Source organism: Pelmatolapia mariae, linkage group LG12 (assembly GCF_036321145.2).
Source record: "Pelmatolapia mariae isolate MD_Pm_ZW linkage group LG12, Pm_UMD_F_2, whole genome shotgun sequence".
NCBI lineage: Eukaryota > Metazoa > Chordata > Actinopteri > Cichliformes > Cichlidae > Pelmatolapia > Pelmatolapia mariae.
This window is the reverse complement of record NC_086237.1, coordinates 19,922,566-19,994,654: the sequence shown is the minus strand read 5'-3', so window position 1 is coordinate 19,994,654 and position 72,089 is coordinate 19,922,566. Positions and strand designations below refer to the sequence as shown.

Here is a 72,089-nt window from a genome sequence, read left to right as displayed (position 1 = left end):
AATAAAAATCCAAATCACAAATACATTCTGATTTCCTTCTGTTTTATTGTGTTGTCAAGTATGATAAAAAAAAAAAAAAGTGTTGCATTTGTGCGCTCTGATCATCAGTACTGGCACTCCGCTACGGTTAGCTAACCGTAATCACTGTAACTCCCCCTCCCTTTAGAAATCTAGCCACAGACATTTTTTACTCACTGCATAACCAAATAGATTGTCTTTACCTTTTCAGTCGCACAGAGGGCTCTAAGTAGACTTGACTGATGCAGGTACCTGTCAGATTTGTTAATCCGGTTGCACTAAGTTGTCATCTGCAACAGATGAAGCCCAGAAGCAAAGGACATTAAATAAACACTTACAGGCAATGCAACGCTTCATCTTTAGTTCTGAATACAACTATTCATTTAGTTCACTGTTGATGAGAAAGCACAAGAGGCAAACACTGAACATTTGATTTCAACCATAGGTTTGCCTATGGTTGAAATCTTTAAAAAAATTAAAACCATTCAAGGAACTGAAATTGAAATGGTCACATCTTACAAGTATCTAGGTATCATTATAGATCAGCATTTGTCATTTAAACCCCACATTCAAAGGCTTGTGTCTAAGCTGAAACTAAAACTAAGTTACCTTTTTAGAAATCAATCCTGTTGATCATTATGTGTAAAAACCAAAACCAATACAGCCTTTGTTCTCACAATATCATACAACTGATTATCCCAAAAATCAGAACACAATTACCAAAAAAGGCTTTTAAATATGCTGCCGCCGTTTCCTGGAATAATCTGCAGAAGGAACTGAAACTGTCAGAAATAGTTACCTTGGGAGAGTTTAAGTCCATCTTTAAGGAACGAGAGAATAACTCTTTTAGTCAGTGTGATTGTTTTTAATGTCGCTCTTAATGATCTGTTATTGCATATTTTTCACCTATTTGTATGGAATATTGTGTTGTTTTTTTATTGTTATGTAGTTATGTGATGCATGTGCTTTTGACTTCAAATGAATTAAAAGTCTGTCTTTGTCTTTGGTTAATTAATAGACTGGTGTGGAAAATTGCTGCCACACCGCCCCCTCGGCCTGCGCTTTGAGGATTCTGATAGTTAGTATGACTCGGGGGTGTTGAGTCATTTAAACTAACAGAATCATCCTGCTGTATCCACGTTTCTGTAAGGCAGAGTAAATCAATTAATTACTAATGTTTAATAATCCACATTTCTCTGTTTTACTCTTTGGTGTAGATGTGGATTGTTCTTTCTTTGAGATTTGTTATGTTTAAGTCGTATTTTTGCTGGTTTTTGTTTGTATCTTTCATTGTGGGGGCTGACACAGTCTTTAAGGGGATGGGGTTTTGGGTGAGGATAATGTTTGTGACTCAAAGGTTCTCCAGAGATTGAGCTGTATCGCTCGTCGTAACAACCTCTACCTGGTGGCCAACATGCCCGACCTGCAACCCTGTCCCCTGAAGTCCAGCCCCTCCTCCACCTGTCCTCCTGATGGGCGCTGGCAGTTCAACACAAATGTGGCTTTCAGGTACATGTTAACTCTTAATATGGATTTCTAGAGAACGGACAAATAAAAGGTTTATTTTTCTATGACTTCTTGTCCACAGATGCAGTGCTTGTGCCTAAATAAAAGAGCAGTTCTCCACATTTCCATCAAAAAATGTTGGCACTACTGCCAAAAATACCACAGAGTCAAAGTTGAAACTTCTCTTGTCAGTAGCTACTAGAGAAGCTACTGCAAGAAATACCAGCTACACTGAATACAACAACTACAGTGGTGGAAATAATTATTTGATCCCCTGCTGAATGTGTAATTTTGGTCACATCCAATCAAATGAATGGAAAGAGACAGACTATCAACCAAAAATCCAGAAAAAATATTTAGTAATAAATTGATTTTGATGGCATTAAGTTAAATAAATATTTTATCCCCAAGCAAAACATGACTTTATGATTGGCAAAGAAACCCTTTTTGGCAAGCAGTGGTACAACATTTGTTGTAGTTGGTTACCAAGTTCGCAGATTTCAGGCGGGGGGTTTGGCCCACTCTTCTATACAGAAACCTTTGAAATCCTTTAGGTTTCTTGGCTCCTGCTTGGCAATCTGCAGTTTCAGCTCCCTCCTCAGATTTTCTATAAGACTGAGGTCTGGAGCCTGGCTAGGCCACTCCCTGACATTAATGTGCTTCTTCTTCAGCCACTCCTTTGTTGCATTGGTTGTGTGTTTTGGGTCATTGTCATGTCAGGACGACCCATCCACGACCCATCTTCAATGTTCTAGCTGAAAGAAGGAGGTTATCGTCCAAGGTTTTACAGTACATGACCCTGTTCATTGCCCCCTCAGTACAGGGAAGTTGTCCTGTACCCAGACAAACAGCCCCAAAGCAAGATGTTTCCTCCTCTGTGCTTGACTGTAGCGACTGTGTTCTTTGGTTTAGAGTTAACATTTCTCTTTCTCCAAGCACAGCGGGTTGATTTTGGTTTTACATGACCATAGCGTTTTCTCCCAAACGTTCTCTGAATCAATTAGATGTTCACTGGCAAACTTAAGACAGACCTGTACATACGCTTTCCTGGGCACTATGCTACTTCCTGCCATAGTGTGTTACCAATGGTGTTCTTGCTGACAGTCGTCCCAGGGGTAGACATCCATATAGGGTGGCTGTGGTTTAGAATGTAGAGCAGATCAACAATCTTTGAATTAATAGATAGAGCTTTGGAGTTGACGTCATGCCGCAATGCATTGTGGGAGCGCGGCGCCATTTTCGGGGTCTACGAATCAAAACAAACACACTGTGTTGGAACGACGACTACAAGAAAAATGCTTGAAAGCAGCTCAAAAGAGAATGGACTGTATAGAGACCGATTGCGTCCAGAGGTGGCCCCTGGCCTCTGGTGGTGGCCAGAGGCCCATAGTTCATAGTTCAACGCCATAGTTTGAATGACAGGGGTGGCCAGTGGTGGCCAGGGCGTTCATCTCCACATGGGTTTCGTGTTTTGGTCCCCCAGTTGACATTACCTTGGACAGAGGCCCTCAGTTCGTGTTGGAACTTTGGTCCACCATTGCTGACGGCCTGGGGGTCATGGTCCACCGCACCACAGCGTACCCACCCGCAGGCTAACAGGATGTGTGAGCGCCTTCTCCATGCTTCCTTAACAAGTGGTAACTGGGTCGACCGTCTGCCTTGGGTTTTGTTGGGGTTACGCGGCGCGGTTAAGGAGGACATCGGGGTCCTCCTTAACCCCGGGCCTGGGGCCCCCGCCGTGGCCGCCCGCCTGCTGCCAGAACGTTGGACTCTGACCCTCCCTCTGAGATCGCTCCGTGCCTGCAGGTGCTCCTCCGGCCAGCGGAAGGTTCGGCCTGTCTTTCCCGGCCTGGTGAGCCCACAGCCAGTTCTCGGACTCCCCGTTTCAGACGTTCTGGACGTTTGATTAAGCCCCGGGTCCTGGACTAGTGGACTGTTTGTTTGGGTGTTCAGGAGGGGGGCGGGGCATGTGTGGTGACCCACTAGAGGGCTCCACTCACACCCAAGCTTGGAGAAAGGGTTCTGTTATGTTTGGGTGCAATATGCTCAGTTCGTGTTTGGAGGTGAATAAAGTTGGAGTGTAAAACTAGAGCTCCTGTGTCGTGTGTCCCATGCCTCCATAAAAAAATGGGCACCTAAACAATAAATGATCCAAGCAAAACGGCAAAAGTCTCTTACCGAACAATATACCAACTGGCACCAGAGTGAGTTAATTGTCTCTGGAACCTCCCAAAGAAGAGCACTGACGTAATTCCACACGCCCACTACCTTTTCAAAGTTCCTCTGCCAGTCACACGGCAGAAGACAGCAAAGTGCCAGGTGACACTTCTTACAACCGGAAAAGCTGTTTTGGCAGGGATTCCCATAAACGGCTCGAGCTGGTTTTCCCACAAGGAAATTAAAACCACTTTGTTGCACTTTGTCATTAATGCAGAAGCAGATACTGAATAAAAGGGGCTGTTGCTATAAAATTGACCCGACTCTGTTCCTTCATTTAAAGAACCATAACACAGAAGTCACACTAGATAGAGATATTATAGAGATATTCATGAAAACTTGATGTTTTTAGGTTGTTTTTTGTTTCTTTTCTCTTGTTATTTGATTTATATTTGTTTAATTTATATTTGCATGTTCGAAAAATGAAATTTCTATCTATCTATCTATCTATCATGGACATTTTGACCTTTCTCGAAGCATGACTGGTATGAGAACCATGAGGAATTGCCACAGGCACATGTTAGACATGTTTCGGCCATCACAGATGTTCAAAGAATTGTTCTTCCTGAGTGGGAGGGGGTCGGTGGAGCACGATTCATGATTAAAAGAGGAGTGAAAGAAGCCATCTGTCCACTGTGAACGACCATCTTTGAACAGAGGCGATGGTTTAGGATACAAAACTGTCTGCCATCTGTAATCCATCTGTAATACCCTCTCTGATTACAGAGAGGGTTTTACGGGTAAAGAGGAATAGAGCAAAGCTGGTAAAGAAGAGCCCTTACATGATGATAGCTCCAATTTACACCACGAGGAACCAGAAGATTTTAGCCAGTAGCAAAGTTTATGGATGTGAGCGGCCCAGTAGTAGGCTAGAAAATTAGGTAATGCAAGTCCTCCACTAAATCTACATCGCTGCAGCAAAGTTTTAGAAACCCTAGGTGGCTTCCCTCCCCAAATGAAAGAACCTTGACCTTTCTAACGCGCCTGATACTCTTATACTCATACAAAAGGGCATATTACAAATATGTAGCACACATGAACAAAAGAAAAGCCAGTAAAGTTCCCTCTCTCTTTCTTTCTCTCTCTCGCTCTCTCTCTGTTTCCCCAGCTGCTCACTGGAACCTTCAGTACTTGACAAAGCAACAACATGTCTTTCCATGCCTTTCACATCTCTGTTTCTGCATGTGTTCACTACAAAACAGTCTCATTTCCGATTATTCCTCATAATCTGATTTGTGAACATCTATGTTTTCATTTGTTTATTTTTGTGGACTGGAGATCTGGTCAGAATTTAATGTTAGCATTAAATTAGCACCTTTAGAAATAAATGTACTTAAAATTGGTGACACACAACTCTGCAGATCGAGAGGGACCCATAGATCCGTGACTATCTATACACTCAAATGATTCGCACAACAATATCAATCAGGAAAGCTGGCACAGATTGTGTTACGGGGAAACTTTCCAGTCTCATGCTAGTAAGTTGTTACAAGTCTTATTTTAAGGGTTAAATTATACAATATCAACCAAAGACAACTCAAACTTTTTATATATTTTTTTAAAAATCTATTTTTACAATTTTTATTAATATTATATACAACGTAGTATACAAATTCATTTTAGATGCAGATCTATACAAAGACGATGAAGAATTCACAGAATTGGACAACGGTATGTAGTATGTTTGGGGTTTTTTAAAACAATTTTCATTTCGACGTCAATGATAAATCAACTTTAAGAAACTTTTATTGGTACTTACAGATGGTATAGACCGCTGCGAGAGGAGGCACGCAAATCCAGCTGAGGGAATCTCGACTACATCAGCCTTAAAGACATGTGCCTGAGCAATGCGATCCATGAAAGATCACAGAAGCAGCCACAACAGCGAGAAGAAGAAGAAGACTGATTGAAATTTCATTTTAAAGCTACTGCCTGCAAATATGTGCAGAGAGAGACAGTGCCGTTCCCAGAAATGTAAGGATTTCATCTCTGCACAGACGCTGAGGAACAGTTCAGCTAATGGCTCTTGCAGAATGATGCTCATAGTAAAATGACACTGAAATGCATTCATGTGTACTGAGATTTTTCTAATATTAAAACACTGTAGATAACAAAAATGCTCTTTCCCCATAAAACTAATAATTGCTGAGCCTGCTGGCTGCTTAAGAATGTTAATTTATAGTTTACAATCCACAAATGTAGCTTACAGAAAAAAGTAAGACGATGCCTCAGTTCCCTTATTAGCCCAGTCCACTGCACAACAGCTTTCTTCTCATTTTTAAATCAGAACTATATGGAAAGTAAACTGTATCTAATTTTAGTCCCTAATGTCGACTGCAGAAGAGAGATTTTCTCATGACTCCAGCTGTCAATAAAGCTGTCGGTCATGATGTTACAATACAATTTACAGCATCAAGTTAATAATATGAAACAAATTCATGAGGAAAGTAAGCCCCTGAACCCAGATCAGTGATAAGAATGAAATAAAATGGCAGAAACCATCTTTCTGAAGTGAATTCTACTGAAGCCTGTTTGCTTCCCTTCTGCTGAGCACTTAGAGCGCTCTCAACATATATTCTACTGTCACTTGCTGCTACAGTGAAGCATAACTTTTACTCTGAAGTGATGTTCTCCATTTCTATTTTGTGTCATACTTTTTCAAGTTTCACTAACAATAAGAGAAGCAGGCCCAGGAGGCATCTGTGTACAAAAGTATCTCTATGGTTACCCCATTTTGATCCCTTTACCTGCTTTAGCTACTATTATGTGGGCAAATGAGTGAAATCTATCCATCTTTTTATTCTTACCTGTATAGCAATGGTTATGCAGGTGATTGTCAGGCTTTAGTTCACCCTTCATTCAATTTCATGAAGTGTGCTAGTGCCATATACTGAAAAACAGCCCAATACCATGATGTTCCCACCAAAACGTCACTGTTGGTGTGGTGTTTTTAGGGTGTAATGCAATGTCTTGTGACCTCAAAACATGGTGTGCATGATGGCATCCAACGAGTTTAATTTTAGTCTCACCTGACCAGACTATATTCTTCCAGTATTTCACAGGCTTGTGTAAATGTTGTTCAGCAAACTTTAAATTCCCTTCAACATGTTTTTTTCTTTAGCATTAGAGTCTGAATACAAGCCACAGTGGCTGCATGCATTACTTATTATTTTCTTTGAAACAATCGTACCTGCTCTTTCCAGGTCTTTCTGTGGTAATCCACAAATGCTCCTTGGCTCTTGTGATAATTCTTTTCATTCTGTCTGAAATCTGTCTGAAGCACCTGGTTGCGGCCAGTTTATCGTCAAATTATTTTCTGTCCATTTGCAGATTATGGCCCCAACAGTGCTCACTGGAACCTTCAGTACTTGACAAAGCAACAACATGACTTTCCATGCCTTTCACACCTCTGTTTCTCCATGTGTTCAATACTTTTTTTTAAAACAGTCTCATTTCCGATTTTTCCACACAATCTAATTTGTGAACATCTATGTTTCATTTGTTTATTTTTGTGGACTGGAGATCTGGGGCCCGTTCTTCGTACCTCGCTTACTACATCCAAGATCAAATGACACATCCAAGATCAAATCATCGCGCTAACCTTGAGCTCGCTAATCGGTTCTCCGAACACACCTGTTGTTGACGATTAGTATAGCTGGATGAAGTAATCTGAGATCACTGGGTGGCTTAAAAGGGGCTACGCATCGATAGTAGAAACATTGATCGGCAACCCTGTGATTGGTCGGCGAAGATGTCGAAGGAGCGCGCTCAGTATTTTACGGCAGCAGACCAAGAACTCTTGATTGAGGGATATCAGGAGTTTCAGAGTCTAATTAAAACGCAAGGGAACACTGCAAAGGCTGCAAAAGCAAGGAGAGAGGAATGGCAGAAAGTTGCTGACAAATTAAACTCGTAAGTAATTTATTATATTACATTATATCATGTGATATTATATTATACCACATTATATTATATTACACCATATCCTCTGTCACATTAGAGCCACAACAGGACCCACTAGAACATGGGAACAAGTAAAAGTGAAATATAAGAATATTCTACAGAATGGTAATATCTATCACTCATATTGCTTTTAGTCTCTTGAAAAGAGACCCTGAAATAACCTGTTTGTTTGTTCATAACAGCAACCAAGAAAAGGGCAGAGCAAATAAAGACAGGTGGTGGTCCTGCACCCCCTCGTCACACCCCAGCTTTTTGTACTGTGACATTTATTGACATTGTGGGGTTTTTTGTGTGTAGTTTTACATAACACTCCATCACTTTTACTTGTTCCCATGCAAGGGGTGACTGAAGCATGCACAGTAAGTTGGGAAATATATATATATCTATGTATCTAGAGAGAGAGAGAGAGAGAGAGAGAGAAAGAAAGAAAGAAAATAATACCCTCACGGGAATATCGATATCTCTCTATGAGCACACTGTCGCTCTGAGCTAAAGGATCCTGTCTATCCCGCAATATACGCTGAATTCTGAAAACCCTTCTTATCAATCTTGCACCTTCCGCAATGGGTTGCTCGCGTACAAACGGACAGGACATGGCTGCGACAGACTTCCCAAATCCACCTTCGCTTTTATAGCCGTGGTCTCTCATCTTGATTACACGAAGTCATTTACTATTACTACTCTAAAATATGAATTACATCTGACATAATCTACTACATGACATAGAATGATTAATAGTACATTTCCCTTTTTTTCGGAAATGACCTGTATGTATCTGTATGAAATCAATAAAAGAATGCTGCATTATATTTAGTTACATTGATAATATTTATTTATGGTAAAACAGTGGCGAAATATCGCTGTTGCTTTCATATAACTGCAGCGGACATACCTGAGTGGCCGCGATCTAATCCTGTTTACATAAAGTAAACCTGCTCCCGAGCAGGTTTACGCTTACGGATCTGTTGCTATGACAGCAAGTCCCAGATGAGCTTCGGAGAACCGAACGATCCAAGATCACGCGAAATCGTCAACATTCAAATCCGGCTAACTTACTTAGCGAGGTACGAAGAACGGGCCCCTGGTCAGAATTTAATGTTAGCATTAAATTAGCACCTTTAGAAATAAATGTACTTAAAATTGGTGACGTGTTTTATACTTATTTTACCCGATGTGAACCTTTAGAACCTTGTAAGCAGAGAGAATAGACCTATTAACTTTGTTTGCTCTGCTCAGACAGTGTTCCTGTGCAGTGTGCTGGATGTGGGGAAGTGGGGAAGACCCCATTGATTTTCCCCGCTGTCCTCAGTACTGTTTGCAGCCCTGCAGGCTTCTGACTACACAGATATATATGCAGTCAGTAAGATGTCTTGGGTGTAAAAAGTCTCCAACCTGAAAATCCTAGCCTGAAAATCTGGGTGTGACCTACCAGCTGCAAGGGGACTCTGCATAACTGTGACTGAACAACCTAAGTAAGGAGGGAGTTATCAACAGGGGTGCACATACGTGGTCTGCAGGCGCGCATGTCAAAATAAAAAATGCACACCAGATAAGACGTTGTCCGCTAGAGTGGGGTTTTCATGGCATATTCTGCACCACATCTCTGTGTGTTCATCATTTGTTTGAAGCCAGCTCACCTCCTGCAACCACTTTTCCGAGAATATGCGCTTCTTTTGCGGTTCGGACTCCTTCTGACATTTCTTTGGAGGTGGAGGAACACCAAAGTAATTTGCTTAAAGGAGCTTGCTTCTTTGACATCTTTAAGAGTTCTAAACAAATGTCTGTCCTCCTCCAGAAAATCTTATGTACGCAAACGCACGTTGCAACTTCTTATCTGGTGCGCGTTTTTTATTTTGACAGCACATGCTCACCTGCAGACCACTTATGTGCACCCCTGGTTATCGACTTGAGTCAAAGACTGAGTGTTAAAAGACTCTTTATCTGAGTCTGTGATGTGCAAAGAGCTTACTCCAGAAGGCTGCAACTGCAGTAGCCTTGTTTTGTTTTTTTAAGCTTTGTGAGATTTTGCAAGAAGTATTTCTGAGGTTTGGGGATGCATTGCTTATTCAGCCTTACCTCACATAATTCTATGAGGTTGTCAGCAAGTATGTCTTTCAGCAAGGGAGTGGCAGCACCAGAAAGTTGTGAAGGAGGTGGAGCTGAGAGGAATCGCTGTGACATCATGGTTTGAGAATGAGCTTTCCTAAGAGCTATTCAGTCTTGTTTTATGTAAAATTGGAGGCCTGCTCACCTTATTAAAGTTGTGTCATTGTGCCATATTGACAAAGGACACCTTTACAATAATGTTCCTCATGACTTCATTAATAATGAGCTACATTGTGCACTGTGCATTATGCATTTCTTTTTGCAAGATTGTTGAGTACATGAAGTGGTGTATAATGCCTCAGTTATTATTCACAAAATTGATCCTCCCAATTTCCTGAATAATTTTTTAGACATCATTAAAGACGTTCCCTTTGTTTTCCTGTTTGCAAATACTTGCAAATACCTGATTTTGAAGCTTGTGGAGAGATTGTGATGCAGTTATGTAATAAGTTCAAAAGAAAAGTTTCTAGAAACAACAACCTAACCTTAAGATCTTATTAATACTTTATTCAAACTTGAATTTTAAATGTGAAATTCTAGAGTAGTGTTAAAAGATGCAAAGCATAACTTGTGTGGAAGGTGTTTGGACAGGTTTGTGTCTGTATGTGGGTGTGTGTATTAGGAAAAAACAAACATATTTGGTTAAAGGAGGAGGGTATCAAAATTTGAGGGTGTTTTTGCACACAGCATTTGCTTACTTTAATGGACCTATTGGCCTGAGCTAGTTGGATGACTCCAGTCACATCTCTCTTATGGTGCAGTAAAGGGAACACCTGTCAGCCAGTCAATGCTTCCTCTTCTGAAAGGTGTACATATACTAGAAATCTGTAGGCAGTATACCTACTGAACTAAACATGGTGAATTAGCACTTTCTTTCCTACATTTCTCCCAGCTGTAACTTTTAAAAGTATTAAAAACTCTTTTAGTTGATTTATTCCCATTTTTAATTTCCTTTCGTTCATCATATACAAAGCTCTCCAAATTACCATTGCATATGAATTGCATTCTATAAACAAGCCTGACTTCCCATTGCTTTCTTAGCAAGTGATTACATGTTAATCTGTTTTGCACAGGCAATGCAGGTTCATCACAAACAGAATTGCAGTTTGAATCCACTTGTAGTCAACACACTGTTTGCTGATGCAGAGCTTAACCAAATCACTGTGGCCTAAAAAAAATATATACAGTTTTAAGAATGGAACTTATCACTGTGCTAGCAAATGTTTCAACTAAACTGTTCAAAGAGTAACAACCTATCACGAGACAAATGTCTGCTCTTTCTGGGAAATTACTGGCATAAACAAGTGTCTCATGACACTATTATGAAACCCACTGACAACAGAAAAGAAGCAAAGGTCAACACGGTTACAATGTAAGAAAGACAATTTAAAAAAAAGAAAAAAAAGAAAAAAAAGGGGGAAGTGAAATTCACAGAAAATAACTCAATAAATCAATACCAGCCATACAACAGCAACCCCCCCCCCCCCCCCCCCCATTTTGTGGAACAGGTAGTAGACAATTAATATCCATAATATCCACACCAATAATTATATGAATATTAAAATTAAATTAAATTAAAAAGAAAAAAAAAAAAAGATTAGCAAGAAGAACCTACCTAAAGTCCATAGTGCTCCTCTTGGGAAAGTAAATGTGTTTAGCACAACAAAGCATTCAGTCCATACTTGTGCAAGACAGGTGTTATAAAAATAAACACAATAAAATAAATAAATAAATAAATAAATAATATAATATGCCTTGAGACAACTGTTGGTATTATTTAATGATATGTAAACATAAGAAAATACACCCAAGTCAAGGGGATGAACCAGTGTTGTGTTTACAAATGACACAGAAAATAAGCAGAATGGCACACCAAAAGCATAAGCCACAACCCACACTGAATTTTTAACAATTAAATATTAAAGATAAAATACAGAATACTCTTAGTATACTACTAAGTATAAAATTGTGAAAAGGCCTCCTCATTTTATCTTAAATGAATGAACATAATACTAACTAACATAAAATTGACTTGACGTTTGTTAGTTATTTTTATAGTGCATTTAAATCAACAGTGGTTGAGCCAAAGTGCTTTCCAGGCAATCGCATGTAAATTGAAATTTCAAAATAATAAGACTCACATGGACAAACATAATAAAAATGAAAACCTAGCAAAAATTACAACAATGATAACCAGTTTAAAACTTATTATGGGATAAAATTATAAAGAAATTCAAAAAATAATGGAAAAAAAAACTTAAGATACATACACAGATAAAATCTAACAAAGGAAACGTCAAGATAAAACGACACTTGGATTTTGGAGTGTATGATTTTGTTAAATTGTTAGAAACTGTGGCCACCAGAAGGAAGCCACTGAACTGCAACAGACCCTTTATTGGCCTCCAGTCTTCGTGTGAAAATAAAAAAAGGAAACAAAGTAATATAAGTAGCATAAAAAATATGTTCTCATATGTATTATAAATACAATGTATGCACATCTGGATATGAACTTATCTCTGTGCTAGTAAATGTTTCAACTAAACCTTTTAAAGAGTAACAACCTGTCAAGAGACACATGACTACACTTTCTTGGAAATGACTGGCATAAACAAGTGTCTGATGACTCTACTATAAAACCCAGTGACCGCAGACAAGAAGCAGGTGGGGGTTTTTGGTTTTTTTTGTTTGTTTTTTTAAATATAGCGGCAAAATCACAACAACAGTTGCCTCAAGGCACTTCCTATTGTAAGATAAAGACCCCACAAAAGAAAATAGAAAACTCCAATTATCATGGTTGTAGCAAAGACAACATGGAGGTAAAATTCACAACAAATCATTGGCTTACTCACTGTTTACCTGCAGGCACATACTCCTGAACAAAAACAAATTATTAAGTGAATGCCAGCCTTAAAGCAGCGCCTTTTCCATTCCACTTGCAAACTAGTTATCATCATCAGCTATGTGCTGTCTTTTCTTTGTTCATTAGTATAGTATCAAAAACTCGATTTTTTGTATGCAACTTTGAGTTCTCTCATGTGACAACAGCTGTAAGACCTCATGTCCTCTGTCCTGCTAATTGACCAACAAGAAGCTCAGCACCCACCAAAGGCACACACATGTGGTAACCAGTTTTCTTGTCTCTTATCTCGGCTTTCAGAATTTTACACTGATGTCTGTTTTCCAAACCCAACTGAAAAATCATTAGCCCATACTCCCAAGAGTTATTTTTGAGGTGTCACTTACTATTAACATTTAGTTCATCCATTTGCTCAGTATCCAGTTGAGCTTCTACGGTTGTTCATTCTGGTGAGGATAAAGAGACGTATACGATGGAGGTGGTTCTTCCTGCTGAGACAGAGGCAGAGCAGTAGATCCTGGATATTGTACTGAGGGTGATGCAAACGCTGGAGCTGAGAACCCATATGGTGGGGCACCTTGTGGCCACTGGTTAAAGGAAGTGAAGTCGCTGTAGCTTGGAGCCCCGGCTGTCCCAGGTGGGCAAGGCCCCAGAGGCTCACCAGGCTGAAAGGCAGCAAAACTGGGAGGAACGATGACCAGTGGAAACACCACCTCTGGGTCAATGGCAAAACTAATGTCCACATACACCTGGGAAACAGGTCCGTAATACATTAGTAAACATCTAAATCAAAGTGCAATGTATGAAACTACTGATTCAGTTATTTGTCATAAATAATTTATTTGTTATTATTCAAATTTTATATAGCATTTTGTAATAGTAGTTTAATTGGGTGTTCTGCAGTTATTTTTAAATACATTTAAGAGTTTAAGACGCGTATTTTCCGTGTCTATTACTTACCTGAAAATGTTTACAAACAAATGCATTTTCATTTCTGAGGTAATACTATATAACATAACTTTGTTTCATACCTTGATGTAATATTCCACTGAGATGATTTCACAGTTATGGAAGATGATGACATCAACGGGAATCTTCACTTGGCAGGAGACACTTTCCTCCGAGTTTGGATTTATATTCTCCCCGACCATTTTAAATAGAGTTTTCTCACTGGATGTAGAAGAGCTACCAGCACGGTACACTATTCTCTGCTGAAGTTTGAATTTGGGCCTCATGTCTTTGGAAGAAGAGTTGCAGATTTTGGCGACAACAGATAAAGTTTCACCTGACAAAAGCAAATATTATCAGTAAACTGCATTTTTCAATGTATTTACATTAGATTTTGCAACTTGCAAAAGCTTTACCTGGAAAACAGACTGTTCTGTTAATAGTAGCAGACATTTGGACCTGTCCCTTGGAGAGACCACTCATCTTTTTACTCACTGTACCAGATTGCGGAGACTATAACAAAACATGTAGACAAACATTTTCCAGCTCAACTTAATGCCTCACTGAATTGCATTACAATATACTTTCTAAGTATAAGATTTCTAGCAAAGCATTGTATTGTTTACCATTACTTGAGAAGTGTGTAGAAATGCCTTAGAAACAAACTTGATCTCTTTTTGTACTACAGAAGGCCATCGCCAGCTCCTGGATATCTTTGCTTCAACCATGTAGACAATTTTTCCATGGCATCCTGTGAAGGATGATGGCATGTTCCTATAAAACAGAACCAGTGTATAATGCATTTATTTGTAAAAGCAAGATACAGCTAAGTATTAATGCTTGCAGCCAGAAATTCCCACTTACCCTTCTGGGATTTTAAGCCTGAACTTAAAAAGGTGGACCCCTTGGGGAAGTGAAATGCCTGCAAGAGAAATGTGATTAAACTTTCCTGTAAAGACTTTTAAAAAATGGCAGCACCTTCACAGAGGAAGACTGATATATTTACAATTTACTGCTGACCATTTAACTTGGTTCATATTCTTAAAATGTACTTGTGTGTCTAAGTCAAGACAAGTTAATAAAATATATATCCTTCCGTACTTGTTTTGTCACAATCCATAATACCACATATAGATGTATTCCACACATCTTTATTCATTTATCATTATGCAAGTTGAGTTTGTGACATTTTAAACTTTTAATATGGCAGACATCCTGAATGGTCATAGGTAGGCAATGATAACTAATAATAGCTGCACTCTACTTTTGCATTCTAAATGTAATCCACGTGGTGTTTAATGTTTCACCTATCAGCAATAGATAATCTGTTTCAAGAAGAGAAGGAGACAAATCCCTGGAAGGGCTGCATCAGGAATGGTATCAGCATAAAAATCTGTCAAATCAAATATGCGTATACCTCTGCCATGGTAACTCCTGTGGTAGGCTTACACTTTTACCAGAACTTACTGAAGTAGTTATATCTTACTTATTCCTACAGTTAAATAATCAATATTCATGTATGTATGTATGTATGTATGTTTATTCGTGTTGTTTTTGCACACACCTTTCTAATTAATCTTAACATCACAGAAAACTCTTCTGTGAAGGTCAGTAATATTTTTTAAGCCCAAGAAAAGACAAAGATTGGCACCTATCAACGTCTGACATCAAAGATGCCTTTAACTTTGATAAGACTCTATGGGAAATCTGCAAAATTATGGTCTATCCTACAGTGCATCTGACTGGGTTGTGTGTAGTGAGTAAGGATAATGCAAAACTCACAAGGAATGATAATTGAGAAGAGACAATCAGAGGCACAGTGGGACCAGAGCCACTGAGTACGTAGCTTTTTGCTTTGAACCATTTAAATTTGAAGAGAAGGACGAATTTTGTTTTTTAGTTTCATATGCTCAAAAACACTATTTTTACATATTTTTGTATACACAGTTGCTCCTGCAAAAAAAAATTATGATTTCTGGTTGAATGCTATTATAACTCTAGGGTATACGGTCTTAAGACTCTACATTTAAGAGCTGTAGCCTTTTAGAAAGTACCTTTGTCAAGCTAAGTGTGTCCAGTGTTGGTTGGTTTATCAGCTGAGCCAATTACATGTAGGTTGACTGGGTTAATAATGTTTTCTTGGGTTGTGGTGCATTAGATTAGCCCTCTTGATCATAGTGTTACTAGAGTACTGGAATTTCATTCAATAAAATACACCAGTATTAACCACTCTGAGTATCGTAAATTTCCCGGACAGGAGTCCACATTTAAAAGCCAAAGATTCTGGGGCAAATCAGGCAATATAAAAACTTACAGGAACAGAGTCCTGAAGCATAAGGCAGAAATCAGAAACCAGACGTCAACAAATGGTGCAGCCTACAGGGGAAAGTACAATTTATACACACACACACACACACACACACACACACACACGCACACACACACGGCGATCAAGGAGTGTCAAAGAAGAGGGAACCTGCAAACAGTCACGACTGAATCAGACAAGAGGAGAGAATTGAAAACTGTCACAAGACACGAAGCACAAATAACAAAACACGAAGGGAGAAAGAGGGAAAGGCAGAAAGGTGAATCGCTTGACAGTGTAATTGTTTGGTTATCCTGCATTGAACCCTTTTGTTCAACAGAGGATAAGCAAACCATTACACTCTAATATAACGAAACATTCGAAGTATGGCGAAATGGTTCAAACATGAGTCTTTCGTGCGTAAATTTTGCACAAAATCAGAAATTCATCCGCTGTGGAGACGCCTTAGGGAATGACAGCAGACGAAAGCACCGTCTTTTATCGAACTAAGAGCTAAAGAGTTTTAAGAAATGAATGAAAATGGAACTGTAGATGGCAGCCAAAGTAGAAGCCCAAGAATAGAATATAATTATAATATAGAAGAATTACTTAGCATAAAACTCCAAAATGAGTGAAAACCCTGAGAAGATAAGAGACCTGTGATCATGACAAACACACTATATAGTCATGGGTCCTGAAATGGCACCAAACAGTCCTGCTAGGAATGGCACAATAACAAACGGTGTCCAAGTTCTTAATGACTAAACCTTACCTTTAGCATTTTCTGCAACTAAGAGTTCTTTCACTTTGAAATATCTCCTGTGATCACTGTACGACCTTTCGTCATCTCCACTTCCTTCTGACCAGTGTACTTTTGCGTCTCCTTTGGCCTTTACAGAAACGCTCTTGACTTTGACGGCTTTTGTCAGGTTGAAACTAACTGTTCCAACTATAGTATCTCCTTCAGAAAAAGTATCGCCTTCGTCGATTGTTCCGTAAGTCACATTAAAGTCCTTTATCGGAGACATTTCTGAGCTGTCGGCAAAATGCTTTTCTCAGCACTGACAAGCAGATCCAATGGGCGTGACAGGAGGCTCCGCCTGTAGAGTGACGTTGTGGGCTATTTTTTTTTTCCGATTTGACACGACACCAAAAAGTGCGAGACATTTATTACAACAGTCATTTAGGCAATAAATGTAGCTTATGTACCATAATGAACATTTAACCACTGAATATTGTTCACTGAGTATTTGCCAAAGTCAACTTTATTCACAGAATGTTATTTACATTTACTAATCTGAGAAACACTGACATGTTATAAATGCTATTTGAGATCCATAACTCATAAACTAAATGCTGTCTGAAAAACGACTTTTCAGCTTTCCAATCCTTTCCAAAGTGTAAATATTATTTTAAAGTGTTATTGATCCTTTACCTTAGTCTTAAAGTGTATATTTATTTCTAACTCTTATATTATTTGGGTTTTTTTGGCAATGAATGGAGCTGGAGCCTCGTCGCCTCGTTGCTCTATAGATTGTACTGCATATAGCAGAGATGACAATAAAGTTTACTTTGACTTTGACTTCAAACTCCTTTTGATCAAAAGAAGTAGCCTGCTATGTTTGGGTGAGCAGCTAAAAACTTTGGATGCAAAACGTTTCCCAACAGTGCTAAGCACTGAACCACCATGCTTCCTCTGCTGCTTTTTCTACTAGCTTATGACTGAAGAGATGGGATAGCTGGTTCAACTGGACTGAGCTCCTCCCTGCCGGTAACTAAAACTGACTTAGTGTCAAAGCACTGTGTGCAAAGAGAAAACTGAAGAATGAAAGGTAATGGTCAAAATATTTCTATAAGCACAACATTAATTGAGCAGTTAATTAAGCCACCCATTCATCCATTTTCTTAGGTGCTTGTCCGTGTCCGATTTGAAGGGGGCCGGAGGATCCAAACGTCTAACCAGTTAATCAATGTGGGTAATTTCTTATTTGGAAAATTACTGAATCATTCCACTTTCGTGAAGTGTATAATCACAATAAATAAGTTGCCCTACTTAGTAAGTTAGCTCTACCTAGTTTTCCTATGTTAGCAAGTATTCTTTTTTTCATAAGTTCTGCACACTAACTAGATTTTACAGTGTACTATCATAAAAGTACACTGCTATAACACTTACTTTGGACTGAAAGAACTGATGTTTTTATTTTTTATTTTTTAAATGCAGTAATTTCTATGCCACAAAGTGTCCCACCAGTTTTTGTAACTCATATCCTGTCTCTTCTAGGCTCAAAGTCCAAGGTTCAAATCTCTTGGTCAGATAAGATCTTTCTGTGTTGGTTTCCAGTTCCCAGGTGCATACTTATTGTCCACATGTGTGCTACACCTTTCACTGCACGGTAGCAGGGAGAGGCTCCAGACCCAGCCATTAAATTGCAAAAGACACTAAGAAATTTCATGGATGCTCTTATAAACTCTTGCACACTGACCCCTCCCCCACAAGGAGTGGTCCCAAGTCTATAAATCACTTAAAAAAATTGATTTTAATTTGAGGAAGTAGATTTTGTACCTTACAATCTCTGTTCATAAATAGGATGAGTTCTTGAAGGACTGACCCATTATAAACACAACGACATGAGCCAGCATTTCTATGTCTTGTCAAATCACAGTGGTTAGTTTTCACAGGAAGACTGGCTGTATTCTATGATCAGAGAACACTGCTCAGAAATGCACCAAACCAAATTAGATGTGTGGCCAAAAGGAAGAGCATTGTAATCTAATCACCAGGCTCCAGCTGAAAGAGATCAGGTTGCAGCTGAATAAAGGCGTGTGGGTATGTTCCATCCTTTAGCATTTTGCATACATTTTATTTTATTACCAATCACTGTCTATGGTAACAAAGCTGGAAGGAATTAAACCAGTGGAAACATCACCTCTGGGAAAAAGGTAAACCTAAGGACCTGGGAAACAGTTGGAATTTGAGAAACATACATAAAATGATTTTCTTTCATAAAGATGTAAAGATATTGAAATAGGATATAAAAGTGTAAACTTCATCCTACTCGTTTTTGAGCATAAACGTTGTATAGACAGAGATATTCATGAAATCTTAATGTTTTTAAGTTTTTCCTTTTCTCTTGTTATTTCAGTTATATTTGCATGTTCGAAAGAAAATGAAAAAAAAAATACCTATCTATCTGCATAAAGACTTGCTGGTTAGCAGTTTTATGTTGATAGTAAACAGACATTTGGACCTGTTCCTTGGACTATATCTTTTTACTCACTGAACAGGACTATGGACACAGTACCAAACAGACCTAGTCCTTTTGCCATGGTCCTGGGTCTGGTGACTAGGGATGGGTATCGAAAACCGGTTCTTGTTGAGAACTGGTTCCCACTGTTTCAATTCCTTGGAATTGTTTGCCATTTTTGCAAACGATTCCCTTATCGATTCCAGTCGCCCCGAATGACGTCACCACGTTGCGGAGCGTCATTTACCTGGCAGGAAACATGGCGGCTCAAACGCTAAAAAGTTTGGTTATACTTTACGAGAACGGATGACAACAGGGCAACTTGCAATACTTGCAAAGTAGATATTTCATTTAAGGGAGGAAACACTACGAATATGCAAAATCATTTGCTCACAGAACACGCGATGACCTTAAATGAATGTTGTGTTTTTAATTCCGCTCCGGACTCGTGAACCTCAACCCAGCAGCAGCGGTAACGTTTGCACGTCCTCTCCCGTTAATGCGGCAGGTAAATAATCAGCTAACAGTGCATATTATGTTAGCGCGATCTGCCTTATTACAAAACCTGCCATTACTTTGCGCTGCATTTAGATGACCATGATGAGAGAGACAGACAGAGTCTGGCTGGCAGTTCTCACTGCAGTCTACCGGTAGCGTCTCCTTTCAGGCCAGGATAGACGAATGTCACCGAGCAGTGACTAAGTTTGTGGTAAAAGGCTTGCACCCATTTGCCACAGCAGATGCCCCCGATTTTCGGTAAGTGAATGTGTTTAATTGTAGGCAGGGACATTACTGGATATTCTTGTGTTATTGCTACAGAATAATTTATGGTATACTTTGTTATTGCTACAGAAGAATATTAATTTTATTGTTTTACATTTACAATTTTTTTTCCTGGAGACCCTGTGACACCCCATTGAAGAGCCGTAGGCTGTGGATCTCTTAAGATCTCACTGTTGGGTTTGTAAGGCCATGTTACTCCTAAATTTCTATCTTGTTCAAAGAGAAGATATAAAACAAAGTTCTAAGCTAATCGACCTTAGTGTTCTCCTTTTTTAAAAAGAATCGATAAGAGAATCGATAAAGAATCAAATCGTTAAACAGAATCAAAAATGGAATCGGAATCGTGAAAATCTTATCAATACCCATCCCTACTGGTGACTAAATGTTCATGTGTTCTGTTTGAGTTTGGTTAACATTTCTTTTATATCAATTTTATATCAATTTCAGTGTTTGCGTGCTTATGTTAATTTTCTATCTCTAGATTTTGGACTGTGTTAACAGTATGTCTGTGAAGGTTCTCAGTCATCCAGGTCATCGTAGTCAAAGGAGTTAGCAAAGAAAAGCGTCTGGACTTCTTTAAGTTGCTTGAAGACGTTTCACCTCTCATCCGAGAAGCTTCTTCAGTTCTAAGGTCAAATGGCCGAGAGTCCCAGATTTAAACCCAGTGGGAGTATCCCCCCAAAGAGGGACAAAGGACCCCCTGGTGATCCTCTAATCACATGAGCCAAGGTGTGAAAGCGGGTGTGGGACCTAATCAGCCAGGGTTTCGGGTGAGCTCATTGCGAAACCTGGCCCCACCTTGTCATGTGAATTCCTGAGGTCAGATGGCCCAGGATGTGAGTGGGCGTTAAGGCATCTGGGGAGGGAACTCAAAACTGGATTATAGATGGCAGACAGTTGGTGTCGTAAACCACCGCCTCTGTTCAAAGATGGTCGCTCACAGTGGACATAGATGGCCTCTTTCACTCCTCTTTCAAACCATCTGTCCTCTCTGTCCAAAATGTGAACATTGGCATCCTCGAAAGAGTGTCCTTTATCCTTAAGATGCAGATGGACAGCTGAGTCTTGTCCTGTGGAGGTGGCTCTTCTATGTTGTGCCATGCGCTTGTGAAGTGGCTGTTTGGTCTCTCCAATGTAGAGGTCTAGGCATTCCTCGCTGCACTGTACAGCATACACCACGTTGTTAAGTCTGTGTTTTGGAGTTTTGTCTTTCGGGTGAACCAGTTTCTGTCTGAGTGTGTTGCTGGGTCTGAAGTACACTGGGATGTCGTGCTTGGAGAAAACTCTCCTGAGTTTCTCTGATACACCGGCTACATAGGGGATGACAACGTTGTTGCGTCTGTCTTTCTTATCCTCCCTCGCTGGTGTCTGATCTTCTTTTCTGTGCCTCTTTGCTGACTTTATGAACGCCCAGTTAGGATAACCACATGTTTTGAGAGCTTCCTTTACGTGTGTGTGTTCCTTCTTTTTTCCCTCAGGCTTAGAGGGAACATGTTCTGCCCGGTGGTGTAGGGTCCTGATTACTCCAAGTTTGTGTTCCAGAGGGTGATGGGAGTCAAAGAGGAGGTACTGGTCCGTGTGTGTGGGCTTCCGGTAAACTTCGATGTTGAGGTTGCCATTCTCTTCAATGTGCACGGCGCAGTCCAGGAAAGGCAAACAGTTATCCTTTGTGTCTTCCCTGGTGAACTTGATGTTTTTATCCACAGTGTTAATGTGCGCAGTGAAGGATTCCACTTCTTGTGTCTTGATTTTGACCCAGGTGTCATCTACATATCTGTACCAATGGCTGGGTACTCTTCCTTTGAAAGAGCCAAGAGCCTTCCTTTCCACGGGGGAGCCCATGGCACAGCCATGTTTTTGTCTGTAGAAGCATTCGTTGTATTTGAAGTATGTTGTGGTAAGGCAGAGGTCTAACAGTGTGCAGATCTGATCGGGTGTGAAGTTGGTCCTGTCTTCCAAGGAGCTGTCTTCTTGTAGTCGTTTTCTGACAGTCTCCACTGCTTCCGTGGTAGGTATGCAAGTGAAGAGAGAGACTACATCAAAGGACACGATGGTTTCATCTGGATCCAGGGTAAGTTTCTGGACCTTGTCGGTGAAGTCGGTGGAGTTCTTGATGTGGTGTGGGGTGTTCCCCACGAGAGGTGCAAGGATGGTAGCAAGGTGTTTCGCAATGTTATAAGTGGCTGAGTTTATGCTACTGTGACTATGGGTCTGAGTGGAACCCCTTCCTTGTGGATTTTAGGAAGTCCATAAATGCAGGGTATGGCATCCCCTGGATAAAGGCGGTGATATGTAATGCGGTCAATGATTTTGTCCTTTTCAAGGACAAAAGCGTTAACAACACCTACGAAGCGTTAAAGCGAGACCCCACAAGCAGCTACAAAAAGAAAGTTATAGCTTGCCTTCAGGACCTTGAAAAGGACAAAATCATTGACCGCATTACATATCACCGCCTTTATCCAGGGGATGCCATACCCTGCATTTATGGACTTCCTAAAATCCACAAGGAAGGGGTTCCACTCAGACCCATAGTCACAGTAGCATAAACTCAGCCACTTATAACATTGCAAAACACCTTGCTACCATCCTTGCACCTCTCGTGGGGAACACCCCACACCACATCAAGAACTCCACCGACTTCACCGACAAGGTCCAGAAACTTACCCTGGATCCAGATGAAACCATCGTGTCCTTTGATGTAGTCTCTCTCTTCACTTGCATACCCACCACGGAAGCAGTGGAGACTGTCAGAAAACGACTACAAGAAGACAGCTCCTTGGAAGACAGGACCAACTTCACACCCGATCAGATCTGCACACTGTTAGACCTCTGCCTTACCACAACATACTTCAAATACAACGAATGCTTCTACAGACAAAAACATGGCTGTGCCATGGGCTCCCCCGTGGAAAGGAAGGCTCTTGGCTCTTTCAAAGGAAGAGTACCCAGCCATTGGTACAGATATGTAGATGACACCTGGGTCAAAATCAAGACACAAGAAGTGGAATCCTTCACTGCGCACATTAACACTGTGGATAAAAACATCAAGTTCACCAGGGAAGACACAAAGGATAACTGTTTGCCTTTCCTGGACTGCGCCGTGCACATTGAAGAGAATGGCAACCTCAACATCGAAGTTTACCGGAAGCCCACACACACGGACCAGTACCTCCTCTTTGACTCCCATCACCCTCTGGAACACAAACTTGGAGTAATCAGGACCCTACACCACCGGGCAGAACATGTTCCCTCTAAGCCTGAGGGAAAAAAGAAGGAACACACACACGTAAAGGAAGCTCTCAAAACATGTGGTTATCCTAACTGGGCGTTCATAAAGTCAGCAAAGAGGCACAGAAAAGAAGATCAGACACCAGCGAGGGAGGATAAGAAAGACAGACGCAACAACGTTGTCATCCCCTATGTAGCCGGTGTATCAGAGAAACTCAGGAGAGTTTTCTCCAAGCACGACATCCCAGTGTACTTCAGACCCAGCAACACACTCAGACAGAAACTGGTTCACCCGAAAGACAAAACTCCAAAACACAGACTTAACAACGTGGTGTATGCTGTACAGTGCAGCGAGGAATGCCTAGACCTCTACATTGGAGAGACCAAACAGCCACTTCACAAGCGCATGGCACAACATAGAAGAGCCACCTCCACAGGACAAGACTCAGCAGTCCATCTGCATCTTAAGGATAAAGGACACTCTTTCGAGGATGCCAATGTTCACATTTTGGACAGAGAGGACAGATGGTTTGAAAGAGGAGTGAAAGAGGCCATCTATGTCCACTGTGAGCGACCATCTTTGAACAGAGGCGGTGGTTTACGACACCAACTGTCTGCCATCTATAATCCAGTTTTGAGTTCCCTCCTCAGACGCCTTAACGCCCACTCACATCCTGGGCCATCTGACCTCAGGAATTCACATGACAAGGTGGGGCCAGGTTTCACAATGAGCACACCCGAAACCCTGGCTGATTAGGTCCCACACCCGCTTTCACACCTTGGCTCATGTGATTAGAGGATCACCAGGGGGTCCTTTGTCCCTCTTTGGGGGGATACTCCCACTGGGTTTAAATCTGGGACTCTCGGCCATTTGACCTTAGAACTGAAGAAGCTTCTCGGATGAGAGGTGAAACGTCTTCAAGCAACTTAAAGAAGTCCAGACGTTTTTCTTTGCAAACTCCTTTGACCACTGTGTTAACAGGTTGAAAGGATATTCTAAGTTAGATTAGATTCTTTGAGTGGTTTATGGTTTTCTTGTACTTTCATGTGTTCATGTTAGATTGTTTAGTTTCTTGCTATTAAAGATTATGTTTTACCTCCATCAGTGTCCAGGCTTGTCCTGTGTTTTCTGAGTCTTGAGTGTCTTGTCTGTGCCTACGTCTTTGCCATGGTTCCTGTTTTATTTAAGCTAGTCCCTGTCCTGTGTGCAGTGTGTCTGGTTTTGCTTCCCCTTGTCTCGTTAGGTTTGATTTGTCCCAGCTGTGTTACCACCTGTTCCCCATCCTCCTGTTGTCCTGCCTGTGTATATAAGCCCTTTGTTTCTCTCTGGCAGTGTTGTGTCATGCCCTCACCGTGCTGTGTTTTTCTTTCTCCGTGCATCTGGTAATGTCGTGGTTTTGCTTTCTGTCATCAGTACCTCCCACAAGTATTGACAGTAACCTAAGCACCATAACAACAAAATGTGCAAAGATCCCGGTGATCTTTGATCTGGCTTTTGTGCTTTCAATGTGATATTTGTCCTGTCTTTTATTATTTGATTAACATTTTTTCTGTTTTATTTTTGCTTATAAGTTTTAAAAGTTACTAAGTAAAATAAGTAAGTTTATGTATTTATTTATTTTTTATTATTATTTATAAAGTGCTTTTCATAGGCATTAATATTACAATTGATAGTGATAGGAGAATGATGTTAAAACAGAATAAAAATAAACAAAAACATAAGAAAAGAATGTCAGCAGATTAAACAGAAAGGTTTTTAATATTTAACTTTAAGTCAGTTAGAGGTGGAGTGATTAACTGTTGCAGAGCTTGGTACCACAGATTGAAAAGCTCTGTCCCCACTTTTCATAGTTGTTAATAAATATAAATACATGATGAAGTTGACCGATACTGTATTATTGCTACTTTGTACTCTGTAATATTGAGAGTACAAAGTAGGAGCAAAGTAATTATGTTATCTGTGAAGTAAAGCTCACATATTTGTTCCCTCATAAACAATATGACCATAGTGGGTTTATGCCTGTCACGAGTATTGGGAGATAGGCATGTGACAGGCACTGCCTTCTGTCTTCTTATTGTCATTTTCATCTAAATCACAAATGGTCGCAGATCAGGTCTCTATGTTTGAAGCAACCATTTAAGAGACAAGATCTTGCTTTCAATGCACACATTTGGAATAGTGCAGTCTCCAACCACTATTTTCCCTTGCTTGACTATAACATAAGACATCCAGGTCTTCATCATCTGTTTGTACGCAGGGTCTAAAGCTAAATTTGTTCAGTGAGTACATATAGATTCAGATAAGAAAGTCCTCATCACTGATTTCTCTGTGAAACATTCATCCACAGAGTTTATGAGTGAGGTTCATTCATATGAACCAGTTGTGAATGAAGTCCATTGTTTTTTGTCTTTTCAGTTTACTCCAATTAGTCAGATTTTTTTTCCCTTTAAGTAGCTGTGCATAAGATAGTCTCTCCTCCAAAAGAAAAGTCATCATTGTTGACTGACTCATAAGTAAGACTGAAGTCCTGTACTGGAGACATGCTAGACTGTTGGTCAAATGAACTGCTTTCCATGATGCCAGTCAGCTGACTTCACAAATGATTGTCTGCCTTTGCCTAAAGCATGAGGTTTAAAACAGAAAGAAGAAAAAAGATCCAACTGCCTATCCCATGTCAAGCAGTTGCAACATTTTTACAACATTCTTTTAAGCAATTCACCTCAGCATATTGCACAGCAGGAAGGACCTGCGCAATTTCAGTCAGGTGTTTAAAGTAAATCTGTCTTCAAAATTTTATGACGGCCAAAGGTATTAGACTAGAACAAGATTTCACATTGTTAAACAGAGTCACTTGATAAGATGGAAAAAATCAGATGAATGAGATTACCTACTATTACTTCGACTATCGTGGACAACATATCCTACCATATAAAAAAAAAACTAATTATTACTATTCACAAACATTCAAAAATAAACTTTACAGAACTTTATTCAGCTCTACAACTCAGAGAAAAAACTGTCAAGTTTGCAAAAAAAAGTAACTTTTTATAATAATAAATATTTATAAAAGAGGTAAGAAAAGTAGTTAAACACTTTCGACTGTTGTTGTGATTTGACGCTACATAGGTAAAACTGCATTGAACTTAGATAAACTCAACACACTAAAGTACAGAGGAAATAAATATCTCTTTTCAGCTTTTTAATACAAATAAATTATATATATATATATATGTGTGTGTGTGTGTGTGTGTGTGTATAAAAAGCCTGATGCAGTGTTGGCAATTTCTTATAATATTCCTCTAAACAGAGCACTGAGGCAGATATTGATACTAAAAAAGGGCACTTTAAACAATGCAAAATACAGTTCACCGTGATAATTAAGGCATAAGTAGCTGAACGAAGTTAATGAGCGACCTGACCTGCCCATTAAATCACATGCAGTGCAAGAGTCTTATTTATGTCCAGTATATATAAAGTCCAGTATATAGGTGACTAAATGATAAATACTGCATACATTAACAATTTCATTTTAATAAAGAATTGTTCAAGACATAATAGGGGTGGTCTAATATCAAATATTTACCTACACAGGTTTAGTTTATAACTTAGTAACACACTAATTAACCATTTAGTATTTAGTCAGTTATTTTGCATCAGATTTGTCTGGGAAAAGGAGTGAATATGACGGAGGAGCTCCATCTGATTGAGACAGGAAGTCTACATTCATCACTGGTGTAGAAGGCACCATGTTGTATGCAGGAGGTACTGGAGATTGAATAGAAGGAGATGGCTGGCGCTCAAGGGCAGATGGGGGTTGGTGAAATTGTTGGGGTGGGGTTGGGTAAAATTGTAGGTGTGGGGGTGGTGGCGGGTGCAGGAAAGAAGATGATGAAGATGAAAATGGAGTTCCATATGGCAAAGGCACCTGTGGCACTGGGTTATTGTAGCCTCCAAACATGTGTGTTGGCTGAGAAGATTGCACGCCCGCTGGTCCACCATATACAGCAGGGTTATTTGGGTAAATAGGTGGTGGTGCTGAATAGCTTTGGTCTCCTGGATATCCATAACTGCCTGAATGTGGAGACATAGGTTGAAGGCCCATGGGCATTGCGGGGGGAGGGAAGTCACTGTTGCTTGGACCTCCAATAGCGCCTGTTGGATAGGGACCTACATTCATATTACTCAGACAGCCAGGAACCAAGCCAGGAGGTAAAATGACCACTGGGCACAGAACTTCTGGATCAAAAGCAAAGCTGATGTCCAGATATACCTAGGAGAAAGAAAAATATATGTAAATATGTCTCATTAGTAGATGATGCTTTTATTTTTACACTGGAAAAGCAACAAGAGAACATCTGACAGCCACTTCCTCAATGACATTCATTGCTGTTCACACAGTCAATTACAAATAGCTCTGTCATGCATTAATCATAATATCGATTCCCACAAAAATTAAAGTTTTGCTTTAGGTACTACATACCTTTAAACAGTATTCCACTGAGATAATATCACAGTTCTGGATTGTCAGCATGTGATCACTAGGAATCTTTATTTCACATCTGAGCTCCTTCTGTGTTTTTGGTTTAATACAGTTGTCAGCAACTTTATGGCAAACTGTATTCTCACGTTTGGTTCTGCTATTGGCATGGTACACGACTTCCCGTATTAAGCTAAATTTCGGTGTCATGTCACTGGATGAAGAATTGTCAACTTTAGCAAGAACCACTATTGTTTCACCTGTAAAAAAAATAAATAAAAAATAAATAAATAAAAAATGTATTTTTAAATACAACTGTCTTTACATTTTTCAGTTGACTAAAGTGCCATTGTCTAATATACACCAGAAAGTCACAACACCTATTACTTAAAGTCAAACTATTGGTATGGAATTTCTGAAAGTGCAAGTTAGGCAACATCCCTACATTTCTCATTACTTAAGAGTACAGGCTTAATTTGTGGTTGTATTAACACTGTGGCAAATAAGTTTCCCTGGATGCCACATAATCAAGTTGGCCTTCAGGGCACTGGAATGGACAAAATACATTAAATAAAGCAGATAACATATTAATTATCTCTTTATTTACAAGATGCCAATAAAATGGAGAGTTTCTATATTATGGGAATGAAAAGTTGGATAAGACGATTTGTGAAATATGATCTCAATAGTCTTTTTGCATCCTACATTATTAGCTTATTGAACTCTGGCTATGTTCAACTACACAAAAAATATTTCTTGGTATAGTGAGAAAAGAGTATAAACAGAATTGAGACCTACAACATTTGAAAAGAAATTTTAATACCTGCTGAGTAACCCATCCTGTCAACAGTTACGTCCATGTGTACGTGTCCTTTTGAGAAAAAACCCATCTCTTTGTTTATTGAACCAACTTGCGGTGACTAGAATGGAATAAACAAGCAAAACAATTATTCTGACACAATTCCATAATAACACAATATTTTTCATGGTTTAAAGGTGCTAAAATTTATATTTTAATATATTAATGCATAGAATGATCTAACATTCACGTTGTGATGGATGCCTTGGGGAGTGGCTTGGGGTTAGTATCGTGCCCAACACTGTAAACCCGAACAAGTTGACTGAACTTAAAACTTTTGTGGAAACCGATTACCTCAAAAGATTTAAGTACACAAACTCATCTCTTCTAAGTATGGGGGTACTCAAAATTTGTATTTATTGTTAATCTAAAAATTTAAAATTATATTTTATATTTTATTAATTGAGCTTTACTCAAAGACTGTATACTTTAATTTTAATATTTTTGTGTTTCTTGTAGTTTATTATTTTGATGCAACACAATGCAATTATATTACAACCTAAACTCAAATTATATGATTATTAATTAAAAGATATTTATGTTTCAATGTTTGAGTGTAGACTACTAAAAAAAGTACAGAAATTTAGTTACTTTACATTTTGTTTATTTAACATTTTTTCATGGAAATTTAAAAACATCACAAATGTTTTTATAAAACCACTAACATGGACATGGGCACCATAAAGTGAGCATTATAAATTCAGTGTAGAACATTTATCACAAAGGACGACATCAGTCCTAATTGTATCTTTCCCAAAATACACAAAAATGCAAAACAAAAAGTCAAATACTAATCACTTTTATTTTTAAATAGAAATGAAAAACAGTTTTTTAAAATGGGTACAAAGAAAGACGATCAGCTTCCAAATAACCAGAACAGGCAGTCAAGTATAGGAAAATTAGATAAACTGATGGAGTTAAATCCACCCAAAGCCTGTAGTAAACTTAAAGTGCTTTAAATAAAGTGCTTCAAACAAAGTGCTCAGTAACAGAGTGCATGTCCTAACAAACATTGCCTTATATTCCTTAAGAGCATGTAGGCAGGGGTTTCAGGGGTTTGCCGTCATCAAGCCCCATGAAGATATTTTGGACAAAGGTAAATGTGTGAACGAGCTTCCTGGGGTAGTCTAAATGCAGAGCATAGATCAAGCCAAACAATAAAGCAAATGCATCTGCAAATCTGGGAATTTCACGCATCACCTAGTCGCCTTTCACCACAACAGCCATGCTTGAGGAAGTAAAATGGACTGGACTGGGAAGCGCCGTCCTTAACCACTGTGAGAAGGGCAACTGGAGTGTCAATGAGGGTCGACTCATCCAATGCGTCCTCCTGGAATAGACACAGTATCAATGGTAAATGGCCTGTATTTGTATAGCACTTTACACATTCAGTCATCCATCCATTCACACACACACATTCACACACTGGTGATGGCAAGCTACTTTGTAGCCACAGCCACCCTGGGGCGCACTGACAGAGGCGAGGCTGCTGGACACTGGCGCCACCGGGCCCTCTGACCACCACCAGTAGGCAACGGGTGAAATGTCTTGCCCAAGGACACAACGACCGAGACTGTTGGAGCCAGGGCCTTCCGATTACAAGACAAACTGCCAACTCTTGAGCCACGATCGCCCCAATTAAATAAGTAAGGTTGGTTTGAGAGAATGTGTCAAGCATGACCTGTAATCTAGCAAAACATTCAGCAGTGTAGTGGGTTACTTTGTAACGAGTTAGGGTACTCTACTTTTTTGAAAAATGTACATTAACTTGTTAGCTTCTTGCATTACATAATTTGTATGTTTGTCATTTTTCTAAAAAAAAGTAATTTTTTATTTCATGACTTTATCTCAAAAAGAAACTAAATCTTGACTTCAGCCTGGTTTTGGGGCCACCTGCAGTGTAGCCATAGTGCTGTGATACGCCTGTGCTCTGCTCCTGACCCTGTGTGTGTGTGTGTGTGTGAGGGTTTTCTAAAGAGAGGGTATTTTGCTTGTACAATTTGGTAGCTGCTACGGTATTAAATTGTATTTTAAAAAATCCATGGCATTTTATCTCACTGGCAGAATTTAAGTGATGCAAAAATACACTTACATTACATGTCTTAAAGAATTCTGGGTCCTCCTCCCACAGGTATACAGGAAGGGCACAAAGTACTGCAGTGCGTTTCATGTTGATATCAGGCGCCTCCTAAAAAGGGAAAAGAAAAGTTCATTTAACACAAAGTTTTCAGGTGTCATTCTTTGGGGAGAATACATATTTATGAAACTGCATGACATCAGACTCTACTAAATTTCGGAGACATTTCTTTTAAGACACAACCTTTCTGTCTCTTATGACAAAGAGCCTGTTTCTTAATCATTTGACAAAAATCCTACACAGTATTTTAAAATAGTCTTCTCCAGATCAGAGCTGTAATCTATATAGAACATGGGGTTTATAGCAAGGAAAAATTGAGTGTTTATCAGTGAAACCTTTAATTTGTGTTAATTTTATCATTATCAATATATGAAATCTGCACCTTAAGGGACTTAATGAATGGTTTCTTCTAAAAATTAAAAATGATTGAGTCATTTCACATCATATGAAAATATTAATTTTTAATACAAATTTGGCCCTACAACAATGGAAACTCAGTAACCAAGATAATGGAGATTCTCTAAACACGAGCGAATATCACAGTAAAATTGTTGATTGGGATTTACACATTGGATGTATCCTCAGTGATTTGGTACAATTATACAACATTATTTTATAAGAACTGAACAACTGATGAAACAACTTACTTATGTGACCACATACGAAGTGTTATAACTTACCACAAAAGGTGAACTGTGCCACTGACCCTTGGTAGATCTGCACATGATAAAAAAAATGCATTATAAATACTAACACAGCTATTAATAATTAAACTGGCGGGGTACATTTAAGATGTTAATGTCACAAAATAAAATAGACTGGTAGAAAGAAGTACAAGGTAATGGTAATGGGGGGAGAAATGAAAATATATCTTTTCAACATGATTCAGTGTGACAAAGCAGGGGCATGATTTAAAAAAACAGGTCTTTTAACCTAAAAATGTTTTAATGGCCATGAAGAAAGGACTCTTCAATAGATCTTTCAACTCACCTGTGTTTACTGCCTCCACCTGAAATTACTTGCAGTCTGAATTTTTTTTTCTTCGGTCTTTTTGTCGTCGGTCTTCAGCCTTGGAAGAAAAAATAAAAATATTGAAAACCTTATCAGCACACTAAATATACAACACCTTGCTATATTTCAATCTGGTTATTACTTTTAATTGTTTTAGATAGAAGTTGCCACTGCTAGCTAAGTCACTTTTGAACGATGCTAATGAGAAGAAAAAAAAAAACCTGCCGAACAATGAGGCTGCTGTTGTAAAAACGCCAACTTTCTTGCGTTGGCAAGGGGTCGTTAAAATATCACTAAGACCCTTTCTTTATGTGTGATTCTTATTAAAACTGTGTTTTAATCGGTTAAAACTGACGACATAATCTATGTTTGAAAAAGAGCGCGAACAACAGCGAACAACTATTCACCACCTGGGTCTGTGCTTTTTAACACAACAGCGCATTTGAAAAGAAGTTCTTGGCTGCAACATACTTTTTTACGGAAAAAATAAACATAACGAAGGATCCGTTTTACTTACAAGTTTCTCCAAATGTGCTCTCCAGTCGCTTGAGAAGGGCAGCCATATTGAACAGAATTTTCTGTCAACGGCGTTCAGGTTAGAGAGAAAACGTCATGACGTAGTTGACGTACACATGCGGAGCTCGGAAAAAAAACATTTACTCAAAAATCATAATTAAGAAAGCAGTATTTACTCTTAACTTCTAAGCCATGTACAATTATAACTGTTTGAATCGTTAACAGAACAGAAAAGTTTTAAGTTGTTTCAACTTTGTGAGGAATTTCAATTGTTATATCCACAAACTTTATAAGTCAGGTAGACTGTTGGGGTTTACAGTGAAGGTTATTTGGCATGCAGACTAGAGCAGCCAGGAATCAAACCACCAACCTTCTGCTTAGTAAATGACCTGCTCTACCTCCAGAGCTACAACAACCCTAGAGGATCTTTTATGACCTGCAGATTTTTGGGTGGGTTATTTGTGAAATAAGGCTCATTTCAGCACATTTAGCAGACCCTTAACCGAACAGGGTGATCTAGTGTTGTGACTCCTAAGAGGCCTGTCAGAAAGCAGAAGACAGCCTGGTGTTTTGGGGGGCCTGGGTATAAACCTCTTTCTTGTGGGGAAGGGCATATTATCCTGCTGTGGGGAGACCACTGCTATTGGGATTGCCTTACCCAAGGCATATGCTGGGTCTTTAGCATGGTTATGGTACTTTGATGTGTATTACATGGATAGCAGCACTGCATTGTGACAAGATTATCAATTAAACTAAATGCACCAGTCATTACTGTTAATAATTAGAGCCGAGCCTTTTGTATTCAAAAGGCACCTCCATCACAGTGTGTTTGTAGATAGTTCTCAGAGCTGTGTCTCCAACCTTGAACAAATGAAAGTAGAATTACCTGGCCAATAATGGCCATTACTTGGAACAGCCATTGTTTTTCTCTTATGTGAACGTATTTTTAAATACTGCACACACCATCAGAGAATGAAGGTTTGGAACACATTTGGAGACAAATTTGATCTCCTTCTCTGCTGTACTGTTCATCCTCCAGCTCCTTATCAGCTTTGCTTCTAGCTTGTAGACAATTTTTCCGTGAGTCCCTCTGAAGGATGAAGGCATGCTTCTGTGTAGGGAAATAGCAGACTAAGTTATCCAATGTCAAGTGAAATAACAACATGTTTCAAGTGCATGTACACAGTCAGCAGTCACTTTATTAGGTACACCTTGCTTCTGATGGGTTGAACCCCTTTTGTTTTCAGAATTGCCTCAGTTCTTTGTGGCACAGATTCAACAACATGCTAGGATTATTCCTCAGAGATTTTTGGTCCATTATGGTACAGTGAACTCATAATGTTCAAGAAACCAGGCTGAGACGATTTGAACTTTGTGACATGATGTCTCACAAAGCTGGAAACAGCAATGTGGTTATAAATGGATGGATATTAGTGGTGCAACAGATCACGGTTGATCCATAATCCGAACCGATCCCACTCCACGGTTCGACATGCACGTGATCCGAAGATTCGAAAAAGAAGAAAAAAGTATGTGTATGGTGTGCGTGGTCAGTCTGTCAAGCAATAGCTATGGTCAGCGCTAGCGGTCCAAGTGGAGGAGCAAAGGAGTTGGCGGTATTTAAGCAGCCCTTTGCTGCCCAATCCGACCGGGCTAAATCTATTACAAAAGCTATTGGGGTGTTTAGCTGCAGACAGGAGATCGTATTCTGTTGTGCAAAACAAGGGGTTTAAACTAGTCAACGCGTTAGTTGACGCATTGACGCCGTGCAGCCCCACACACGGGGCGTTCTGCGGTAACTAGTTAACGGAGATTTGCCGCGTTAATGCAGTTATGGCATTAACGTCATTTTAACGAGATTTACGCTGACAGCACTAGTTTAAACTATGATGAACGTGCTTGAGCCACGCTATGATATCCCGTCGCGCGTCCACTTCAGTGACAAGATCGCTCCAAACATGTATGAGCAGGAAAAGTTTTAAGTTATGGCTGAGCTGTTCCAGGCATCTTCTGTTGCCCTAACTACAAATGGGTGGACCTCCAGGGCAACGGAAAGCTACATGACCGTGACTGCTCATTATATCACAGCGGAGTGGTAGATAGAAAGCCCTGTACTGCCCTATATTGCATCTTAATTTGTTTTTATATAATTGCGTGGAATGAGTCTTGAGTTGAATGTTTTTAATAGGCAAAAAATACTTAAATAGGTAAATGGCGAGTTAAATTTTTTTTTTTTTTTTTTTTCTGCTGATCCGAAAATTGATCCGATCCGTGACGAAAAAAACGTGATCCGATCCGAACCGTGAGACTTTTGATCCGTTGCACCACTACTGGATATGGTTAGCCACAATACTCAAGTAGCCTCCAATGATTGTCAGCTCGTACTAAGGGTTCCAAAGTGTGCCAAGAAAATATCCCTTAAGCCATTACACCAGCGGCAGCAGCATGGAGTGTTGCTAAAGGAAGCTGTGGCTTCTGCTGTTGTGGCCCATCTATTTCAAAGTTCAGTGTGTTGTACATTCAGATACTCTTCTTATATGCTGGTTGTAATGATTGTTTTTTGAGTTGCTTTTCATATCAGCTCAAAGCAGTCTTTTCGTTCTCTTCTGACTTCTGACATGAACAATGTATTTTCACTTAGACACCAGCTGCTAACTGGATATTTTCTCTGTAGAGATGTTGTGTAAGAAACACTCGGTAGATACTAGATAAATACTCTGGGACAAACAAAGATGCCACATTTAAATTCACTCAACTTTTCTTTCTTCGCCATTCAGATACTAAGTTCAAACTTTAACACATTGTCTTGACCATATCTACATGCCTAAATGCCCTGAGTTGCTGCTATTTTATTGATTAGATCTACTTTTTGTGTTTGTTCGAATAACTGTTAAAGTGTAAATTCAAACCATTGTTTTGGTCAGCTGACTCACTGTACTTACCCTGGTGGTAATTGGAAGCTGAATCTGTAGACATGGGTCCCTTGGGGAAAAACTGTTTCTGAAAATGAAGGAAAATGAACTATTATTTCACAGTATTGTAAATTTTTCAAATATACACTGTAAAATATAACTTGTTGTTTCAACTTAAAAATATGAGGTAAAGGGCTGCCTTAAAATTTTAAGTTAAGTCAAGAAATAGAGTTTGTTCTTATAACACAACCAATTGTTATCTTAATGAAAAATCACATGTTGTCTAAACTTTCATCTTAGTTTAGTTGACTGAGATTTATTAGTCAGTTCAACTCCTTTAATTGTCATCTTTACTTGGGAAAACCCTTTCAGCTAAATTAAAATAATCTATTGTTTAAACTCTTGTCCTAGTTCAGTTGACTTGGGTTTTTTAGTTAATTCAAATACTTTAGTAGTTCTTTTAACTTAGGAATCTATTTTAGCTTAACTAACAAAATCTGTTAGCTAAGTTGATTTAAGTTTATTAATTAACTGAGCTCCTTAAGGTAGCTGAGTGAACTTGTAAATCAGTTTCATTTTAATTATCAGAGTTGATTGACTGGATGTAAAGAAAAATGTGTATTAAACATCTTAAGTTTTGTTTTGTTTTTTTTTGGCTTTCTAACATCCATTTCAGCAAAACTACCTGTTAGGTTTATCTTAGATCTCAGGTTTAAATATCTACATTCCTTTAAATTAATTTTCTGTTGTTTACAGAAAAAAAAATAAAACCCCACAGATTCCATTAAAGTCTATCTGATCATTTCATACAGAAAGTTTGTTTTAAGAACATGACAAGACAATTACTCATGAGCACCCAACATTCACCATTTATTGTGCCATCTTAGTCATCTGAGAAACAGAAAAATCAGTGACGTAGCTCATCAGGCTCACAATCCATCAAAACTCAAAGGCTGCTCCCTGTGAAACAATAAATTTGAACTTGGTCTTGAGCCCAGTTTGGGTGAAGATGAAATTCTGACCAATACTCTAGGAGCAGTAGTGATTCTTGTGAAGTAACAACATAAAGTCTGCATTAATGTAATGTATCAACGGGACACTTGCTATTTTAGAAAAGTTATTCTTTACATTTACAAAATTTTTAAACTTCATTGTGCTCAGTCACACCTGTTAGCATAAAACTTGAAATATTAAAATAGTACAAAACCTTTGATAAGTGACAGTAAAGATCAGTTTATAACAACTAAGACATCAAACTCTTGTATTTGTCTTCGTTTACAATTGCAACAAATTCCACAGAACCAATATCTCTGAAAATGACTGCATGCTTCTGAAACATTTGATAATATGGATATTTCAGAAACATTAGTTTGAGTCTGCTCAATTGCAAAACAAAGGAAAAACTACTGACTTGCATGAGATAAGCATCTGCAAAGTCCAGCATTATATTGTTGTTCACATAAGTTTCTTAAACCATGAACAAATGAGTAATTGTCTAATCTGGAATGTAAAGTGTAGTCATTTAGTGACATACAAAAGTGAGAATGAGAACTTGCAAGAATAAAAAAACAAACAGTAAAATAAAAACTGTCCTTAACACTAAGGATCATACAATTACAGTTCTGCATGGCTTTCTGCAAGAGTCTGTTTCTTAGACCATGCACTAGTGAGATGCACTGCCTTCCACCAATGTTCATTAGGATGTTCTGAATGACTTCAAAGATGTCCTTAAGTTCCTTTGGATAGTGTATGTTGAGGGCAAAAAGAAGGCCCATCAGCATGGAAATGGCACTTGAGACATCCCTCAGATTAGACAGGATTACTGCTGCCTCAAGGACAACCAACACATCGATGTCTTCTTCTTTCACCATCGCAATGCCAACTTTCATCCTCTTAGAAAACGTGTCTTCAATACCTGTTGGCTATAAAAGGGTTCAAAGACAAAAAAAAAAAAAAATTACACAATTACAATTACACAATATCCCGTGTGCTTAACAATTCATGTCTTTCCAAAAAAGAGCCATACTGATGCTTTGGATGATGGTGATTGGCTTTGGGTAACACTTATTAGTTGTTAAAGTTTTTTCAGAATGAGATATGCACCCCCATGTTACAAATCCATTTCTTGCTTTAAACAAAGACCATGTTCATAAATAACTGAGCATGTCTTCAATTGCAGAATTCAAACAAAATTTTCAATTTAAATGGTAAATGGCCTGTATTTGTATAGTGCTTTACTAGTCCCCTAAGGACTCCAAAGTGCTTTACACATTCAGTCATTCACACACATGGGTGGATGACTGAATCGTGACTCAAGAGTTGACAGTTCGTCTTATAATTGGAAGGTTGCCGGTTCGAGCCCTGGCTCCGACAGTTTCAGTCGTTGTGTCCTTGGGCAAGACACTTCACCTGTTGCCTACTGGTGGTGGTCAGAGGGCCCGGTGGTGCCAGTGTCCGGCAGCCTCGCCTCTGTCAGTGCGCCCCAGGGTGGCTGTGGCTACAATGTAGCTTGCCATCACCAGTGTGTGAATTTAAATCTACTTATGCTAAATATTGGCTGTGCTCTAAACCAAATCTGGCTGAGAATACATGAAATGTGCAAACTGCAGCTACACTACAGGATCAGATTATGGCTCCATAGACAATGCTTCTTTAATCAGTTTATTGATTAAAGTTTATTTTTTCCCCCTATATTAACAGCATGAAAAAAGAGCATATAGACATGGCTGAACAGGTTGCATAATTGGCACTGAATATCAACATCCACCTTTACCCAGCTGCCCAATGACTCTCGGCCAGTAACCTTTAATTGCTTACCCAGTCTACACAGTCTCTTTTCCAGGGTCCAGGACATTTCACCAAAGTATTGCCCCCCACAGCTGTAGCAGCCACTGCAGCCCCTTAAATATCCTAATATCTCTGCCATTACAATATACAATGTGAGAAATCAAACGTAAAGCTGAAGTGAACAGTACAGCAGCGAAATGTCAAAGACCCTGGTGAAGACATGAATAAACACAAGACACTAATAATATCAATGCTAGCTTGCCAGTTAGTTTCTCTGAAACCCAGACCAAATCCAGTGTCAAAGATCTTGTAATAATACATTTGGTGAGGAAAAAGTACACATGTACTTTTTAATTTAAAATCCACTGTGGTGCTGTCATTATTAAATTTACTAAAAGAAACAATGCTAACCTTCACAGTCTTGAAAGTGTGTGAGGGATCTTCCTTTAGAAAATGAGGTCCTCTGTCCTCTTCCTTTGTGTAGGGCTCTGGTCAAAGAAGTCAAAAAGAAAACAAAAACACTTTTTAAACAGTGTTTATGAAGCATGTAGACAGCTCCAAATTCACAGCTTTTTGATGCATAATTCCATCAATATATGATTATCATTGGAGATTTTGAATCAGGCTTATCAGGACATTCAAGTAGAATATGATATCCAACCTACCACCAATATACATAGATTCTGTAAAAGTTACCACACTAAATGTCCAGTTGTGAAATATGATGACAGACTTTACTTATCAGCTTTCTTTCAATGAGTTCATCAGTTGAACTGGATAACCTAAAACTTAAACAAAGGATTAGATTTCGCAGTTGAACACTTACATCATCATCGAAGCATTTTATGAGCCTAGTTAGCCCTCCTATGCCGCTCTTGATTTTGTACAGCTCCACGAACCTCTCCATAATGGTCAAGCACAGCAAAAAGGAACCCTTTCAGGTCAACAGATGTAAGACGGGCAAATTCTGCTTCAACCTGAGCAATAGAAGAAGAGGGGTGGAGAGTACAGGCAGAATTAAAAAAAGATTCTTTGAGACCCAAATTTAAGCAAACAGTCATCTGAGGCCCATTAGAGAAAACACAAACACACAAAAGCAAACAAACAAAAAGATGCACTTTACCTGCCGTTCAGCAAACAAGGAAGTTCAGAGAACAATAAGCTCTGTCTTGAAATCTTTTAAAGTAGAATGATTGTGAAAATGACTTATGTGATGTAAAACTTTAGTAAACGTGCGATTAAAAGAACACTGAGTAAAAGGACAAGTAACAGTTTCCTTATTCCTCAGATGTTTACCTTGATGAGCAATACTGTTTTAGTCCAACTGCCTCATTAAAGTTACACAACAGGCTTTTTACATTAAAGCCAGCAAGTCCATTACATACTCCCTTTTTAGATCTGAAATACTGTGCACATTCTGTGTATATGTAGTGGACAGCAATTTACCCCAAAGAGCGCAAAGTTTGCAAGTCCACCTCATTTAAATGACAAAGTCAAATGTGATCATCTAGACCTGTGAAAATAAATTAATGACAAACTTGCAGTTATGGATGTTATTACAACCACAAGAACCTAAACAGTCTGCTCCATTGCTTTTGTTAATGAATCATTTGTTGGTAACACGTCTGAATATTTAGTTTATGCCACCTGCATGTGATCATCAATAGTGCCATATTACTTCTTAAGAAGTACCCTGACACTACAATCTTTATATCATTTGTTCTACAGAGCTATTAAATTACAATATAATCTGAGGTGTTTCCAGTATGACAAAATGCACAAATTGTAACTTACCATTTGACTCCACTGACAAAAATAAATCCCCAGCATCAAGTTTGGCTTCACAGACCTAAAATAAGTAAAATAAAAATATATGTTATAATTATATTGTTTTCGCCATTTATTCATGTTTGCTAATTTTCTGACATATAAACAATGTTAGTTTTGTTACAATACAGAGAATGCAGTTTAATTAAAAGGTAAATTATGCAAAAAAAAAAAAACTTCTGCAGTATACAATGCCAAAAATCAGTGTCTCTGATGCCAATTATTTTATCACTACAGCTCGTTTAGTATGGAAACTCACACAATCTAGTCATACTGATCACAAGAGTTCAAAAATAAGTCAAAATAGTGAACTGTTGTTAAGCATAAAGCATTTCAGGGTAACAAATAACTGCACAATATAATTAAAGCAAAAAATAAGCACACTGGAGGACTATCTGATAAAAACTAATATAATGCTGGTTTGTAGACCATATTTTGTCTCTGTCCTCAGTGCACTCTTGCAGCTTAGCATGCAGCAGTTAATAACACCTTAAGTGATTACATAGGGATAAACAGATGACAACAAGCATCCGAGTCCTGCCAAAAAGGTCTTTTTGAACCCAGCCAGTTATTGGAAATATTGCCAAAATGAACTTCCACCAAAATACAACAGCCTGTGAACTTGAAAGGAATTTACAAGTACAGAGACAATATGAAATAAGCTTTATTAATTAGCTGAGTTAGCTTGCTAATATCGCAACAGTGGTTGAGTGCACAACCTTAAAGCTAGCGGCACAATACTTGTGATTTGCTCAGCGCCACATTAAACCCATAAAAAAGGCCATATGTCAGTTTATTAGGTCAAGTTTGGTCATGACACACAAGCTGGACCTTGTCGGCTAAAGTTACATTAGCTAAAGCAAACATTTCGGTAAAAGAGAAAAACACACGTCATGCCATAAATTCAAAACATGTTCCAACTTTTGTAGCTCTCTTTCCTTATAGTTATAACCAATGTTACTCACCTTGAAAGCATATTCCAAAGAAGACGATTAGAAAACGTCCAAGTAAAGTGAGCATGTCGTTAACCGCCAATTCCCCATGATGCACCTCGGTAGCAGTCACGTGAGGCAGTTTTGAATCCTGCTGTGCTCAACTTACCCGCATTGTCAAGTTCACATAAGTTTCTGATTTAGCTGGACATGAGTTTTCAAGTTAGCTTTTTTTGGTGTAATTGGGACGTTTTTAACTTGTAATTCTATGTTATAACAACAACTTCAGTCATCTATCGTCAAACTGATATAGAATAATATGTTGAAATAACAAACAGCTAGAATTACATTTTACAGTGTAGGTACATATCTATTACTATTCAATACTTTTCTATTGCACTTTAGTATTAGAAGTTTTGTCCTCTACATTCATGTGACTCCTGTAATTTATTTAGACACTTTGCAGTCGGCTTTAACCATGAATAAACAGACAAAAGAAGGAGAAATTAGCTGCTTTTTGTAGATGCTGATTGTAAATAAAGATTTCTATATTGGGCTCCTAATACAGTCTATGACTCCAGTTTGACCAACTTACATGCTTAAACGCTCATGTTTCTGCATGGAAATTATATTTAAAAATGTTATATACATATAGATTAATGTAAAATAAAAACTAGCAAATAAAACAAATGTATGTTTAAGTGTTGAGTTGATAGTAGGTTTGTCACCAAAGTAAAAAACAAACTCAGGAGTATCTGATTCATAAGAAACAGCGCCAACAAGGAAAGGTATGCTAAGAACAGGTGTCCTGTTTCTGTGTGTGTATGTGACTTTTTTTTAATGTGTAATACATTGATAAATAGACTGTAGTTAACAGGATTTATGGAGGGGTTATATAGAAAATATGGGAAGCACCGATTTTGCAAGGTCATTACATGTGCATTATTGTACTTACTGTGTCTTCTAAAGTATAATAAACCCATTTCTTTTTAGTCATTTGAAAATTCTTAACAGAACTCCAATTATTATTATTATTATTACATTTGTTCAATTATAAGTGAGAACTTTAACACTAACAATTAAATATACAAAGTATTTAATATAACATGTATCGTTTCCATTTACGTGTATTTTGTTTGAGAAACGTGTCTTTGAAATGTTATATTTTTTGCAAAGACGACAAAAAAATTCATTCGAGGGGAAATTTCACAAAATTCAGAAGTATCCAAAAACACACGAAACATACAATGAATACTAATAAACACTGATAAATGCCAATAAATACACAGTTAAAAGTTAACCATGTTAAAAATACATCTTTAATGTCAATTAGACTTTTTACCTCGAAAAATAGAGAGAAAAAATGACTTTGCCAAAAACTGATAGCTGCTTCTACATTTACAACACTAAAGATTAATTGAATACCTTTAATTCTTTGTTGTTTTTGTTTTGTTGTTGGGGGTTTTGTTTTGTGTGTGTAAATACATTCAATTAGTTTTTTGCAAGAGGACTACGAAGTGTGTTACTTACCGCTGGCGCTCTCTGGAATTAAAAATTCCTTTAGTTTGAAATATCTTGTATGCGCAAAGTAAGTATGAGTACTGTTACCGCTCTTCTCAGACCACCGGACGTTAGCGTCCCCTTTCGCCTTGACAAACAGGCTTTGAACTGAGGTTTCCTTGGATAAGGCCAGAGTTACAGTCCCTTTTATAGTGTCTCCCTCCGAAAAAGTCACGAATTCATTCACTGCGTCGTATTCGACAGTAAAGATTTCAACTGAAGGCATCGTAAGAAAGCGGTTCAGGCACAATAATATGAAAAAGTAAAAGACTGTTACTACTCTAGAAATGTTCCACTACACGGTACTCCTTACAGCGACACTATGGCGTATGTCGTAAATTGTGGTGGGTAGGAGGCCACGCCCAGGAGGGTCGTTACTGCTGGAAGACCTCTACTGCCATCCGCTGTAGAAAGGAGAGAGAAGCTGGGTTGTGGAAGCTGGATTGTGAGGAAGAGCATTAGATCGCATTAGTTTCATTCATAAATACAGATCCGCTGGCAGGAAACCCTTGCGCACACACTCTTTCTCAGGAATCCTTCAAGAACTGTAATCAGCAATCAGTAGTGGTCATATAGCCAGCAATGTTACTGATAGAAGAGCAACTTTTCATATACCACATTTAATTGAAAACAAATGATTTTCAGTAAGTCGGAACTAACAGTTTCACATTTTAACTTTCATTTCACCATTGTGTCCACAATTACTTTATAGTTACATGGGTTTTGCTTTGCATATCAATTTCAAGATTGCACGATTTTTGTTTTTAGTTAGGTTTTATTCCCGTGGTATTAAAAACCGAAAACAAACTTAAAATTAAAATCTTATTTTTTAAAACAGTCTTCTAATACCATTTTCTCTTTTGTCATCCTTTCGATCAGGCTCAGGGAAACCTTCATTTTCCTCTCTTTTTTTTTTTTCCTGTCATCTTCTTTTTTATCTTCTTGCTCACTATACCTGCAACATAGACGGACCCTTTGCTAGGATGAAGCATACAGGTTTGATGTCAGCTTCTTAAACTGCTGACAGCCTAATACACAACATAATAACTGTAAATAGTTTAATTGTCTTGATTTCTGTTTAGATAACTCTTAAAAAGTATTTGTGTTTATGACACTATAACACTATAATAATAGTACCTTGGCTGAGTACACCTAATAGCAGTATATTAAAATCCATCGCTTTAAACTACGTCTATGGTCTGCTAGCCATTCTCTGTAAGTGTTCTTTTAATGTTAATACAAATGTTATGCAGTAGTCTAATGGTCTCATGGACACTGAATAATTTATTAATCACTGGGTGTACATAGGCATGTTGGTGTGCTGCCTGACAGTAAGTTAAATGAACACATCAATTGCCATGTAAATAACTACCAACAAATTGTGTTTTTTACTATTATTATTTGTTTATTTATTTATTTATTTTAATTAAGGAACAGTGATATTCTAAAAATAAATTGTATCTACCTGGGTTCACTGCCTGTACTAAGGTCACCAAAATGACTTGCTGTTGATGTTAGTGTTGCTAAGCTTTCGATTGGAACTTTCTATTGATACAAATGATTGCGTGGAATAACTTTTAGTTGCCACAACATGAGGTGACCTTGCGTCACATCATTTGGAGATGGATGTCTTTTTGGTGTTGTGCTAGGACATTTTAATAGATACAGCGTCACATATGACATTGGTTCACTGTCTTTAATAACTCCTCATAGCTAGTTCAATCTTAACCTGTTACTTGTGTGCTGTTCACCATTTTCTTTCTCTTTGAAAGACATTTGTTAATATCTGACTTCCCTCAGTTTGCTTTCTTTCTGTCTCCTTGCTGTCTTTTTTTTTTAATACCCTGAAATAGCTTTATTGGGGAAAGACACAACTCACAGTGCACATGAGCAGTCAAGTGGATGGAATAAATTAGGTGTGCTTCGAAGTCCAAGTATGTGGTGGACTAATCCACTGACATGAAAGAGCCTCCAGTATTTTTTAGAATCAAACTTTAATCACCCAGCCAATTCATTCCAGCAATTTAATTAAGACTTTAATTACTTGGAATTTTAAAAAGTTGTAAACTAAAGCAAATGTTTAATTCCAGGCTTGACAGGGCCCCTCCCACAATTAGAGACCTGGGTGGTCAGCAGAGATAAATGGGGTTGATTGCATCAGAAAAGGCATGCGATTTAAAATCTTGGCTAAATGAAACATGTTGCTCATAAAGGATGAGATTTCCATACCAAATTGGTTGGGGCCGGGGTTAACAACCACCTCTGGTGCTGTTGGCCAACAGGGTGTTAATGGAAACTGTGTTGGCCAAAGACAAAGGAAGAGGTGATTGAGAAAATATGTGAGGGAGAAAGAGAAAAGGGAGTAGGGGTAATCTTGGAAGACCATGTGAATAGTGTTGTCGGCGTGTAGAGTGTCAGACTATCATAAGTTTGATGTTGGAAATTGAAGGCATGATGTTGAATGTTGTCAGTGTGCATTCCCTAGGTATTGTTTGGAAATGGCTGTGGTGAATTCATGCTTTAAGAAGAAGGAGAAACATAGGGTGATGTGTAAGAGTAGAGGAAGGTGCACAGAGGTGGACTATATCTTATCCAGAAGATGCAATCCGAAATAGATAAGAGGCTGCAAGTTTGTGTCAGGGGACAATGTAGCTAGGCAGCATCAGATGGTATTCTGGTATATCTGGTGGACAGAGGAAATAGGGCAAGAATACTCCAGAATCTGAATCAGAATATTTTATTAATCCCAAGGGAAATTAAAGGAAAGAAATGCTCAGTGTGTTTGTAGATCTAGAGAAAACATACAACTACTGCATTAGAAAGTCAGACATGGCAGAGAGGAATGTGAGGGTGGTACAGGACAGCAGGAAAGTGGTGAGGTGTGCAGTAGGTGTGACGGATGGGTTCAGGATGTGGGGTGGGATTACATCATGCATCTGCTCTAAACCCCTTTTTGTTTGCAATGGTGATGGACAGGTTAACAGATGAGGTTAGCCTTATCTTTACAGAAGAGATTGTGATCAGCAGTGAGAATAAGGAGCAGGTGAAGAGAACCTGGAGGAGTGGAGGTATGCTCTGGGGAGAAGACAAATGAAAGTCAGTAGAAGCCAAAATACATGTGTGAATGAGAGTGAGACAGGTGTAACAGTAAAGCTGCAAGGAGCAGAGGTAGTGAAGGCAGGTGAGTTTAAATACCTTTAAATAAGCAACAGAAGAAGAGAATGGAGGCAGGGTTTAGTGGGTGAAGACCATTCTCACAAGTTATTTGCGAAAGAAGAATAGTACAGAAATGATAAGGAAGATTTACAAATTGGTAGTAAGACCTGCCATAATATGTGGTTTGGAGATGGTAGTACTCACAGAAAAACAGGAGGCCAAGTCAGAGTCGGCAGAATTGAAAATATTAAGATTTTCATTGGGAGTGACCATGAAAGACAAGATTACAATTGAGTTAATCAGAGAGACAGTTCAGGTTGAGCATTTTGATTCAAAGTTAGAGAGCCGTCACTGGTAGGGCGTGGACATGTGGAGGGGAGGAACAGCTGGTCAAGAAAAGTTGAATATGGAGTTGCCGGGCAGAAGACCATGGGGAAGATTCAAGGATGTTTTAACGAAGGATATGTAGAAGGCTGATGTGACAGAGAAGGATGCTAGGGAGAGTATGTGACAGGGGGAGATGATCTACTGTGACAACCCCTAAAGGGAGCAGCCAAAAAAGAAGAAGAACCATATCATTTATCATTTATATCATATAAATGATATCATCACTAATGGGGTTTTTTTTTTTGGTGGGTGGGGGGAGGGAGAGAAGACTGTTCCTTCAGTGCAATTTGTGTATTCACTATACCCATTCCCACTGCAAAATCTGCATTATATAAATGATATAAGTCCCAAATTGATATTTGTTATATTCTTGTACACTGAGTAAATTGCCTTCATATATAACTGTAATGGTAACCATGTTTTAAGTTATCCCCAGGGACAGCAAAATAGGCTATATACTCAGTGACTCAAGGTAAATTCAAGCATCCAAATTTCTGCACTTACCCTTTTCACACAGCCACTTTCTATGAAGGTTATATCTACAATGCAAGCAGCCTGTTCCTTAATTCCCTAAATGCTAACAAATTACAAATGATTGATAATAGCAAAAAAAAAAAAGCAATATATTCAGCATAAAAGAATAGGTTTTACAGAATTTTACAGAATTATTGTATATCATACGGCATAAATAACACACAAATGCTTCTGGAGAAAAAGTGAACTGTTTTAACCCTAATTTACAAATTCATTTGGAAATGTGAAGTAAAATAATAATATTAATTTTAAAAAAATCAAATCTGATGTAAAAAAAAACCAAACAAAACAAAAACAAAATTAAACTGGTCAGATTACGATTAATGGAACTAACAATGGACATGCTCAGAACCTCTCTTGGAATGTGGGATGATGGGAATCTGAGTCACTAAAATGCCAAGAAGGGAAACATCGGACTGGAACTTAAAACAAAACAAAACAAAACAAAACAAAAACAACTAGGTAAGTGCGTTCTTTCAACGTAGTATATTGACATTCCCTGCTGAACACAGAAATGTCAAGTTTATGTTGGTTAAAGCTAAATGGTTCACTTAATGTCAACTATAGCTAGCAGTAGCACGTTACTGTGGCAATGAAGCTAAGACGTCAGCACTGTTTATCTTGTGACAGGCAGAACAATATATATTGAATGTAGCAATAGAAGTACTTTTCTCACCTACAGCTTGACGCTAGATAAATAAAGGTTACTGATGCTCATGTGAACCTTTCTCTTTGCCAGGATGGAGACAAGCTAGCTCATCCTCTGATGCTGGCGTACATTCTGACAACTGGTTATAATGTGTTTAGTGAACCCAACTCATATCATACTCCTAATTCATAATAATTCCAAAATGAAATGAAACAAACAAAGCAAACAAACTGAAAAACAAACAAGCAGACTAAACTTTCCACAGGCTGAAGTTGGTGAAATTTTAGAAAAGAACAACTACTGTAAAAAAAATCTCTTATTATAAACAAAACAGGAGCATCATTATTGCAAAACCAAGTGTGTCAGAGTATTCTTTTTATGTCACTTTCTTGACAGGAGAGAATAGAAGGCAAAAGTCTGATGCACATCCTAGTACAAAGTCTAATATGGATTGTGCTCATTGTGCTTAATATTTCCAGTAATGTGCCAGTGTGTCCGCAGCAGACTATTTCCTGCTTTGTGCCACTTGTGTGCGAGAAAAACTGTGAAGAGTCTGGCCTGATTCTCACCTAATTATTTATATTTAGATAAATATTTATTGTCTTCAACTTATGTTTAGACTTTCATATCTCTTTGGCACCTTTTGTTTTTCTTTTTAAATAAGCGCCTGATGAAAAATCTATGGCTGTGCTTTCTTATGTCTCAGGAACTTCCAGACCACTTCATAGTGATTGCAGCACAGCCCTTTGTTTAGCTTATTATTTTGTTGAACAGAGTCATAGTAACTAATTATGCAATGGTTAATATTAACTGTTAGGCATTTTTTTTGCTATTTTTCATTGACAAAATCATGTTACGTGTTATCTCCCCAGTTCATTAGTTAACATAGAATCTGTCTGTCCTGGTCAGAGAGTGTTTTCCCTTGGTTGACTGACTGAATGTAGGCTGGACCACCTACAGTAACTCTAATCCTCCTCACAGTTACTGTCCATAAATGGATGACTAGACACACTTTCTCTTTGCCCACATAATCTTCAACCAGCTGACTAGACCTGGGATGGCTGCTACATGAATGTAAAAATTTAGTGTTAACACCAATACTGTTGCCTTCATTGGCTCTATAACTGTTCTGTCAGTATCTAACTCTCATGGTGATCCTGATTTGACACACTGGTACTCTTTTTTTAAGCTGAGCTGTTCACATGCTGTTGCATTAGGGCTACGTCTTCTAGTGTGACTTATTGGTATTAATTTCTTCCAATAGGCATTATCCAAAGTCCAGAAATGTTAAAGAACCTCTACTTGTGTTGTCAGTCTAGTTAGCTGGCTAAATCTCATGTTGACTCATATAACAGAAACACCTGATAATGTTGGTTTCACGTGTTAAGAAGAACCTATAATTAGAGCACAGCTGATGGTAATTCTGTGGTTGATGAAGATTTTAAAAAAAAAAAGAGTAAAAACATTCAGATATTGAGTTAGGAGTGAGGTCCTAGATTCAAGAAGGAATGCAAAACAGTGAAAAAGCACTAATCCAGAAACACAAGGAGTAATACAAGGCTGCACATGGGAAACATACACAGACTCGTTTACAAAGGATAAATGCAAGACAGGGCTACTATATACACTAACTACACAACAAAAACAGGAGATACCAGAGCACAAGCAAAAGAAATTAAGACTCTCGACAACCATTAGGAGAAGACAGAGAAAGAAAGTAAAAGTTAACACAGGATACAAACACTAACCTTCAGAGTAAAACAGGAAGTAGCCAAAAGGCAGATACTAAAAATGGAGACAAGGATACTCAGGTAGGCCAAGATAAAATATTTATACATGCTGTATCTGAGAGTGATTTAGAAAAGGGAAACCTTTTAAGACTCCCCAGTGACATATTTCACAAACTCTGTGTGGTATGAAGACATGATTTCACACTGCTGTCTGTGGGATTTGTACTCTGCTTCATATAGTTAGAAATGTTATTTAGTAATATTGAAATTACCACCAAAAGTCCCTTACTTCGATTACTCTCAGTCGGGTGATACAGTGTAAACAGAAAATGTCATGGAGACTGTTACCCTGGCAATATTGTCAAAACAGTGAAGGAAGGAGGGGTAAATGAAGTCAGAGCAACCAGACAATCACAACAATGTGAGAAATGCCAGAGACCACCAAAAGTAAAAGAATAGTTGAAAAGGAAGAGTGATAAATGAAGATGGAAAAAATGAAACGCTCTTTAAAAGTGCCACAGGTTAGTTCCTAGTTGCTGAGTGCTGCTACACCTTTTTTCTCTCCATTTGTGTTTGGTGTTGCTGGGCATGTCGTTACCAACCAAATTACGTGTTACTGCTAGCATTTCTACTTTTACTGTTTCATAATATACAGCATTTTGATTGCAGCAACATGGAATCCAACTCTTGTTTTTTGGTTAATAAACAAAATTAACCTTAGAACAGAACCTATTTTACCTATTTGCTCTCCAAAATTTAGAAGAGACTGTGTGTGAACCTGTGTGAATTGCTTATTTATATTAAAAGTAAAACTTAAGACAGAAACCCTTTTATATGACATTGGCTTGAAGTCCAGGAGTGCTCATTCAGATAACTAAGATTGACCTTTGAAACATACAAAAGGGCAGGCCCTGCATGAAAAACCAAAGCCAAGTAAGTTCTACATCATGAAAAATGGAAGAAATGAGGACATGTTTAATAAATGCTCACTGTGATTTAGCAGAATGTATATCTCTGTGCCATTGTGATTTCTAGATTTCTGTGTATGGATTAGGATGTTAGATTTATCTTAATTGTAAAATCCTGCGATATTTATAATACAATCTCCATCAAAATACCACTTTTAGTCTTTTAGTAATAGGATATATTAATGTGAGCATGCAAAAGAGCCAGTTTCAAAGTGCTTTTGCTTCAGAATAATGTGATACCTCTCTGATTAGCGGATATGAATGTAGCAAATCAAGACAGGAAACATATGAGTGCAAGTGTGGCAGAAATATTAAAGTAATTAAAAGTGAAAAAAGTGAGCAAATCATATCCTGCTTAGGGCCCTCATTAAGCTAAAGACAGCCCCGAATGCTTTGACAGTCATCTACAAGAGAGAGATGAAACTAGTTGTCAGGCAGTGCTGATAAAAATGGTGTATTATGGACCGCACAGGACCATCTGTAGCATAATGGCAGATGCTGCTTCGTAGCACACAAAGACCTCATTACTGCTTGTTTTGTGAAGTTTCGTTGAAATTTTGCAAGAAAGAACTTCTATTAAGCAGTTGATATGAATTTTAAAATGTTGTCTTGAGGTGCACCCTGGGTAAAAATAATCGCTGGTATAAAAGACTCGTTCTTTTGGAATTGATATATTAATCGCAAAGACTTAAATCACATCCCACAGTAGAAGCTCATTAATCTTTGCCATGTCCTCCTAGTTGGATAGGTTGTATCCCTGCATTGGGAGAAAGGGTGCCTTGGTCAAGTCCAGTCTTTATTAAGATTAATGAACAGCTTGACATTTTTAGTCCTCTGTCTGAATCGATAATTTTAATACTCATGAGAGCCAATGGGGATCTAAGCTTGTGGAACACACATTGTGGCCACAGGGCGCATGTTAAATGTCCAAGTGGTAATCAATGCAAAGAAATTAGCTATTGATCTCTTATAGTTTTGTAATAGGTTATCTATTGGTTTGCTCTTTCGAAAAATTCCAATATCAGTCGGATGGAATTGTGCTGTTAATATTGCTGTGGGGAGTTTGTATGTATGTGTATGCGTACACATACACCCACCTTCCATTTGTGTTTTCGTGTGCGTGCAGGGTCACATTCTAATTAGCACAGAGGGCAGACTGTAAACAAACATGTTTAGGAGCATATTGGTGATCCACAGTTCATTACAAATAAGGCTGAGAACTTCTGATTAGTTTTATGCAAGCGCAATGCTGACTAGAAGACCAGTGCTTACAAACAGCTATTAAAATATTTCCTCTTTCTTACACACTATTAGTGATGGATCATATATAAAATCATATTTTATTTTCTCAGTTATGTCTCAAATGTAAGTGCTGCTAGAAACAGACTTGTTAAGGTCAGAATCCCTGTTGTATTTCTGATTAGACTTCTGAGGCTAGATAAATCTGATATCATGGATAAGACTGAGTATATCTGGTGAGCTTACTTTAAGTTACTGCTATCCAACTAACCTCTGCACTCACCCAACGTGTGTTACCCTACCAGCTGACTAATAAGCCAGGGTCCTATTGTGGGAGTCCTATAGATTATTCGACTACCCCCCAAAGGACAGTCTTCTTCAGGGGCAGGGTGAATGACATCTCCATTGTTGTCTTGGACTTCAGCTGGTGTTTGCAGTGCTTTATTCTGTTGTGTTGGAGGGTCACACTAACTAGAGCCTGTAACAAATGGAAAACTGGTTTATGAGCCACAATGTCAAACCCACCAAGGATAACAGTATTTTAAATTGTTTACTTATGTGTACACCTCATTTTCTCATTTTAACCTATATGCAATAGAAACAAAATGTGTCAGGAATACTGGTAAAGTCATAAATGGAAAAAAGTACCAAGCTGACTTGTTTAAGTTTTGTTGGTCTGTTTCCCAGGACATGCAGTGTGAGGTGGACATGGATCTTCTTTGCTGGGGAAGTGGGGAGCTTGGACAAACTGGGCACGGCAGGCCAGAGGTCATTCCTCCAGAGGAGGCACTTCTGAAAGAGTTTGCAACATCTGGGCTGGGCAGTGTAAAGCTGCTTGCATGTGGATCCAGTCACTCTGTTGTGGTTACAGGTAGCGTTCCCAGTCCACTTGTATAATAAATAAAATCCAGGAAGCCTTGCTAGATATTGAGTGGTGCAAGTACAACAATGGGTAAAGGATAAATAATAAAAATAATATTTTTTATTAAATATATTTTACCTAATTTGTCGGTGTGTTCGAAGAATACATTTACAATATTATTTGTTTTTTTTGTTTGATGTTTGCACCAATCTCTAGCAACACCAGCTGGACTTTATTTCTTCCTCCATCTTTGTTTGTGTGCATATTGTTTGTTTGTGTTTGGTAAAAAATTATTTGTGCAAGAAATTGCTATTCTTATCTCATATTATTCTTAATTAGTTTACAAATGCCAACATTGATTTTGTTATATGTTAATAATGCAATTAGCAGAACAAACCAAAAGACACTCTGAACCTCAAGCACCCAGTGCAGCAGATGATGCATACAGGAATATAAAGGTATTGCAGCTACTGTTCTTTAAAAAAGAAAAAGGTGCATACTCTCATTTACACCATTTTTTACTTTAAAAAAGAACGCATAATCAGACAACTGGTTAACTTGGACAACTCATTAATTTTTGCTGCTGTTACTGGTATTTACCATGTTTAAGTCTGCAGCACATCTTTGAATTTGTGATATACTGTTATACTCTGGCGTGTATTTAGAAGTTTCAAAAGTATAAAAGCCAGATTACTTTGTCTTAAAACTTCAGGTATCCACTGAGACTTTGGAATGTTTACAGAACAATGAGCAATGACAGTCAAAGGCAACAGTTTAGTCAAAGCATGAATAAGCAAGCAAATTCATTGAAATAGTCGCAACAATCATCCAGAGTCTGGCATGTGAAGGACATGTTTTTTAAGGACATCTAATAATAGTTTTACCTGATGGTGCAGTATGGGTGGGTTACAAACATGTATAATGCCATAATTGTAGAGTTTACATACTATATGAAGTGTCTTTTCTTTCTTGCCCATGAGGGAATACTGGCCTACTTATTTGCCAATTTGATAGAAAACCTGATGACAGGAAGAGAGTAGGCTCCTTTAGTACATTAGCTGGCAGTGGTCATAAATCAGTAGCCTAGATAAGTCTTATAGATCACCCCAACACAGGGATCCTTTGCCTCTGCCGTCATTACAGGGAAAAAGGTGACATTTTTGATTGATTAAAATGGTGCAGGCTAGCTTAGGCTAAATCATGTTAAGTGATGCGACATTGCAGTTTCACATATCATATTTCTGTCAAGACAATGATGGTGGAAGGCATTGTCAAGGCATGATATCTGACAACAGGAGACATCTGGAGGGACCGGAGGAGATTTATGGGAAGGTTTTAGTGGTCTGAGGGAGATGAGAGAGAGTAAAAAGTGGTCCTTTTTTGTGCATTGTCACTTCCAGAGTGACTGTAAATTTTACTCTAGTGCTGTTGGGAATTGGGGACATTTACACATCCTGACAAATTGCTTGCTGTAAAAGTATTTATTGGTCATGTCTTCCCTTTATTCTTGGCCAACTCACAAACACATACCCTCCTCACAGACACAGAAATATTTATCCAAAGCAAATTTATGTGACACGCGTTTATGCGGCGTACCTGAGCTATAGCCTGATATTTGTCATAATGGTGTCGTGTTAATGTTTTGATAGAGGAGGTCTTGAGTAGGTCGTAATGGTTTTATATTGGCCAGATTGTCCCAAATCAATGGCCATTTGGCCCAGTCAGCTCAAAGAAAGGCTTGTTTATGGAAAATTAGTTTGCAAGAGAAATCCATAAGACGTGAAGAAAGCTGGAGAACAACTTTGCTTGTGTAACCTAACACACATACAAACTCTCAAGCTTACACATGCACACTCTATCTCACAAAGATGAACTGTTCACTGATTTAAGGTTGCACTACAGTCACTATGACAGTCAGTGAACAGCTATAAACAAAACTGACGTTAAGGGCTGTTGCCATGTTAAACTTGTACCATATGTTCATCATGTTTAGGGGCGTGTGATTTGTGTTCTGATTGCAAGTGTGAAAATAAAACATTTTTAATGAAAGAGTTTGGAATGATAGAAATTTGGCCAGTGTGGAAAAACATCTTTATTTTCATTCATTTCCAATTGTAAACAGTAAATGGCTATTTACAGTGTACTGACCCCAATGAGAGTGAAATTATCTTCATGACAGTGAAATTATCAGATTCTTAGGCAAACTTAGTCTGCTCTTTTGACTTTGTTGTTCCGTTTCAAACATTACTTCACATTATAAATTGTTGCCACTAGGTGGCACTGTGAGACTGCCAATTAGAAACTATAGCAGAAGAAGGTAGGTGGGGGTAGGTGGGGAAAAGGAGGCTTACTTACCTCACACTCAGACAGAGCTATAATTTACTAATAGTGTGGAAGCCGCCATTGCTGTTATCTTTTAATAGATTTGTACGGGGGAAAGCAGGTGCCTGTTGTTAATGCGTCCAATTGCCCAAGTTGCCTACAGAATTTAGGGCATCCATCACTGTCGTCGGCGGTGACACCCTGTCGTTCTACTTCATGCGGCGGGCCGGCCAGGCTGGGTTGGTAACAGATGAGGCTTCTCTCTCCTCTAGACGCCCACAGTCACACAGAGACAACCGCCATACGTGCTTTCACATGCATACACACACAAAACCACACGGCTATACCACTTTCTTAGAGGACAAACTAAACTCATACCTTTTAGAGTAGGAAGTGTATATTTCTATAGTTTATATACATTTCAATATTCAAAATTAAAGACATAAGAAATTATGCTATAAGTCATTAACAAATATAAAAATCTAAAATAGAACCAGTTAACACACTTTGAAAACTTTTTGTCTTGCTTCAAAAGTCAGCAAATTCTTTCCTTTTGCTTATTTGGAGTTCCAGTTATTATAGATCCCTTCCACAGTAAGTTAAGGGGTCCTAGGTCACAAATCTCTACTCTACTGAGCTTCATAAAGCCGTATATGTCACAATGGACAAAAACGCTTTCTGCAACTCTGCAAAAGTTATGCAGGAATATTGAAAATACATAAATGGCACACTCACCCTTAACTTGACTTACAGACAGGCTGCTGCTAAAAGAAGAATGATCAGAAGAGTAGCAACACAAAGGTATGCCTTCTAAAACCAGGCGATAACCAACTCCCATCAAACTTTTACATAAATCATTTTGAGCATATTATATTTGCTCAAATTTATATAAGTGTATTTGCCAAAGCTAAAGCTAGATGTTTGTACTGTACAAGTGCAAACAAGATACAATTTCTTTGTAAAACCAACTTACCTTCAGGTTCTGTGACAGCCTGATGATCCCTAATATCATTGAAATTGGTTTAGGTTACTCAGGTGAAAAAGAATGATGGCTACTGTTACTGACTAAAGCCACCACCAGCTCTATATCTGTACTGTACTGGGCAATGTTTAAGAGCCACTGAACAGCGTTATCAAAATATGTTAATATCGAGATCAGATATTTAAAAGAAGAATAAGGTGTACAGTTCAAAAGAAATCATGCGTATTGTGCTTGGTTCATTCCAACTAGGACTAGAGAAAAAGCTATTCAGTGCAGAATTTTGAAGATCATGCAGCTGGTAAGATATACTTAAAAGAGTAAAACTTTGCTTTGTGTAAGAGCATCCTGTCTGTCTACCTGGACGCAGATATACTGTAGTTTTTGTTGCTGAGTTCAAGCATCCAGGGATTTGCCTGTGGCTACAGGATGTCAGTTCAGTTCCTCATATGGGATTTATATAAAATTACTCCTTATTCTATTAAAATCTGATATGCGGCTGCTATATTTGCTTTGTGACACTACCTGTATTTGACACAGAATTTAAGACTACAGTTTGGGGTCAACACAGCTGCAGGGGACAGAACTACAGAATATTTGTCACAGTGACAGTTTACTGAAAAAATTTAACACAATTACGTACTCTTTTGGTCCGTGTTATTGAATAGTCTCTTTGCAGATTGCTATGCTTTCTTTTAATGGTTAATTGATTGACTTTTTTATTTTTATAAACATCTCATCTCTGATTATTTAAAACATAATTGTAATTGCAGGTTCTTTTTGAATAGTGACTGTCCAATTAAAAATGAAAAAGCAGGTTATCCTGCAGTTGGATGTTAGCTATCTAGCAAACATGTTAATACGTAAAAATAGCAATCTCACTTAAAAAAACCCCCAATGAATTCAAACAGATTGCACTGTACAATGTGGTAAAATTACAAACTACAGTAAAAATTATCGGTTGTTTAAGTTGTGTGAGTTTTAAGTTTATGGTTAACTATATTTTTTATTTTATTAACAAGATTGGCTCCTTATTGCAGTTCACAGTGCTCAGTTGTTTTTTTTTTTTTGTTTTTTTGGGGGGGGTGGGGGGGGGCGTTGGCACACACTCCATATTTGTATTCATTAAATAAATATGGTGAAAGCATGCACTGGTATCTTTTTAAAATTGAAATTTCTTTGTGGAACAAATGCTGAAATGCTGTGTTAGAGAAAGGAAATACCAGTAAAAAAAATCATTGTAAACTTTGGCCCTACGTTGCTTTGAATTCCTGACCCTCTAGCTCCACCCCTGAGCTTAGCCAGGGGCACCTCTTTGCTTTCAGGTTTGCCCTCCGCCCTCAAGAACACTCTGCGCAGCTGTATTTCTTTGGACCCAGGCTGAGAGTTGGAGGGTATACAGAGGTGCCTGCTAATACCTTGTTAGGGCTGTTGCAGTTGCTGGGTCTCAGTGAGGTCACTGTCAGTACTGTTTTAGTTCGAGGTCCTTGATCTGCTGCACGTTGGATGAAGCCAAAGACTCATGTGCTGGCCGACTGTGACCTATAATATTCTGCTGGAGGCCTTGCACTTGTGACTACATTGAATTGTTAGAAGCCAGATAACTTAAGTCAGAAATGGTTACTTTGAAGGAGTTTTAAGCAAATACTAAAGACTATTTTAATGTAACATGTTTTAAAATCTTTTGTTGTTTGGTTTGGATGCTTGTGTCAGAAGTTTTGCAGAAAGTCTGTACGGTATCCTGGGATGGTCAGATGCAAGACTGGGCTAGGTAATTAGGTTCCTCTTTTTCTTTGTTTCTTTTGTTAGTGTTCTTTTCAAGTTTTTTCCATATGAGTTATGAACCTTGGTGTCAGGTGTTAAAAAACATATGAGAGTTGTGACCCAGCTTCCTTACCCTTTCTTCCTCTCTGACATCTCTCAACATAAAACAGAGCTCTTGCTCTCGCCATAATTGTAACCATCGTTACGTTTGCACAGTCCCTCCACCCGAGTATTTCCTCCTGCAAACCGTTGATGAACATTGAAACAATTCTATATTTCTCAGATGGTCTCTTCATTTTCCAACATTGATTAACTTAAAAAAAAAGTGTAATGTGATGACATCATGCATATGACAGTGATAAAGAACACAGACTGAAATTTTTAAGTGCGTAATAAACAATTTTCTTTAAAAGCAAGTATTGATAAAGCCTCTGTTCTTAGAGCCATCACAAAAAACAAGACAAAAACCAAATCTCTGTCTAGTTTGGTGACATCCATTAAAACTAAGTACAGCAGACATAGTTTTCTTTGAATTACTTGGCCCTGAAATCCAATAATTATTAGCATTCAAGGCAACTTTATTTCTGTATACTCAAAGGGATACAAAAATTGTGAGCAAGAGAGATATAGACAGACTGGGACAAATGACAAAGACAGTGGCTGGGAAAAAACCCCACACACATGACCCTTCTTTTGTGCCTTAAGCATAGCTTTCTTCTGGAAATGTATAATTCACTTGGACTGTCCGGAAACTGTGTTGTTAATTTGGAGACCTATTTTCTCATTTCCTCTTTCTCCCCATCTTTCTGTCTTTCCCATCTGTGCCTGTAGGCAAATGCACCTTTACCTATGTATTTTATTGTCTTGTTTAATGTTTGTCAAAGAGTGCAATACTGAGAGTAATTCTAGGAAAGTATTGGCCATCCCCTGCATGACAACTCCAATATGTCTGGCCTGGACCGAACACTGAGGGGAGCTTTGATAATAATTTGCCATTTAGCTGTTTTGATGTTTTTCTATGATTTCCCAGTTGGCAAAGGTGGATGAGCAGAAAATGGAAGAACAGGAAAAAATAACCCTGTCCTTGCTTCTCATCCTCTGTGTCACTTACTGTTCTTTCTCTCTATCTTTCTAACTCTCTCTCTCCAGTGATTTCCTGTGCTAATTTAGTTGAAAAGGTTTAGCATTTAGTTTTGCACTCAGTTGCTTTTAAGGTTAATCATAGGACAGAACTGTTTATATTGCTGTAATATGGGCTTAACTCTCTCTTAGCGAAGCACGGAGCACTTGAAATGTATAGTGGACTGTCTCACTGCCTCAGACTGTCTTTTTCTTGCTCGTCTGCATCGTTCAAAAAACAAATGTTAATGCAGAACAAAAGACAATAGATGGAGCAAAGTCTTGCCAATTAGCAGCTAATGAGACAAGCTTGTGAGGATATCCAAATCCTCAACGTGTTAACGTTTACAACCCCTCCTCCATCTCTCAAATCCTACAACCTATGCCTCCCCCATCTGCCCTTGCACCTAGCCTTCTTTTGTAAGGCGGTTAGGGCACCTCTGAGGCCCTTTGTGTGATTATTCACACATGGCTGTGGCCCTTGTGCTGTGAGCACAGAATAGGAGAGCAAAAAAAAGAGAGAAATGCCTCATGTATGGATAATGTAAAAATATCCAACTGACACATGGTCAGTGGTTTTTTTTCTTATACTTAATTTATTTTTTTTTAAATTAACTTGTCGTTTCCCGTCGAACACACACCCACGCCAACACATCACCGCCTCATCGTCTGGAGATAGATGCATACTGTAGACCCAGTGAGGCACTCAGTCCCCCACCATGCGTTCTCAATTTTACTTAATATAGTAAAGCCAGGAATTGGGTGGGTGGGTTGTGGTTGGGACGATGGTAAGGGAAACACATTTGATAAGTAAAAAAATAATATGCCAAGAGAAAAACCAGCCATCCCAGTTGCCTTTGACACGCTTTTTAACAGAGATGTCTGTGTTGGAAGTGAAAATAAAATCTGCTTTTGTAATAGAGATCTTTGGACAGCCTTGAATGATTTGCCACTACTCCTTTCCGAGCTCATTTTCTCCATAGTGTGTATTGGGAGTGTGCTTGGATTCTCGGTGGAGGAAATCAAATGTGAGTTGGCCTGGAAGTGTTGCAGTAAACAGTGAGAAAAGCAAACACAGGCCAGATCAGGGAATATCGTGCAATGTAATATTTGGACTAAAAAACAGAAATGTGTAATGGAACAGCACAAATTTGACTCTCCAAAGGGACTTCTAATTGATTCTGTGCTTCATTACTGGTTTTCTCAGGGAGAAATGGACATCTTACTTATGTATGAAAACAGAGCAACAGACATTTAAATGGATGCCACGGTGATTATTGCGATGCAGTTCTCACAGCATTTGGCAGCAGATGATTGCTTTATTGCTTTAGTTTTTCTTAAATTCTATTATTTTTCCATGAAGGTAGCAGAGAGTAACTGTTTGAATGCAACCTTAACCTTGACTGGAACAATTAAATGAAAGAGAGAATTGAAAGAAAGAGGTTTGGGAACACAAAATAATCCAGGGCTCCACTTGATATGTTATTTGTCAGGGGCAGTACATTTGTGCATGTTAACTAACTGTGCCACTGGACTTGGCCTGCTCGTAATAGGGTTCCAGCGCAAACATTTTCTCTCAGGGATTTCTATTATTAATTCTGTCTGAACACATCCATAAATGAATAATGAAATAAATAATGAAAACGTTATTACTTTTGGCAGCTGGGTCATTTCTCGTTTCCTGCTTTTTCCTCTGCTTGTTTCCTACTAATTAACTTTCCAAGGAGTTGTCCTCGTTTTCACAAGATACATTTCATCAGTTTGGTAGCCCTCAGAAAGTGGGGGTACACAGTTTTGAGTCAAAGACAACAACCGGGACAATATGCAAGTACTTCACTCCTTTTCTTGTCATTGGCAAGGGAAACAACTTGAAAAGCTTTAAAAGTAATGTGCAACTGAGTTGCACAAAGCTGGTCAGCAGTTCTTCAAACACTGTGGCCATTGGATAAAATATGAAGACTTTTAAACCTAAGCAATGCACTTTTATCATTTAGATTGATCAGTGAAACCCTGAATTAGCTATTTGAGGTTTTCTGCTTTACATGTGAGCATCTTTTCTCATTTGTAAAACACAAGAACTTTTGCACAGATGTGCTCTCACAACTAAACTACTCCATTTGGTTTAAGCGAGCAGTGGTGCCTATAAAAAGCATGTGAAAAAACAGGACCCGTGACACCTGTGCATTCACTTTGAATTCTCCAGACGATTACCTACTCTACTCTCACGTGGCCTCAATCGGACATTACAAAGGCTGTAAGACGCTAACGGGGTAAAACTTGTTTAACTTTGAAGTCGACTCAATTGGACATTCACGTTCTCACATATAGCTCCTCTGGATAATGTCTAGAAAGGTTCAGGGCTGTAGTGATTGTGTGAAAATGGCTCCATTTGGTACTCAAGGTTTCTCCTTCTTCTTCTCCAGCCCTCATCTCCCTCCTCTCAGATGCCCATACCATGTTGTTAAAGGCTTGTGCGCTGGGTTTAGGGGCTTGGCGATGAGCAGCCCTTATTTAAAACGGATCTTAAAGAGGGCAGTAAAGCTAAATCCCCAGTAAAAGTTCCCCCATCGCTTTAGCATTGCTATATAGATGACTTTTCTCTCTCTCTCCTCATTAGAGTCATTGCAACTCTTTCAAACTGCTCCTTCCGTTTCTCTGCATTTTACTGTTAATTAGTTTGCTTTGTAAGGTTAGACGTGCGGACGGAGCAACTTTGAGAGTGTTTAGCTGCCATCTGTGTGCATACAGCTTTAACTATGTACAGATGGTGTGTGCTCACAGACAGGTTGCTTCTTGTATAGAAAAAAAGTGTGAAAGACAGTTTTGGTTCTTTTAACAAGATTTATGGCCATTCTCGCAGGTGACTGCTTAAGCTATAATGATGATTGTTAGTCAGCTGTCAAAAAAGGGTAATTTAAGCAGGAGTAAGAAAGAGAGGAGAATGAATATATCTTCATTTGCACATTCTTGGTGATGAATCCTCTTCAAAAATATTGGCATTCCTGGAAAATTGGCTTTGTCAAATTTGAAGCATAATGAACTGATTGTTTAATGGCTACTTCTTAAAGGCTCCAAAGTTAAGGTACCATTAGCCATTCAGTGAACCAGGTAAACAGAGAACGAGACATAAATTGCCAAATAATTGCTTGACATGGTCACAAAATTAGAAATCATAATCAAATAAGGAGCTGACTGACGGAGACAACCAAAATAAGAAACAAAATGTAATTTCCCACTCCAGTTAAAAGTTACCATTTTATATTGGGTGCAAGATAAACTACGAAATACACATTTTAGAATTTTCTAAAAATAATCTGGCCAGTCCAAGACTGCAGTATAACGTGTCTTTAACTTTGCACTAAATTGTACTCACTTCTCTGTTTTTCCCCTCATTTTGTGACTTCTTAGCCTGCGTGCAAGGTGCCTCTCGCTGGTGGGAAACCTGCCCTTGTCAGTTGCAGTTCAGTGCCTAATGCTCTCTGTGGGGCATTGTGAATGACCCTCCCACAATTAAAAAAGGGTTAGCAAAATTATTGTTGGCCTATTGCCACATACTTTGTGATTTAGCAGTGGTCAGAGACAGATTGTGGGCCTAGACTGCCCAAAACTTCTCTCTCCAGCTCATTGAAATTGCCCGATGTAATTACTAAATTGAAGAAAATTTAGGGAGAAGGAACTCTTGCTCTTTGTTGAGGAAACAGAGCACAGACTGAGTGTATGACTTCTATCTTTAACCTCAATGCAATACAAACGTTGTGGACAAGCTGAACGTGATACATATGTATACATACATGAGAGAGAGAGAGAGAGAGCAAACAAAATCATGTAGTTTATTAGCATCATTTATACAATTTTACAGATGATATTATAGCTTAAACATCACCTGTTAAAAGTACATTTTAGAGTTTTGTGAGTAAAATGAAAAGAACCCCCCCGTACATATCAGTATACATATTTGAGAAGGAATGGACAGAAAATGCTTGGTCTTGTTAGTCAAAGTGAGATACAAGTGAAAGTGAGAATGCTACGTGTAACTAGACATGAGAAAAAGATGAGCGTTTTCACAGTAACGTCACAGTTTTATCAAACACCATCAAATAAAGGTTTATTAACGATTCTAATTTGCTGTGCTGACACCTTTTTTCATGATGAAATGAAGTGTTGATGCTGGGCTGAGAGGTATCGCAGTGCAGTGTCAGCGCTTATGGACTCAGTTAGGAGAGAATCTGTCATTTCATTAGATTAGTAACATTATTTATTATCATATATTGACGCATGCCACTTGGTAAAATGGGCCACAAATAACGTGCATTCATTTGTGCTACTCAGTGCTTTTTTTTCTTTGTACAATAGTTAAAAAAATATATATACAAATTCACAAAGCTGTATCATTTAGGGTCACAAGATGCAGTCGATTTTTTTACAGTTCGTTTTTTTAAAACTCACCTTGATCGAATCCCTAAGCACACACCTCTCATTATGGTGTGTCATAAAACTGCTCACTAATGACTTCAAATCAATACAGCAATTTGAATGTATTAAGAACTCATTTGCTACAGCGAGCTAGCATTGTTCAACCAAAAAAACAAAACAAAACAGCTTTTTTTTGCTTTTCTTCTTTAAAAACCTCAAATCCTGGGCATCTGTGAAGAGGATCCTCCACAAATGCCTGTGAAAGCGGGCAAAAATACTAGGGGAAAAAAAGATTGCTTTGTTAATTTCTCTCCCCCCCCTCCCTCTTTCTCTCTTTCCCACTCTCCCCAAGGTTCTATTAGGAAATAGATCCCAGGTGTTCGATAAGCCTGTAGTGGACATGACAGCAGTGCAATCAAGTGTATAAATTTAATTGCAGGCTCATTTTGTGCCGTTTATTAGCCGTTTAGGGGCACATCGCTCCACTTGAACCCTGTTATTGCCAGACAGAACAGCTGTTTGGTTCTTTTTTGTCTCGTTGCATAGTTTTTGAAAAGTACACACTAAAAAGCCAAATGTGCGTGCACACACGCACACACATACAGGCTTACACACACACTTATTTTATTTCATTTGAGAAATTAAAGTGTATACTAAAATGATTGTTCTAAATGGTCAAAATACATAAAATATTTAAAACAAAATCCCAGGTTAAAACATATTTTGTATTCCAAAGTCTTAGAACAAAGGCAATTTGTAAATAAACTAATCTGACTACACCCAGAAACAAAGAAAATAAAGGGATTAGAGTCTATAGAAGTCTTTTTGGCTTCAGTGGAACTGGGCTGCTGTTGAATGGTGCCACACACTTAGAGGCCTGCAGATGTACTAGCTTTGGTTGAAACCTTCTTCTGGTGCAACATGCCATTAATAAAAAGCCTAGAGAAAGCTGTGTTAATTGTTACCATGCACTCGGTCTTGCCAGTCCAATAAATCATCCTGCTAATTGCAACAAATTGTGGGCTGACATTAAGCTATGATTCTGAACCGGCAAATATTCATCAACATTGCAACTAGCCCCATAAAACAAAGAGCTGGCCGTTTCCCAGGCTTAAAATATATCTACCATCTAACTCCCCCATTACTTATATATCTTTCTTGTCCTCAGTCTTTAAGCGCAGGATTGTGAGTGAATGAGATGACATCGTGTTTATTTATTATATCCCTGGATAATGCCCAAGTTGTGACAGTCATATGACCAACCAGACCTTGTTTTCCATGGTGGCATTGAAACCTTATGTGTGCTCTAAAACAATTACTATGTTTTCTGTCATAAGAAAATTACCTTTAAGAGTTTTGTAAATGCAAGGCTGCTTTGAGTGTGTTTGTCAAGAATGTAGCAATAAAAGATGTGTTATACGAGACAGTTTCATAGTCTTTAGATATAACTTGCCTAAAAAAATTACACAAAATTAAAGCTATACTTTGATTTCACTATTCTTTAAAAAAAAGCTTATTACTGCATGGTGTACTTAGGAAACCCTTGATTTATCACCAAGCAGTCATATGTGGGTGCATTTAACCCCCCATGCAATGTTTATTTTATGTAGACAAAAGGCTAGTTAAATCCCTCTACACTCTGACAGTCACCATAACTGTCACTGCGGATGATGTATTTCACAGCCTAGTGCATTACTACCACTAATGTTTCACTGTGCTGCCAATTCACCCTGATAGCGTTAAAAACAGAGACAGTATGTGTCAAAACAGTACTTAATGGGCTGTCACCCAGGTGTGCAGGAGAAGCTAAAGATGTTGGGGCTTAAGGTCAGGAACTGATTTGTTATTTCGTAGTTCATGGGGAATTTGATGTTAACTGATCAATTCAACACCCCAACATTCCCATAAATCAATTCTGCATCTGGACAGGAGATACACGTGTGTGAGCATACTGTGTGAATGCAAGCATGTACATGAAGTAATGGACTTGTGCAGAATATAGCGTGCTTAGCGTAAAAAATATTGCAATATTGTAAAACCAAATTACAATACTCATATATATCTAGAAAGAAGCAATTTAGCAATTTTGTAGATCCTGATTTGTGATTTTTTTTTCCAATTGTGACCTGCTGATACAGATTTATGCTAGTTCTGATTTTCTTTCTATAACTGATAGTATATACAAGCAAAACCCATAATAAAAGTTATTAAAGTTCACAATTTCCCCCAAACAAGTGTAGCTATCTGAGGCTGCGACCTCTTGTGAATAAGGGAACAACTTAGCTTTCTTCTTTGCCTTAAATAACTGAAACTGCTCTACTACTGGAAGGAGATGCACCCATCTTTATGTGCCATATTTTACCTTACTAAGGAGAAACAAATGCAAGAGTTTTATATAACAAAGCAAACTTCCGATACGTAGATCCCTTTCCAGTGCGGTTATAACTTCACCAAACAACGGGACGTTGGCCTTTATGGGGTTTTTTTTATGTTTCCATAAATTTCCCCATAACTCCTTTGAATCTTTGCACATACATTTCCAAGGCTGCTGGCTTGTGCCTAGCTCTGAGGTTTGGATAGCTTTAGCCACTTTGCCTTTGTTAGCTTCTTTACAATGTCCATGGTTTCCGATTAGGCTTGTAGTTGGGTGTTCTCTCTGCGGTTTACTTTGGCAACGTTTGTGTCTTTGCTCACAGTGAAGTGCTTCCACGCTAATGACACGTTAGCATGTGGGTGTGTGTGTTTATAACTGTTTGGCTGCACCATTGTGCACATGTTTTGCATGCATGAAATGGAATGGCTAGAAATTGTTTATGATTGGAAATCATCAAAAATGTCTGAACATGGAATGGTTAGATCTTGACACTTGTGCAGGATGCACTTTTTCTATACCTATGATCTTGACACTACAAGACTTTAATGAAGAAAACTATAGTACACATTACACATTTTGTTATGAAGGAGCTAACAGAAGCTTCCAGCACTGCCCTTTAGAGTATTTGTAGTAGAAAATACCACACCTCTACATTAAAAAAAATCCTGTTTGTATTCATTTATTGCTTGTACTGGAGCAATTTTACATGAAATAGAAGAAAATCATATCAACATTTTATAAAACCAGATAGTTACGCACAAAGACTTTTACCAGCTGTTATATAAATATAAAAGAATGAACATTATGTAGCCCAGTAATGTAGAATTAATGTTTAAATGTGCTGCATTTAATAGACTCAACAAAGCTGTTCTGATTACGTTTTTGTCAGAAAATTAGTTGCAGGAATTCAGATTGCTTTGCAGGGTGACCATACGAAATAAAAAACACTTAAAAAGTAATAAATTCTGACCAATCTTGTGTAGGTGGCAGAAAAGAAGGCATGCCATTGCGACATATCACAGAAAAAAAACTACTAATGTCTTAGAAGTACTTTCTGTCAAATTTCTTAATAGACAGTTAGCTTTGAAACATCTGATCTGATCTGGTGTGCCCATCTCCTGTGTAAACTGAGGTTCAGAGACCAACTTTATTGTAAGAGTTGTGGCATTTCACCTGTAAATTACAGATAGTATACTTGGCAGTTAAATTTTAATTTGTTTTCCTTTTTGGTGAGTGTGTGTAAAAAACAAAACAAAAAAACAACCCCCCCACCCCCCCCAAAAAAAACAAAAAAACCCAAAAAACATTTCTAATCATAATATGATTAGAGACATTGTTAAATACAATTTGAATTGCAGTATTTGTTTGCATTATCATTGCTCTGATTAAAAGACACTGATATAAAAATACTGAGACATGGCCCACTAAAACCACATGTAACAGTTTTTTTTCCTCGTGTGCTTACTTGCACCTACGCCACCTTCTTCGTGGTCAGTTAAACGTGTTGCTCCGCTGCCACTCCCTTAAAATTCTAATGGAGAGAGTGTATGCCTGCAGGTTGATCCTGCTAACTCTGGATGGGTGATATAGCCTAGAAATTGCAACAGAATATTTCAAGGAAATTTGCAATGGTGTTGTGTCACATCTTACTATAATAATTGTAGTGTATGTGTGTGTCTATATCTGTATGGAGGCGCTGCAAAATCCTTCTTTTCCAATGTGTTACTGGCACTGATGACAGGCCGTCTAATTCTCCACTAGTAGTGACCCAGCATTAGATATATTGACACAGCATAAGTCAAATGTAAGCACAGAGGTAGCCTAGATAGCGTTTTCCATGTAAATTTTAAGTCAAAATAGAACATCCCTACTTAACATGTTACTTTAGTATTGTTATACTAACTTAACCTCGGAACTGTTCGGGAGCCTGTTCAGTTTTGCCAAAATTACAGTGCTTTGCTTATTTTGCAAAGTACTGTGCTGAAGGTCTAACCTCTTGTAGCCAAACTACTAATATTGAAGTGGCTCTCTTTTTAGGTAATAAATCATCACTGGAGGCTGAAACGCTACTCTCACTCTCATCCATGTTATCGGCTTATGTCGTTGTGAACAATCGAGAATGAAAACGTGTCTATGCATATATAATTGATATTTTGAGATGACACGTAAAAATTGATACTGGTATTATCATGAGCGGTATAACAAGGTGGAGCCCTAATGCCAACTGTGGAAGGAAAAGTGTTTTGCCTAAAAATGGGATAAATTTGCTGCAATGGACTGTTTTGTGAAAGGTGAAGGAAGAAGAACTTACTAATTACCTAAAATAGTAAAGTTATAATAATCTTTACTTGAAAATGCCTAAATTGGCAGCAATCCCAGTTCTGTCACCCTTTTCTACATGTGAGGGGGCCTGCCATTGGAGATACAATTTAAAGTCAATCTTCAGGATGTTACTTACTACTTCCATGCAGAACAAACTGCAGTACACTGAAAATATTCAATATATATTGGCCATACCTGCTATATTTTAAATAATAATACATCCTTGCATTATTTGAGTATGTTTTCATGAATGCCTCAACCCTTTCAACCTTTCTTTAGCTCCTTTTTTATATTGCCGCGATGAAGCTAGGAAGTTGGCTTAATAAAGCATGATAACTGGCACTGCTGTGGGGATAGTGGTGACTGACTGGAGAAGGGAGAGCAGAAGCATCCTTCCATTTGACAATGTTAAGCAGTGATTGGCTTATTACTGCATTCTCTGATTCAGCTGGATGTGTTCAAGGATCTTCTCTGCGGTGAAAAAGGTCGGCTGCTCTTAGTTGTGCTCAGCTAGAATACTAATACTGTCCTTATTCAAATGATCTGCTCCAGTGCTTATTAAATTGATGGCCCAGGCGCTCTAATTTAATAGTGTTGCAGTCCAGGAGACGGACACAGCTGCAGTCACCGGTGAATTAGGTGCTTCTGAGGCAAAGTTCAAGCAGGAGCCCCTTTTGCTTTTGGGATGCATTTTTCCCAGCAAATTAGCAGTCAGTGCCACTGCACAATTAATTAGTGCAAACCAGGAAAAGCTTGTCATTTAATAAGGTGCTTTTTTTCCCACTCACACCTCTCCCACACTCTGAAATGTCTCTTCCTTTCTTACATATCCCCTCCCTTAATCCCTCCCTCCTCCTTTTTGTCTGCGACTCTGTCGTTTATGCCCTCCTCTCTTCCAGTCATCTTTACATAAACAGAGGGAATTGATCCATTAAGCTCTGTGCTATTAATACCATTTAATGTATTTGTAGATAAAGCAAAGCTGTGGGTCGGATATATATCAGTGGCATAAGAATTTGGGAGCTCCTTTTGGATTGGAAAAAAACATGTAAAACTGGAGTAGCTGGTGATTATTTCATCCAGTTAGAAAGGGTTGCGGTTGATAGTTATTACAGGGGAGGATAAACATACTGAAATACAAGGCATCTTCAGGTATCCAAATGCGTGCATGTGTGCAGGAGCCTTTGTGTGCATGAGTATACTTGTAAGTCCATCCATGCATGTGCGATCCTGCCTGTGTGTGTCCATATAAAACCCATAAAGAGGCACTTTTTCAGGATTTAATTGGATTTCATTTCAAGAGGCAATAAATTGTATGCGATGTTTTGTGACATCAAGTGGTTTGCAATCTCAGCCAAACAATGACGTAAACTCCACATTATAGCACCCTCTACCGAAGTTGATTAGTATGGAGACGAGTTATAATTCTACCTTCAGACCAGAGTGTAGCTCTCACTTTTAATCTATTTAATCTCATCCCACTGTCTCTTATAAGGACCAGAACTTAGGATAGTTCCACTTACATTGCACACAGCATTACTGTGTGTTTATTGCTTCCTGTGAGGGGTGCATGGCACTCCAAAAGTCGGTAGTAATTCTTGGGAAAATTATTAATCGGAACTTGAATATAGATGGTCTGTTTAACAAGAAATATTAACTGGAGCTGTGAGTGTGCAACAGAGAAGAGACGAGGAGAAAGGAGGAATCATGGAAACCAAAAGAAAACACGATCACTAGTTAATTGATGAGGCTGAGTATATGAATATGTATGGCTCAGCAGTAAAAAAAAAACCCTTTGAATTTAAATTTGACAAAAGTGTTGATTTTTATTTATTTTTTAAATTTTCATTGCACGTTAATTCTATAACTTCCAAATGTACTCCCACAGTTTTAAGTAAGTTTTAAGTGTTTGTTTACATTTTCCTTAAAGACTTCTGAGAGAACTGTAACTGCACTGGGAAAAGTTTTAAGATTTTGCCTTTTTTTTTTTTTGATGAATTGCTGTATTTTAAATGGAGCAGAACATTTCTTACACAAATCACAAGACATAGACTTACTTTAGAAAACCAAGTATACATAAGATGTTTGTTTACCACAAGTGCAGGCTCAATATTTCTTTCTTTCTATTACGATTCAGTTCCTCAATTTACTTAATTTGCCAAAAGTTGTCACCACTATTATTTTTTACCTATCAGTGTCGATATGCAAAAGTATTTAAAATTGTTGCTTTTGCTTCTTTTTCAGTACGTTCGTTTTTATAGTAAAAATAATGTGAATGAGCGCATAGATCAATAATCAACTGCGGTCTTGAAATTAACCTGGAAATCAGGAGATTTGTCAAAATGTCAAGAAAAGGAAAAAAAGTGGATACCAGAGAACCACAGTTTTCTTTATATACAGCTTTTGCACATGTGCGAGTACACACACATACACACAGACACACACTGTCAGACCTTTATACCATTGTCCTATTTACAGGCTGAAGGCTGAATGCTGAACATGGAGTACAGTATGCCATAAATAAGAGTGGTCGGCCTCTATCAGTGCTGACAGAGGTCTCTTTCCATCCGCACACAAACACACGCATGCACACACACACACACACACACACACACACACACACACACACACACTGGCCCAATGCCTGCTTGTTTCCCCCTCAACTAATAGACTCTAGTGAAACCAGTCAGCGTTGTTGTTCTGAGATTGATGTGACCTTGATGCCGTTTAGTGGAGTGATTTGTTTATTGGCACTTATTTTGATGCATGTGGAAGTGAGCTTTAAAAGCCATACCAAAGACACACACACACACACACACACACACACACACACAGAGTGAGGAAGATAAAGATGGAAAAAACAGAGCTAGAAAGACAGAACGAAGAAAAAGTAAGGGAGATGGAGTAGAAGAGATATACTCCTGGGGCAGATTACATAATACATCATTCACAAACCATTGTTGCCAATATGTCTTTTATACTCCTTAAATTGCCGTTGCCATCCCAGGGCCCCCACTGCGCTTTGACAAATGCATCACAACACACACAAACAATATTGTATTCTCTCTCCGTACAGTTGTGTACAGTTAGTGGAGTCTATCACAGGCCTCCTGGGACGCTGCAGTGTAAGGAGAGGAGCTGGTGCTGAGGAATACTGTATAGTATTGATGGAGCTCTGTTTCTGTTAGGCAGTGAAAACAAAGTCTCCCTGATGCACAGTGGAGTGTAGGGGGATCAATAGACGGGGAGCGCTTCATTTCCTCAGGCTTCTACTGAAGAAACACTCACTGATGTGTCAGGGCTGCTGCAGTTTTTGCTTTGACATGGAGGAGATACAAACCATCAGGCTGTACTGTATGAGGGGAAAAAAGAAGATAGAAGTACAGACAAATTCTAATACACACAAATTTGTACACACGCAGAGTATGATGAGGAAAAAGGAAAAGGAAAGGTCAGCGTTGCGTGTCACATTGTGCTGCATTAGAATAACAAGAAACAGGCATGAACTGGGGTGAAAGGGTTTAACTGACACACAGGATATAACAAGACATAAGCTTGAGTGATGGGGAAGGGATTGGCCGCCGCACAGGATGTAACTAGACATGTGACTGTGTGCTGGGGAAGAGTTTGGCTGGCGCATGGGATGACACAGGACCAGAGCCTGGGGCAGCCGGGGAGAGTGGAGAGCCCAGCTGTCACCTCAGTCAGCCCCTTCTCTGGGGGCAACTGTCAATCAGCAGCCTCTCATATCGCTCCGTCATTGAAGCTAATTGCTATTGTCACCCCCAGAGACCCAGAGGATGCTAATGCTAGCACAATTGCCCTTTTGGAGAGAGAATAGTGCCTCCAAACACGAGATAACAAATGCAGGAGATCCAGAGAAGTGAATCAAAGGTAGTTCTGGTAGAGCATTAATAAGGCATTAGAAACACTAAAGGCAAGATCACAAAAAAATTCCCTCAAACGGCATACGTCCAGGCCCACAGAGTAAAGGCTGGACTATAAGGGAACGTGGCAGCGTGGCTGAGTGGAATCATTTAACGACACATAAATATGCATGCAGCGACACACTCTTCTCTTACATACTCATACATGCACACGCGCGTACTCACAAACAAGCCAGCACACATGTGCACACAGCAATAGGCCTAATGAAAATAAGATGGATGCTCTTTGAGAGATGGGTGGCTGTGTTATTAATTGCTGTCTGTCCCCTCCTACTGATAATGATGGGCTGTATCCGGGAGAATTTGCAGAGAATAGATTTTATTTGGAAGGATTATTTATTGTCCTTCTCATTTGAGGGGTGGTGTGTTTAGAATAGTGAGGGTTTAAATAATGGCCCGGGAGAGATAAGTCCTCATGTTAATTCCTCTTGCGCTTCTTCCCTTCTCTGGCACCTTCTTAACCACGCCACTCCCGTTATATAGATTTATCCCTGCAGAGAGTGAGACTTCAAATGGGATCTTTACTTTAACTTTAGTTTTTTTTTACTTATTAATTTAAAGGCAAGTGGCAAAAAATAAAATGTTCTCTGACTTTGCTAACAGCCATTGTAAACAGTTCTCACAGATTTGTAATCTTCTGCCAATGGTATTATAAATATTCGAATCCATTATGACTCACTGCTGTTGCACCAAGCGTCACTGCCCTTTCACAAGTGGACATGCAAATTTAGAGCAATTATTACAATAAAGATTACCATTCGGTCTGCGTGTAGAGCAGTTTGGCTGAAACAAAAGGTCCATGTCACCGAGAAAAGTAAAAAAATAACACCCACGTCTGTGCAAGGGAGGCTGAGTCTGCTCTGTTCTCTGCTTAGCTTCCCGTTTCTTACTCTTTCTCATTCCCTTCATTTGTGGGAGTATGGAGGGACAGCATTATCATAAGATAACACCGCATCTCTCCCCTCCTCCTCACCTCCGATCCCATCGCACTCTCACAACCTATAAATCAGGATGCTGGTGTCGTGGCGGCTGGAGGCGTGGTAGCTGTGGTGACATGGAGGATCCTGGTGTGGGTGTGAAATCACTTGACCCCCAGCATTAACCTTTCTGGAGTGAATGGCCGTTG

At 38.6% G+C, this 72,089-nt stretch overlaps 2 protein-coding genes and 2 long non-coding RNA genes across 4 annotated transcripts; all 4 read right to left on the bottom strand.

Annotated features, from left to right (window-relative positions):
* Positions 1 to 263: 263 nt before the first annotated feature.
* Positions 264 to 17,022, bottom strand: LOC134638984 (arrestin domain-containing protein 3-like). The gene is made up of 7 exons (XM_063489965.1): positions 16,696 to 17,022; positions 14,483 to 14,540; positions 14,245 to 14,392; positions 14,035 to 14,131; positions 13,702 to 13,955; positions 13,057 to 13,419; positions 264 to 308 (listed from the first exon to the last, which is right to left on the bottom strand). The coding sequence occupies exons 1-6, from the start codon at positions 16,949 to 16,951 to the stop codon at positions 13,102 to 13,104; spliced, it is 1,131 nt and encodes a 376-aa protein (XP_063346035.1). The 5' UTR covers positions 16,952 to 17,022; the 3' UTR covers positions 264 to 308; positions 13,057 to 13,101.
* A 9,166-nt stretch (positions 17,023 to 26,188) lies between these two features.
* LOC134639367 (arrestin domain-containing protein 3-like) lies at positions 26,189 to 42,505 on the bottom strand. The gene is made up of 6 exons (XM_063490529.1): positions 42,169 to 42,505; positions 35,123 to 35,180; positions 33,144 to 33,291; positions 28,481 to 28,577; positions 27,661 to 27,917; positions 26,189 to 27,450 (listed from the first exon to the last, which is right to left on the bottom strand). Exons 1-6 carry the CDS (start codon positions 42,422 to 42,424, stop codon positions 26,824 to 26,826), a joined length of 1,443 nt encoding a protein of 480 aa, XP_063346599.1. The 5' UTR covers positions 42,425 to 42,505; the 3' UTR covers positions 26,189 to 26,823.
* LOC134639368 (uncharacterized) lies at positions 29,300 to 33,108 on the bottom strand. Its single transcript, XR_010095344.1, has 5 exons — positions 32,182 to 33,108; positions 31,644 to 31,722; positions 31,334 to 31,370; positions 30,609 to 30,704; positions 29,300 to 29,846 (listed from the first exon to the last, which is right to left on the bottom strand). It is a non-coding gene; the product is annotated as an uncharacterized LOC134639368 (long non-coding RNA).
* LOC134639369 (uncharacterized) lies at positions 36,900 to 38,851 on the bottom strand. The gene is made up of 3 exons (XR_010095345.1): positions 38,706 to 38,851; positions 38,291 to 38,367; positions 36,900 to 37,014 (listed from the first exon to the last, which is right to left on the bottom strand). It is a non-coding gene; the product is annotated as an uncharacterized LOC134639369 (long non-coding RNA).
* Positions 42,506 to 72,089: the final 29,584 nt, after the last annotated feature.

Bases quoted from the DNA above. Each gene is read 5' to 3' on its own strand.
- LOC134638984 (XM_063489965.1), bottom strand. From the start codon at position 16,951: ATGTCTCCGATAAAGGACTTTAATGTGACTTACGGAACAATCGACGAA. The intron at 14,132-14,244 runs GTAAACAATACA...GTTTTGTTATAG, and splicing joins TACACACTTCTCAAGTAATG to TCTCCGCAATCTGGTACAGT. The intron at 13,956-14,034 runs GTAAAGCTTTTG...TGCTTTTGTCAG, and splicing joins CAGAACAGTCTGTTTTCCAG to GTGAAACTTTATCTGTTGTC.
- LOC134639367 (XM_063490529.1), bottom strand. From the start codon at position 42,424: ATGCCTTCAGTTGAAATCTTTACTGTCGAATACGACGCAGTGAATGAA. The intron at 35,181-42,168 runs GTAAGTAACACA...CTTCATTTTCAG, and splicing joins AATTCCAGAGAGCGCCAGCG to AAACAGTTTTTCCCCAAGGG. The intron at 33,292-35,122 runs GTAAGTACAGTG...TTCCCTACACAG, and splicing joins AGCTTCCAATTACCACCAGG to AAGCATGCCTTCATCCTTCA.